Below are 60948 nucleotides of genomic sequence, written 5' to 3'. Positions count from 1 at the left end.
CTGAGTCTGTGTACATGCAATTGGCCTGTGCCTCCCAATATAAGCTGTTGGTAAGAGCTAGATTCAAATCCTGGCTGTGCCATAAACTAGTTCTGGAATCCTAGGCACCGGACTTCAAATCAGGCTAGTAATAGTATCTACCTTGTTGTGCTAAAAGATTACAAGAGTTGGTGTGACCAATTTGGAAAACAGTTTGCCAGTTCCTCAAAAGGTTTAAACAGTTACCATATGACCCAGAAATTCCCACTCCTAGGTATTTACACAAGAGAAATTAAAATATATGTCCACACAAATGCTTGTACCTGAATGTTCATGGCAGCATTGGCTGCTATGTGGAAATAGCCCCAACGTGGAAACAACCCAAATGACCATCCCTGACAAATGGATAAATAAAATGTGGTCTCTCCATACAGTGGAATATTATTCAATCATAAAAAGGAATGAAGTATTGATATATGCTACAACATGAATGCACCTTGAAAACACTATGCTAATTGAAATAAGCCAGACACACAGAGGCCACATATCATATGGTTCCTTTTATATGAAATGTCCAGAAAAGGCAAACTGTAGAGACAGAAAGCAGATTAGCGGTTGCCAGGGACTGGGGGAGGAATGTTGGTGAGTGACTGCTAATGGATAGGAATTTCTTTTTGGGGTGATGAGAATGTTCCAAAATTAGATTATGGTGATGGTTGCACAACTCTATAAATATGCTTAAAACCATTGAGTTACAAACTTTAAACGGGTGATTTTTATGGTATGTTGATTATATTTCAAACCTGTTGGGAGGAAAAAGATTACAAGTAGGTAGAACTTGGGGCAGTGCATAGCTCAATAAATGTTGGTTATTCTAATTAATTAGGTCTCCCACGAGCTAATTTAAAGCCCCAGAAGCAGTAAGCGGGAGTGGGGGGTGGGGGTAAGGGGGGTGACGGGGAAGGTCTGAGGAACTTCTAGGTCAGCCTGGGTCTTTAAGCCTCTGTTCCTGGGCTAATTCCCGAACCATCCGGAGTCTCCTCAGAGCTCCTCATAAGTGAATGGATGAAATAATCCCCGCCAACGTTCTTGGGGTCTCGCGAGGAGCGGCTCAGGAGGAACATGCGGAATCTCCGGCGGACGCCTGCGCCTCTGCCTGCCTGGCGTTGCAGGTGACAGGCCCGCTCGAGCTAACCCGGAAAGGCCAGAGCAGCTCTTTCAGGTGAGCTCTCGTGATTGGCAGCCCTGGGGGGGAGGGCTCCGGGTGACGGCTGCCCCGCCCCCCACGTCGGGCCAGTTGGCGCCATCCTGAGGAAGGTGGGAGGGCCCCTGGGTCCGCGGCGCCCATTGGGCGTAGGGGGGAGCTCCCGGGAGGGCCTAGGGTCCCGCCCCCAGTCTTGCGGCTGCCAATGGGCACGGCGAGTGGGCGGGGCGTCGGCGGCGTCGGCGGTGGCTGGGCGGCTGAGGCGGCTGAGGTGGCTGAGGTGGCCGCTGAAGCTGAGGCGGCGGGCGCGGCCGGGATGGCGAAGAGCCCTGGACAGAACGGGCCTCGCGCGCCCGCGGCCGGGGGAAGCCTGTCTGGGACCCGGGAGAGCCTGGCCCCGGGTCCGGACGCCGCAACCACCGACGAGGTCAGCTCTCTAGGCTCCGACTCGGAGGCCAACGGCTTCGCCGAGCGCCGCATCGACAAGTTCGGCTTCATCGTGGGCTCGCAGGGCGCGGAGGGCGCGTGAGTAGCACCGAGGCTCGGGGCCCGGGGCCGGGGCCGGGCGTGGGACCCGCCGGGGGAGGGCCCGACGTGGACGGCGCCCTCAGGACGGACAGACCTGCCCGCAGCCCAACCAGAGACGGCCGACCCCTTCGCTCCCCTGCCCCCCACCGCCCCCGGACAGACTGACCTGCCCCTCGCCCGCGAGCCCGCTTCCGACCGAGGGACGCACAGGCCCAACCCACCTTCCTTCTGCCCTCACCATGCATCCCGCAGTGGCCCCCCAGGAAAGGCCGACCGACAGTGCCCCTCTCCCAGCCGTGGCACAGACACTTGTTCCAACACCGTTGCTGCCCCCCTGGCGTCAGGGCCGATTGCCTTTGCCACCTCCTGACAGGCTCGCAGACGGCTGCCCCTCCCCCAACAGGCAGATCTCTGTACGTCCCCCCAGGACCCACGGACGCCCTTGTCTCGTGAACCCCACTGCCCCGCACCCGGGGACACCCGAGGCAGGCTTCAGAGGGACAGACTGTCCTGTGCCCACCCCACTCCAGGACAGACTGACCGTCCCCTCAGGACACACCTCTGGGCGGACGGAGGATGTTGGTCAGCCGCCGGGACCCACAGCCCCTTCCCCACATCGCAGGGCCACAGAGTGCCTCCCTCCCCTCCAAAGGCAGATTTCTGCCTGTCACTGGCAGCAGGTGGGCAGACACTCCCCCTTCCCGGTGTCCACAAGGCCAGAGTGCCTCAGCTCCAGCGCAGGCTGTCTGCTGTTTCTATGCTCTGGAAGTGCGGGCTCCTTCCCAAAGCCCAGACTGGAGAGGGGGGGCCGGCGGGGAGACCGCAGCGTTGACATCGCCTACCCCCAGAGCACCCAGGCCCTCAGCAGGCAGAGAACCGTGAGCAGCGGCACGGCACCTTCCCTCCACGCCGGGGAAAGTGGGCAGCCATGCTCTGCCGCACAGAATCCCCTGAGCCCAGTCCTCGCAGAGATCATATGTGTGGGCTGCTGGTCCCCACAGGAAACAGGGACTCCAGACCCCGCTCCCACCCCAGCTGTCCTGTCACAGGCGAGCCGTGCTCTGCACAGGACTGAAGCCTCCCTCCTGATGGGCCTCCGCTTCAACCGGGATAGCCCCCCACAATCACCTGGGGGGCCCCACAGTACTCAGCCGTGACCCTTCTCCAGAGGGTCCTTCCTCCCCTTCTCTGACCAGTTGTAACTGCCCAAGGCTCCTCCCGCCTCTTCTGACTTAGGGAAGTGTAAGAGTCCCAGCCCACACCAGCAGCCCCATCAAGGTCACTTCCGGGATTGTCCCCAGTCTCAGAGCTTCATATTCACCAGGCCTCCTCCTCCTTTGGAGAAATGCAGGCCCCTTCCTTAAGGAGAGTTCATTCCTACTGGATCTGTGTCCTTCGACCTCTTCCCACGTGCTCACGACCGTGCTCACGACCGCTAAGCCTAGTCCAGTCCAGCACTCAGAGAGCACCTCTTGTTCTGATCCCTCATCCTGACTTGACGCGTTGTCAAATTCCCTAGAGATTAGCTTGTGCGAACCCAAAGGGGATTTAAGGTATATTTGTGAATTGAGGAGTAGTCACCAGGCACCAGAACCCTGGGAGGGATCGGGTGTTGAGAAGTGAGAAAGGAGTTCCCAGTTGCATTTGTGGGTTCTTGGAAGGAAGAGCTCAGATTTGTTGGTGAGTTCTAGGACGTAAGAATTCCTACTACCTGTTTATAAGGCAGTTAACTAGATCTCGGGGTACAGAGCAGTGTGATATAGTGGAAGAAGTCTAGATATAGGAAGAACTCACACTTGCCGGCTGTGTGACCTTGGGCAAGATGCTGAATCTCTGAGCCTGTTTATTCACTTTAAAGGGAAATAATAACACCTATTCCCAAGATTACTGTGGAGATTAAATGAGATCAGGTATGCAAAGATGCCTCACACAGTGCTTGGCACAGGTAGTGGCCCAGAAAACATTAGTTTCCTTTCTTTTCCTTCTAAGGGTCTGAAAATTGAGGAGAAAAATGAGGGCGTACTTCTGGTATTTGTGGACAGAAAGAGGCCCCAGTGAGAGCACCTCCCTTTGGCTGTAGTCCCCAACCAGGCCGCCAGACATCTGTCTTCCCCACCCTCCAACCACAAAGGCCGTGGACACCCTCTGCATCACTGGTGTCCATAGCGCTGGGGCTGAGGTGGGGTCCCAGGTCCCCTCCTCACTCCCTGCCTCATTTTCTTGACCCTGTTGGTCAACCTAAAATCTCTGGTATCTGAAAGCATTGTTGTCTTCTGCTTAGTTTATACTGTGGTTCCAAAAAAACCAAAAGTAAGTCCCTGCCCATGACCATGAGAGGGGAAGTTATGGGAAGTTTCAGGGTGATTGCCCTGAACCCAGTCTCGTGGTCGAAGTCTAGAAGTCCATGTGCTATCCCAGAGAAGTGAAACATTAGCACTGATGGCTGCAGTGGAGATGGCAGGGACTCTGGCTCCAGATGAAAGGTCCATTTCAGCCATACTGGGCCAAAGATTGTCTCAAGACGGTCAGTTTTGGCAGTTGCCAGGGGCTGGGGGATGGGGAATAAAGCAGGACAGAGGCCACCCTCTCAGGTGACTGTTAGGTATCTGGCATGAGAAGATTATAAAATCAAAGACTGAGCTGAGCTGGAAGAGATCTTAAGAGATTGATCAGCTTAGCCCTTACTTATTATACAGATGAGGAAACTGAGGCCCAGAGAGGAGAATAACTGGCTTAAGATCACACAGCATATTAGTAGCAGAAGCAAGACTTGAACCCAGGGTTTCTGACTCCCAGGTCAGGACAGTTTCCACTGCCTTCACCATCCATTAACATGGCCTATGGTCCCAGCAGAAAATCAGGTGCTGGAGAGTAGAACAGAAGGTTTCCTCACAGGAAGCGGCCCAGCCTCACCTTCCCTGGCTTAGCTCAGCACTTTTGACTCCCTCAGAAGTGGAGGAGTCTAACAGGGACGGCCCAGCAGGGCTAAGAGTGTGTCGTCATTACCAGTTCATTAGACTGATCAGCTTCAGGGCTGGGGCCAGACTTGTTCACCTTTTGTCCTCAGGCCTACAGCAAAGTAAATGCTCAATTAATACTTATTTACTGAATGACATTTACTGACAGACATTTCAAATCAGAAAGCTGAAAGTGCCCTTAGTGGCCATCATCTTAGAGATAGGTAAACTGAGACCTGATTGAAGTGATTAGCCTTACTTCTTCAGTCTATTAGGAGCAACGTCAGGAATTGAACCCAGAACTCCTGATTGCCAGCCCTAGGCCCTTTCTGCTTCTTCACCTTGTCTGTCTTTTGAGCCTACTCTGCAGGGAACCTTTGGTGGGACTGAGATGGTCACTCCCTGCTCTTGAACATTAGCCAGTAAGTGGGAAAAGGCAAGAAAGCAGCCAGCTAGCAAAGGACCCTGGGTGGCATGGGCACAGACAAGGGTGCTGGCCATGCTAGTTCCTGTGGCTTAGCTGAGAACTGAGCTGGTTGTTGAAGCCCAGGAAAGACCAGAGGAGGAGAAAAAAGTGTCCTGAGCAGGAAAAGGTACAGGGAGAGATGTTACCATTCCTATCGCTTTGGGGATAGGAAGAGCAAACCTGTTTGGCGCGGTGGGTGTTCCTTCTGCAGCACAGAGGAGGTGGTTAGGAAGGGAAAGAAGTTAGATACCAGTTAGATACCAGGTCTCCTGGCCCGAGAGAGGTGGGTCCCTGCCCTCCCTCTCCGGTTCCCATGTGATTACCAGGCCTGGCCCGAGCTGCAGCTTCCCACCCAACTTCAGCCTGCTCAGTGTGGCAGGCCATGTGAGGTGAGGAGCTATGCTCTCTGGGATCCTGTGGGTGTTGGTTTCCTGTCGGGGGAGAGAGGGATCTGCGTTGGGCCTCGGGAGAAACATCTGGAACAGTAGTATTGTCTTCTGCTGATTCAGTTTCCCTGTCCCCTGGGCCCTCCACTATGGCCCAGCCCTATGACTTTGCCAACTATGGCAGCCCTATGACTTTGGAAACCGTAGAACTGGCTTAATTGGCATCCTTAGAGTTTGGTCTATGCCAGTTTTTACTGGGGTAGGGCCAGGGCCCTCCTGGCAGGCCAGAGCCTGCCTCCTTGCCTTCCCACCACCTTCTCCAGTTTATAAGCTCAGAGCATCCTCTTTTCTTGAACGATTAGTTCCCAAAAGCGCATGGAGCTGGCAGTGGAATGGTCCCTGGGTGGCCCATCTGGAAGGAGGCAGCTGCACATGTGGGGCCCTGGTCTGTGACTCTAGACCACAGGCCCTCCATTTTCTCTCCTCCTTCTCTTCCTCCAGCTTCAAAGGTAAATCCGGTTTGGTGGCCCTGCGGGTGTTCTAGTGCCTCAGACAAGACTTGACTTGGTGAAGGAGGGGGCCAGCTCACCCACTGCTGCCCTGGGAAGGTGCCTGTGTGTCCGCCTGTTAAGAAATCCTAAGCTGTGGGAAAGTGATAAGATTGTGGGGCCTGCTTGATGTTTTGTCCTCCCAGCATCTGCATTGAAACAGGACCTCCAGAGGGCCTGTGAGGCCTGGCTCTCGTCCAGCCACCCAGTCCGTTTACACTGAGATGGAGGAAAGAAGGTGCTGTGTGTTTGTTCCTCACACAAGCTCTCAGTGGTCTGTATGACCTTGGACATGTTGCTTCGCTTTTCTGAGCCTGTTTCTCACTATGAAAGGGTTATGGTAATACTGACTGTGCAGGGTTGTTGTGAGGTTTAAATGAGCTGATATTTGAAAAGAGCCTGGTACATAGTAGGTGCCCAATGAATGTTCTTCACCCTCTTAAAGACGAGTAACTAGTGGTCCTGCCTTTTCATTTTCTACTCTCCATCTCTGGCTGTGATGATGAGTGTCAGTGAGGTCCATCCCCTGAGGGCAGCAGTGAACTCTAACCAGTGGTGAACCCTCACTTTCCTCTGAAAGGTGTGGTTATCCCCATTCTTTAGATGACCATTCTGAAGATCGGAGAAGAAAGAACCTGAGGTTTGCTGGCTAGTCAATGGCAGAACTGGGACTAGAACCTGTTTCTCAATGCTGAATCCAGTGACTAAGCTTTGCTAAGGTGGAAGCAGGCAGGGTGCCAGGTGCTCGCCAGTCCCTGAGGCCCCCACACCTCGAGCAGGAGTTAGCAGGAACATGGCTACCTCCCCATCCCAGTGTGGAGGGCAAGACAGGTCTCAGTACAGTGAAAGTCCATGGATAACCAAGTCCAAGAAGGCCCTGTGAGGGAAGATCCTTGGGGTGACCCTGGAAGCATGTCCAGATCAGGCCTGGTCTAGCCCTACTATAGCCAGAGTCCATACCCCATTGCTCTTCATCCCAAATTACTGCATAATGGCCGTGGGAATTTGATATCTTGTCTGTACCTTTTGGAAGAAGTGTTTCTGTATAGGTAGGGGAGGGATTTTGCTCTGTGTACAGGTGACGAATCCAAGGTGTGAAGAAGCCTCACAGTTAGTTAACAATGGAGCCAGGTTAGGGAGGGAAGGAGGGAAAGAGAGAGGCAGAGAGGGAGAGGGAGAGAGAGAGAGAGAGATCCCAGATCCCAGATCTGCTGACTCAGGCCCTTGCCACTTCAGCTATATGGCACTGCCCATCCTCTTCCTCATTCCAAGCCAGCTGAGTCTCTAGGCCAGGATGTACTGCCCACCATAGCAGAACCCTGCCGACGCCCGCCCATTGCCAGTGCCCTAGTTGATCACTTTCTTTATCCTGCAGGCCCCACACCTGGGGGAGAGGAGGCCTCCTTTAGCTGATCTGTCTGCCCCTGACAAATCTGTTGCTATCCTGGGCCCAGGGACTCTCCCTGGCAGGGAGCAAACTGTCCTGGCTGCTCCACTGACAAACCAATGCTCCTGATGTTCCACCTTCTTAGAAGCCCCCTCTCCAGGATTTTAGGGCCGCTGCCAACTTGAACTTGCTTTATTTCATCTTTCTCTTTCCCTTCGCTATCCCACCCCACCCTGCTCCATTCCATGTCCTGTCCAGCTCCTCAGAGGCTGTCACAGTTTAGCTCTTTGCTGCTTTTCAGGTAAGGAAGTAGACAGCAGACTCAGGAGCCTGGGAGAGAAAGCCAAGGCTTACTTTTGCCAGTTTATCCATCTACAGTGACCTTATTTACCAAACATTTATTGAGCACCTACGCTGCCAGCCCCTGTGATTGGGACAAAGGATACAGAAGTGAACAAGACATCTGTGTCTTTTTGCCCTCAAGGGTTTCCTAGGCTGGCTGGAAACCAGAACCACACACAAATCATTACAATGTTGAGCAACAAAGGCTATAATTGATGTGTGTGGTTGCTCTGGGAATATATAGGACGAAGCAGCCAGCTTCACTTATAGGACCCCAGAAAAAAGAAGTGGCATTTGATCTAGGCCTCAGAAGGAGCACGGAAAGGCATTCCGCTGGATGGGAGGGAACCCACGTGCAAAGTCCCCCCAGAAACCAGCTGTTTGAGAAATGGGGTATGCAGAGGTGACAAGAGGAGCAGGAGGCAGGAGGGTGATATGAAGCAAGGGGTAGGCTGGGAACGTAGGTTGGGCAGACTCTGCCTGGCTTTGAATTCACACTGAGGCCTTCTGTGTTTCGTCAAGGTCAGTCTGGTGATGGCGTGGAAAATGGCCTAAAGAGGAGCCAGACAGCAGGCGTGAGACTAGCAGGAAGAGTCTGGGATAGCCCAAAATGGCAATGGAGAGGCCTGGAGGAGGTCTGGAGCTACGAGGGTGAAGAGGCCAGCAAATCAGTAGGGCGTGGTGTCTGACTGGCTGCGTGGACTGACAGCAAGTTGGGAAGGCTTGGGACAGGCTGAAGTGGCCTGGGAGTCTCCCAGAACCCATCCCGGGGCCTTCTGACCACAGGGAGAGAAGGCCAGCTGTGGCCTTCCTCTGAAGTAGACAGTGGGCTGCTGCTGACTCTGCTTTGTCACAGCCCTGGGCTCCCCAAGGTGCCTGGCATGGTTGGCATGCCTAGGGCACATCAACGGGTTCTTTGTCTCTTTTCAGTAGGAGAGCGAGTTAGCTGGCCTGGTTGGGAGGGGGTGGGGTGAGTGGTACTGAGCTTTGTGGTCTCTGCCCAGTAAACGTATTGGATGGCAAGGAAGACTGCAAGAAGAGAGCAGTAAGGTCTTAGGGCATGGAAAACCTACCACAGGGTGGTGTGCAGCTGGGGAGAGTAGGCTTGGGGCTTTGGGCACAGCATTCACTGTTCTGGGGGAGCAGATGGTAGCTGAGGGCTGGCCTGAGTCTTTATTCTGTTCCTGAAGCTGGTGCCTCAGCTGCGATGGGTGGAAGCAAGTCCAGTGCTTATGAGAAGGCGAACCCCTCAGCACTTAGGGGCACCACCAACTGTTTCTCAGGGATGAGAGAGTCTAGCTGGAAATGTGAATTTAGGCTAGTCGTGGTAAAGTGCTGTGAAACAGGAACAAGGGTGCCAGCTCCTCCGCTGACTTTTGTGGTGTGTAACTTAGGCACACCTCCTCACCTGACCTTAGGGCTAAGGCCCCCTGTTTTTCATCCAGCACTTACTATGTGTGCAGCTGTGTGCTAGGCTCAGGGGTAGACCTGGTCCTGCCCGCCCAGAACTTAGAGCCTAGCAGGGAAGTCGGACATTCTACGAACAGGTAAAGGCATGGCCTGTGTATAAAAGGATTGTGAGGATCAAATAAGATAACTGGATTAGGAGCTTCATGTAAACAGACTGCTGAACGGGGTCAGGAGACCTGAGTCCTGGGCCTCCCTGGGCCCCTAACTTGCGGTGTGACCTTGAGAAAGTTGCTTAATCTTTCTAAGCTGTAGTTTCCCCCAGATGGAAACTACGGCAGTTTTAATGGGATGGTGTTGAAGAGCTCATCTGCGTCTAACATTCTGAGACCGACCTTGGAGTCTATGAAAAGTGCTTTGAGGAGCTTTTTTATGAGGTGCAAGGTGTTGTCTCGGCACAGCCCCTTGAGGCCAATGCCTCCAGCGCGCTCCCTTCCTCTCATGATGACCACTCTGTGCAGGACAGTGGCCCTCATGGCTTTGGGAGTGTAATCAAATCAAAGGAGGCTGTGATTTGTGTAGTTCTTGGGTCTGCAAAGTGCTTTCATTCCCATTGCCTTGCAGTCATCCTTACAGGAGCAACGGGAAGTCAATAGGGTAAGTTTTATTTTACCCTCTTTGTAAAAAAGGAAACCGAGGCTGAGCAAGTGAAGGAACTGGGCCTGGAAGCCAGGACTCCTCCTTCCCAATTTTCCCTTTACCAAAGCTGGTGGCTACCGTGCTGGCCTCTCCTCCCCTCCCTGTCCCATCCTTAGGGCTTCAGCTCAGCCCCAGACGTCTACACTTGTCTAAGTAGGCTTCTTGAGTTTTGTTGTTGTTGAGTTATTCTGATGGGTGACACACTTTCTGTCCCAGTTGTCCGCACACAGCCCTTCACATGTACCCCAAGGCAAGGCAGAAGCAGGTAGGTAGTGAGGGGGCTTGAGAACACAGTGTGGAGAACACTTCTTCCTCCTTAGTGCACTCTGGCCCTGGACTCTGTGTGTTCAGGAGCAATCCTTCTCGGCAGCCACTTTGGGAGGATGCTGCTTTTCCCTTCCCTCCCTGTCTTGGTTTTACAAAAAAGAACCTAAATTTGGGCCTGGGAGAACCTGCGTTCAAGACACCAGCAGACTGGTCTTCAAGTCTTGGCTCTGTCACTTTCTAGCTATGTGATCTCTCTGAGTCTGTAAAGGGCTAGGTGGTGGCATGGGGAGAGGGGCTGTTATGAGGATTAAGGGAGGTGATATTGGTAAAGCAGCCAGCACAGTGTCTGCCTCAAAGTAGGGGGTCCATGGTACATGGGAGCTCTCATAATTTGAGTGAATTATACTCTGAGGTTCACCTCAGGCCTTTGGGCTAAAGGTGGGAGAACAAGGCAGCATGGATGTGAAGATCCAGATTACCTCATGGGCACTGCTGCCTACCCACCGTTGGGCCTGGGGGTGAGACAGGAGCCACACCACTCAGCTTGCAGTCTGGAGCTTTCTGGCCTGCCAGGGCAGGTTGGGGAGCCCCCCAGCAGTTACTTTCTCATTGAGTCATTTGGAACAGAGTCTTCAGGTGACCCTGACTCTGAAGGCCCTGATCTGCCTTCTCCCTCATCTGTGAAGATAAAGCAGAAGTGAAAACACAGGTGGCTCTCCGGAAAGATACAATTCAAAGCATGCAAGCACAAGGCTGCCTGGGGCCTCTGCCCTCCTGGGTGGTGGCAGTCACTAGGGGAAGGAGTCAGAGTCAGCTTTATAATTACCCCATTCTCCTGTGTTCCTTGTAGACTTTCATCCTAGGCCTCCTGTCCTGCCTCTGAGTCACCCCTCCAGCATAGTCACATGGGGGTGCCACTTCACAGAAGAGCCTGCACGGGGACCAGGCTTTCACTGACACCACCTCATTTAATTCTGTGCCTTGTGGTTATCATTGGAATCCCCATTTTACAGAGACTGACACCAAGCACCAGAAAGGTGAAAGTTGCCAAGCATCACACAGTTTGTGGCTCGAGTTCACTAAGCTCCAAGCTCTGCAAAGCTTATGCCCACCCAGCCTGGTGGGCAGCATTCAGTGCTGGAGTCAAGTGGCAGAGTGGGAGCAGAGCAGGGCCTGGATTCACCTGCCCAAGCTGTCCTCTGCTCTCCCCGGACCTCTGATAGTTACTGGCTTGCTGAGAACCTGAGTTTCTTCATCTGCAGAAGGAGAGTGATTGATTAGAGGACCTAGCTCGTGGGCCTGTTGTCAGGATTAAATGAAATAATGTAAATTAAGTGCTGAGCTCCATGTCTGGTGCATAGCAAGTGCCTGGTAAGTGTCGTAACAGACAGCCAGTTATGTTAATTGAATATTAGAATTATAATGTTGTAAAAGGTCATCGTGAAGCACATCTATGCTCAGCCCTGTGCTGGGCTTCCAGGAAGATCCAGAGCTGGTCTCAGGCCAGAGAGACCATGCCCTTAACAAGCACTTCCTGTGCTTTACCCACCTGATCGGCAGGTCGAGGACAGTATTCCCATCCCCCTCAGGGGAAGGATAAACTCAGAGTACCTGAGGTCACACAGCTAATGGATCAAGTCTACACACATTTATTGAGCACCAGCTCGGTTCCAGGTCCTGTTCTAGGCCAGGACACACTGCAGAGAATGAGCTAGGCAGAGCCCCTGACTTTGTAGAATGCTGCCTCGGCAGAGTGGACAGTCAGATGGAGAAGCTTTCCCGCTCCACTGGACGGGTCACATTCCCCAAACAAGCCAGGCCCTTTTCTGTTAACTTGTGCTTGCTCAGACTGGAGCTTCTGCCTGGTGTGCCCTTTCTCCTTTCTCACCCTGGCCACTTCCTGTCACTCTTAAGGACCATTTCAAAAGTCAGCTCCCCTTTAAAGCTTTCCTTCAACACCCCTGCCCCGACCCTGGGGGCTTCCTGCAGTCTGCTAGCGCCTTCTCCATGCTTCTGTGATAGCACTTCTGTGTATGCTGGGTATTTACTCATCCAACTGTCTCCTCTGCCAGATTGACCTCCTCAAGGGCAGGGACTGTATGTTTTCATTTTTGTAGACGCAGGGCCTAGAACACAGGCTCTAGAGAGATGTGTACGGAATGCAATGAGGTGTTGATTGTGTTCCGTCCCTGGAGTAGTTAGGAAAGGCTTTGTCAAGCTGAGAGGGAGTTCTGAATGAGGCCTCGGAAGGCAAGTGGGGTTAGGGGTGAGGGAGGGCAGCTGAGCAAGAGGGCCCCTGGAGATAGGGCTGAGGACAAAAGAGGGACGTTTAGAGGGAATAGGAGGGCCTGAGGTTTCTGTTGGACAAGGAGGGCGGTAGGGAGCCTTGAAGGAGTCTGAGCAGAAGAGGGACCTTATGTAAGCAGTGAGTCAAGACTAATGTGATAAGATCTATCAGTAAGATCTAGCAGTGTGGTAAGGATGCGTGAGGGGGCTTTGCACGAGTCAGGGTGACCGTGATTGCCCACAGTGAGATTCTGAGCTGAGGACCCAGTTGCCAGCGGGGTAATTGCAAGCATTACTCTTTCTGGTAGGGGTGGGGGCTTTGGTTGAGAATAGTCTCCATACCTTTCTGCAGTAGTCAGGGAGAGTTGTCCTGGGGGCTTCTGCTGTGATGGGTGCCTCTCCCCAGCTGTGGGGAAGGGGCATTCCTTGCATTTTGGAGCCAGCATGGCTGGTGCCGAAAGGAAACATTTCTTCCATTTGAATCTCCGGGGTGGAGCTGAGCAGAGTGGAGAGCTGGGCAGAGGCCAGGGTACCGAGGCCAGTGAAGGGTGGAGAGAACCTGTTTACCATTGTTTACTGACCCAGGGCTGGAAGGAGCAAAGCCAGGGAACTCCTTATGGGAAGGGAGGCTGGCCCAGAACTAGCTGGCACTGGGAGTCGGGGAGAGTGAAGCCAGCAGATGTCTCACCCCCAGGGAGCCTGGACACTGCCCTACCTCCAGCCAGGGGCTGCCAGCCGCAGGAGGGAGCGCCAGGCTGCTGCAGAGGAGCTTCCTTTTCCATCCCGGCTCACAGTGTGGCCTCGGGCAGATCAGTTACCCTCTGGGCTGCCGGCCTCCCTGGCTGGCGGTGGGGCGGGGACTCACTGGTGATCTCACAGGCCTCCCAGCCCTGACCGGTTGCTCGTGTGCTCACCACCAGCCCACCCTCTCTTGCATTCCAGTTTCCTATCATCAGTTATTACGGAGCTGGCATAAGAGCTATTTATACTTTCAGTCATTACCACCTCCTAGGTTAATGAACTCCAGAAGTTGTTACCCAGTGTGCAAAGTAGGTCAGCTTTTTGTTTATCCTCACTTCTTTTTCCAGCTCTGGGCGGGAGAGGGGAGCTCCCCCACTCTGCTGTCCCTGGATCTGTGATTGGCCGTGTTCTCCCTGCACATCCACTTCCCAATTTTCCACATTTTCATGTTGCTCGCTCCTGCTCTTCTCAGCACAGAGGGAAGTGGTTCTCTACTGGGTGGTGAAGAAGAGGGAAGGGAATGCGACAGGTGCTGAGGTGGTGTTACACGTGGGACAATTGCCCTTTATTGGAAAATCTGGTGCTCAGGTGGCAGTTTCCATTCCAGGCTGTGTAACCTGGAGCAGATTACTCAACCATGCTTCGCTTTAGTTTTCTTGTCTATTAAATGGAGATAATAAAAGTTGCTTCCTTGGGAAATTGTGTGCCTATGCAGTGCTTGGCAGAGCTGGTACGCAGCCAGTGCTGGAAATGTATTGCGTCGTGTGCTTTACCGCTGCCCTCTGAGGAGGTGGCATTGCCTCCATATTACAGGTGGGGAACTGGAGGCTAAGAGAGGGGGGCAGCCTGCCCCTCTCACACGGCTGTAAAGTGCTAGAGCTGGGATCTGAAGCCAGGAGTCACAGTCGGAGGGCCATTGAGTAAATTAGTAAATTAGTAACCTCTGGGGGCCTCAAATGCTTCATGGGTAAATTGGGGATAATCCTGCCCTGCCTCATGTGTATGTGGCTGTGCATGTGGACCAGTCAGATAAGAAAACCGATGTGAAAGTGCGAGGTGAGCTGCACATACCCTTTCTGGCCACCCAGCAGACTGAACCCTTATGTTCATTAATTCCTCACAGCAGCCCTATAAAATGCGAGGTGTGTGTTATGGTCCCACGTAAAGACGAAGTTAGTGGACACTTAAGGAGGGCAAGTATTTTGCCCATGGTCTTCCAGGTGGAGGATCTAGGATAAAAAGCTAGGTTGGCAGGCTTCAGGGTCCCCACTCAGTTCACTGTCCCCCATACCTCACCTGGCCTCCACAGTGGGTGAAATGAGAAGGTTCAGTCCTGTGGTTTGTGACCTTGGGCTTTCTACTAGGGCTGTTTCTCTTCCTTTGGGCTGGTTTGGAGCATGAAGCTTGGAAGAGGGTCTTAGGCTGGTTCCTTGGGGCTGAGGTTTACCTTCCACCATCATGTCGTGGGCACGGGACCTTACCTGACTGAGGTGTGTTGAGCAGAAAGCAGACAGCTGGAAGGACAAGGAGAGCGCGAGCCCCAACCTGCCGTCTCAGAAGCCTTGGGAAACAGTCTTGTCCCTTTGAGCTCTTGGCAGCCCCCAGCCCCTGAGTCTGGAGAGAAGACTAGGAAACTGGGAGCCTACAGAGCTTGGAGTCAGTGGCATATCGCTGCTGCCTTGGGCCATGGCGTGACACAGCACAGCTAAGCCTAGCTCTGCCCGAGAGCCCGGCAGAATCTGGGATCGGGGGCTCCCTGACTGCCCACCTTTGTCTCCCTCAGGAGGGGGTGGCTGGCAAATGGCACATTTCCCAGGCTTGCTGTCTCTAACTGAGGTTGTGCTTGCACGCTGTGCTCGTTCAGCGTATGGGTCTCACTGAGCATTGCTAGGTATGGGCAGCTCACTCATTGAGTCAGTCAGAAGACTGGAGGAGGAGGCGGCTAGACAGTCTCCAGGGGCTTGGAGCCAGAGATAGAGCCCGATGGCATCATCTTAGAGCAGCCTGATTTCCCCACAGCCTTCCCAGGGGAGCCAGAAGCAGCACATGAGTCACTGGGGCAGAGGGGAAGCCCTGTCTGCCATTTATTTGCTTTGTGACTTTGCCCAAGTCATACAACCTCTCAAATTGGGTCAAATTTCTCATGGGCCAAATGGAAATAGTAATTCATCTCTGAGGGATTCACCTTACTAGGCGATTAGGGGCACAAATATAATTGCTATAGATAGCAGTGCCTTATACCCCTTGATGCAATGCAGATGAAAGTAATGTCATGGTGAAAGCCAGCAGGCACCTTGAACATCTGTGGGGTGCATGGTAACCCCCACAGTGGGGGTTACAGAAGTTCAAGACCCAATCCAGTTAGGGAGGGGCAGTGCTGAGCAATATGAGCAAGTTGCAATGAGTATTCGATTTCAGACTTCATGCCTTGATTCATTCATGAATTAGTGCGAAAATCAATTTTAGGGGATTGTGACCAGCATTAAAAAAAAAGAATAAATAGAATAGAATAATATATAATTGAACCGAAAAGATCCAAGTGCATGAATACATGTAAGAGTAAATTATTTTATAAAATACATTTTGGTTACGTGTGTGCGCGCGCACGTGTGTGTGCGTGTGTAAAATCTCAGTATAAGGTATTTTCTTACTGTGGGTCTCTTAAAAACTTTGAGAAATGGTGTTCTAAGTCAGGATGAAGGTCTTCAGGTTTGAAGCCAGTTAATGAGATCTGGGCAGGTGTAGGGCGTGACCTGTAGGGGCCGCGGGCTGTACTCTCAGGGTCTGGAGCATGGGCTGTGGAGTCAGGCGGGCCTGGGTTTGAGTCCCAGCTCTGTCACTTACTGCTATCTCCATGGCCTTGAATGAGACACTTACCCTAAGTCTTACATTCTACTTCTATAAAATAGAACGGTATGATATTGTGGTAGGGTTATGAAATGTACGTGAGATAATATATATAAGCATTTAGAAAGAAATTGGCAGATAGTAAATGATATACCAATGGTAACTATTATTGCTGCTGTTATTGTTGAAGTTGTGGGTTTGATTGTTATATTGGGCCTTGAAAGGGTCACTATGACTGGAAAGGAGAGAAGAAGGGGCAATCCAGCTAGGATGGGTGGGTGACAAGGGGTAAATAAGCACGTGGATGCCTGGTGTGAGGCTGGTCTGGCTGAGAATTGTGCAGCCTTACTAGGGGGTGTAAGAAGTTATCAGGAAAATTTTGGCATTACATGGGGAAGAAAGTTTTTTAACTGTAAGAAATTTCAACAATAGGGCGGCTTCCTCTGGAGATAATGAGGCCCGTTCCCTGGAGACTGTTCTCCTTAGGTTCTTTTGGCCCCCACGGGCCATTTGGTTCCTGAAGCTGGCCTTTTTTGTCACCTTCCTTGTCACTAGAAACTGGTTGGTACTCTCCTTCCACTGTCAGGGCCTCTACACCATCATGCTGTTTGCAGAGACACCCGACCTCAGCTTCATCTCATGACTCCTTTCTGGGCATTCTTGGCAGGTCAATTCACAATGCAGGCCATCCAATCCTATAGGGAAACTGAGGCTCAGAGAGGGAAAGGAATTCCTGTATCAGATAGCAGTCTGATCAGATGCCTTCTGAGGTCCTGACTGACTAGCCTGAAGGAGACGTGAACCTTCTGAGTTTTACAAAATGGATAACCTACAACTCTTCAGGAGCACATCCTGTGCGCAAAGAAAAGTCTACCCGAGAGCACGTGATTGGCTCAGTGCTGGTACATTCAGACCTCCGTGTCTTCCTTCCACCGTCTCCAGGTGGGTGAAACTCCACTGCTGTTGGAGGGAGAAGCCCATTCAAATGACCTTATTTCCTCAACATGTTCCTAGTTTAAGGCTTTAAAAATCAAAACAGAATCTTGCAGTCGCCATGTACATTTAAAGTAGTGGTAGATTTTTTGTATGTTTCTGAGAAGATCTTGTCAAATCGATGGTGTAACTTAAAATCAGTAGTGTCTTAGAATCCAGGAAATATGGTTGTTTGTTTTGTACCCAACTGAAATTCCGGTTTGAGGTTTGATGTTGGGACTTTGAAACTGCCAAAGCTGTTATCTGGCATCAATTTAAAAAAAGAAAGAAAGAAAAAAAGAAAGAAAGAAAAACCCACTACACTTGAATGTGTTTCCCTGTGTATCTGCCTTTGGGAGAATGGCTGTCTCTGAGGCCCTGCAATCAGATCTTATCAACAAAGACAAGACCTGAGAGTGGAAGTGTCAAATGGGCACGTTAATAACAAGGGAATTCTTTGGAAACTCAGGCAAAAACCTTGCCGTCTATGAGCTTTAGTTTTCTCACCTGCTCAGTGGGGGGATGGGATCAGATATGATCCATATCCAGAGCTGCCAGAACTTCCCTGACTCAGTGTGGGAACTCCCTTTCGTTTAGTTCACAAGAAGCCTCATCCCCTAACTTGTATCATCTAGTGCTTCGTAGGTGGTAAAAAGCAGCATGGCCTGTGATTCCTGGTTCTTGGGTTTCTATTCCCCAGATGGTTGGGGAGATACATGGGGAGATGCCTGGAGATACATGTCCTTTTGTAAATTACCTGATCTAACTGTGTGGTCTCTGCTTTTCTCCTTTCACAGAGGGACAGGGAGTGTCCCCAATCCATGGTTAGGCCTCTAGGTGGTGAGAGGGTCAGAAGTTCAAGACCAGTGTGGGTGTGTCCCGGGGACCAGGTTGGCCCCAGGCTGTCTTCCCTCAGTTGTTCAGCTCTGAGGCTGCTTTCAGGCTTGTGCAGTCCTCCAGATAAATTGCACAGAAGAGGACCTGCCCTTTTGTGTCTGAGGCCTCACAGAGGCCTCCACTCTGCCAGGGCCCCTCCCTCTGCTCTTCCAACCAGTAAAAGTCACAGCAGTGCGTTTCCTTCCGGCACAGAGAGAATCAGAACTGAGGCCTGGCCAAGCCCTCGGCCCACCGTGTCCTGTCCCTGGGCGCCTCCTCCCAGCCGCCGCAGTGCCTTTGACCCTGTGCTCCTCTCTGGGAGGTCAGGCGGGACTGAGTGCGGCTCTTGGCTCGAGCAGACATGGATTTGAGTCTGGTTTTTTCCACTGATTTGCTGTTTGAAGAAGATACCCTCTCTGGATAGCCTACCTCTTAGTACCATCAAATACTTTTTAAAACGGAAAACAAAACAAAAGAAGTACAAAAAAAGAAATTTAAAATATCCATAATCCACTGCTTTCAAAATAATGTTTTAAAGAGAGAGAGTGTGGAGAGTGTTACACACATGCATTTTGTTGTTGTTTTGCCAGTTTTGCTCTGTAGGCTAAATAGGAAAGTGTATGTAAATACCCAGCCGACAAATGCTAGTCTCCTCCTTCTCTTTGCCCCTCAGAGTTAGATGAACTCATGAATTCCTGGGGACTCACTCCTTAGAGGAAACCACTCAGAGGTGCCCTCTGGTAGAGCCAGGGATGCTTGCCCCGCCTGCCGCAGCGGCCTTCCTGGGGTGGGTCTCCCTTCTGAGTTGTTCGCCCCGCCAGCTCTAGTGGGCGTTCGGGGCTGGTAGAACGTTAACGCCTCAGGGCCAGGACTTGGTTCAGTCACAGGCGTGCTTCCCCACAGCCTGCCCGGAGGCCCTGGCCCTGGCACAATGCTGACCCCGCTGGGATAGCTGCTCAGTTACTACACGTAGCGAGTGGTGTTTGATGGGGCTTTGATGTGTGTGTGGGATTTTGGTAGGTGGAGAAACCTTGGAGAGCGTTCAGGCAAAGGGACTGGCATGAGCACAGTTTGAAAGGTGGGAAAAAGGGCCAGAGGGTAATTGGGGAAACTATGAGTAACTAGTTTTGCTGGAGTGAAGAGGTGAGCATGTTATTTCTGTACTTGTTTGACTAGTTTTTTCATCCAACTCTGCACCTTGCACGTAGGCCCTCTGAAGAGGTTTATTTCTCAAGACAGACCCAGGACAGGAATGCTTTGCTTTGGCGCACAGATGCAGGCACTCGGGCCTCTGCCCCAGAGAGGCATGGTGACATTTAGCCCCTTGACACATTGAGCGAGGGAGTGAGCACTTGAACCTGATTGTTCCTCTGGCCTGTGCCTTTCGAGGGGGGCCAGAGTTTCCTCTCGTCTGTGTTAGGGTGTTCACGAGTTAACAGCCCCAAAGGGAACGGCGGGGATGGAGGGCAGGGGGAAGAAAGGAGGCCTGACCAGACGGGTGACTGAGGCCTAAGCCAGGGCCTTTGCTTCTCTTGGCACCTCTGATGGGCCCTGCCTTCTGCCGCAGGCTGGAGGAAGTCCCGCTGGAGGTGCTGAGGCAGAGGGAGTCCAAGTGGCTGGACATGCTCAACAACTGGGACAAGTGGATGGCCAAGAAACACAAAAAGGTGAGGGGCCTGACCTTGGGCCTGGGCTGGGCGTTGGTCGCTGGGAGGAAGAGGAAGAGGGAGGAAGTACCTCAGCATGGAGGAGCAGGGCCTTCTCCAGCTGCCAGTTGCCGTAGGTGTGCCCCCACCAGCTCTGAAGTGGGAACAGAAGCTGTTCGGACGGCAGGGCCAGCTTTCACCTGGTCCTGTCTGATGACTTCAGACTCGTGGAAACTTTGTCCTGGAGTCAAACTTCAAAGCTGCTCTGAGCCGAAAGCCCTCCTGGGCAGCTTTCCTCCCCCTCCTCGGAGAAGTCCTTATTGCTGCTTATCGCCTACCAGGGAGGACTTTATAATACTAATAATAGCTGACATGTCTTGAACGTTTGCCATGTCGTGTGCTGGGCACTGGACGTGGATTATCCTTTGAGGCCCCCCAGTGAGGTTGGCCGAGGTAGTCACCCCACTTCACAGATGACCTGCCCAATCAAAGTTTGAATCCAGGTGTCTAATTTTAGTGCCTATACTCTTCACCACTACAGTAAGGGCACTTCTTCACCCTCTAGGTTAATTTGATGAGTTTCCTCTTGCCTCTTGGCCAAAGCAAAAAGAAATAAAAGTAACCTCACAGTTTAATAGTCATAACAATGAAAACACCCAGTTGGCCTTGCTGGTTGGGCTATCATTAGGCACCAACCCTATTGCCCGGAGGAACGTCCTTGCCCCCCACTCGTGTGTGTGGATGCCCTTGTCCACCTTGGCAGGGTCTAGCTACCCCCTGGCCTCGTGGAGGCTGGCCCGGACCCTCGCAGCTGGGATCTCTCTGCACAAGTTCCCAATTCAGATCAAACCTGCTGGCTCGCTGTCATCAGCTGACACGTTGGTGTGGTCCCCGCTGGCACAGCCCGCTGCAGGCCCTAGCAGAAAGGTCAAGATCAAAGGTCAGGTATGGGCCTGGGCCTAGCCCCTGCCTTCCTCTTCTCATGCCCGTGGCTCGCTGTGTGACTGTGGATGAGTGGGTTCACCCTTACAGCCTCAGTTTCCCTGGTCAAGTGGGACTGACGAACCTGTTGTAAGGCTCCCACGAGATGGTGACTGTAAAGCCCGGTGCCCATGGCAAGAGGGTGCACCTTGCCTGGGCTCTTCCTCGCTGTTCCGTGTGGGCTGGAGGGCAATCATTTTTTGCTTATTAGAAAGTCTTCCTTTCTTTCTCTTCTTTCTTTCTTTTTTCTTTTCTTTTTTCTTTTTTTTAAGGCAGCTCTTCCTCAAGTGCCTCCTGTCTGACTCGGGGGTCTGTCTTCCTGCCAGTTACCCTTCAGGCTCTTACCCTGAGCTGCAGCTCCTTCTCCACTGGCTGTTGTGGTGGCTCGTGGCTCTGGCCTGGCCGCACTCCCTTGCAAATGGGGACTCCAGAGGGGCTCCTTGGGAAGCTCCTGTGAGCAGAACAGCCAGCACCACTTCCTCTTCCCCTTTGCTTCCTTGGCGCTGTGGTTAGAGGCTGAGGGCTACCCCAGCCCAGCACGCGCCACTACTGGAGGCTGCACCCCACCCTACCCAGAGGCCCTAGCCCTCTGCTCTCCTCCGCAACCTCAGCTGTGGCCACACTGGCCCTGGGAGCGTTTCCTGCCTGGCTGCACAGGCCTGGGCTCGCCCTGTGGTGAGGAAGTCATGGCACAGGAAGGACAATACCTGTTTCAGGAAGTGTGTCCAGATCCAACACTTCTCCTAGACTCATCCTGAGTCCCCAGGAGGGGTACCGAAGCCTGTGGCTGGAACACTGTCTTCCCCCAGAGCAGAAGCCCGTCTGCTCAGGCTTCGTCCCTCCCAGAGTCCAGCAGGCAGGGTGGGGCCTCACTCAGCAGTCACAGACCTGCTTTCTCACGCATTGCTTCAGAGAATGATAACCCTTTGTGCTGTTTGCCTGAGCAGTTACTCTTGCTTTATCCTACTGACCCCCACCACTGCCTCCCGCCTAAAGCAGGCAGGTGGAGTTGCCTTCTTTAGCACCTCTGCGCTGAGGAGGATTCCAGACGCCAGAGTGGGCAACGCTAGCTGAACTGCATCTCACTCCCCAGCCTGGGACTGAGGGAGAACCTTGTGGATGGGAGGTGTTCCTGGGCTCCCCTGAGGCAGGCCAAGCAGGACGGGGCTGTGATGAGGCAGAGGCTGGCTCTGCTGAGCTAGGCCCTGGGCGGAGCCTGAAGGGCCTGTGACTCTGGGCCTCACTGCATCCCTTGGTCAAAACCTGCCCAAACCAAGTGTCTTCCTTAAGTGGAGACCCTTGTCCCACAGCGGCAGGAAACTTTCCAGAGCCTGGGGCAGTTCCCTTCCGCTCCCTTTTTCTCCCCACTTTGCTGGCAGTCCCAGAGCTTAAGTTTGGCTCCTGTGACCAGTCATTTGGCTCTTCCCCCACTGCCTTCAGCTTGTCTCCTTCCTGGTTCTTGACTCTCTCTGACCCTTGGAAAGTTTTCTCTTGTTTGCACTAGTCATCAGGAAGGCCCGGCCTTCTGTGTTCCCTCCTTTGAGAGTTTGTAACAGTACTGTTTGAGGGGGTTTCCAGGTAAGGGGAAGTTAGGTGATAGCTCAAAGCCCTGGGGCGCCTGTGTCAGCACCCTCCTGGGACGGAGGGGTAGAGAGGAAGCCATCGTTTATTGAAGACATTCTGCTAGGCATGGTTTTTTCCCCATTCTAGTAGAATCCTAGGTATTATCATTCTGATCTTACTAGTAATGAGAAGTGATTGGCTCAAGGTCAGTGCTGGATTCAAACCCAGATCTAGGTGCTCTTCCCCTGCCCTGAGCTCCCATCTCCTTTCTCCCAGACGCGGCTGCTTAGTGCAGGGGTTGAGGGGAGTGTCAGTCCCCCACTCCCATACTGGACGAGGGTGCCTCTCTACCTTTGCTCTCACCCTTCTTGACATTTGGCCTTGAAGTCACGGGAGGACGATCAGGGCAGCTGCCTCAGAGCCTCACTCAGCCCCAGCACAGGGGAGCTTGCCTCCCCGCCCAGCTCCATGAGGCCACGGAAGTGAAAAGTGCATGGGGCTGGGTCCCTCCAGCCTGTATGGAGGTAGCGGGGTCCTCTACAGTGTGGTCACCTCTGATATTGTGACCTTAATATGTTCCCCACTCTTTGCCTCAGTTTTCCCATGTGTAAGAGACGTGATAGGTTTTCAGACTGGGTTTTGGCAGTGGAAGCCTTTTTCTGATAAAAATAGCTGGCGTATGAATTGAGTACTAGCTCTGGGTCGTGAGCTGCCCCCAAACACTTCCTTCCTCACCTCTCCCACCCCTTGAGAGGTGGGCAGACCTGTGCTACTTTAGCGCCCAGGCCAGCTGCTCCTGCTTGCGGCAGAGATCATGGGAGTTCAAGGTCGGGAGAGCAGAAGAGGGGGTTCTTGACCAAAACAAAGAGGGAGCCATTCTGATCAGCCCCCATCTTCTGAGTTGTGCTGAGGTCTCCCCTCTCTAGGCTGCCTCTGTCCTGCTACCCGGCTGCTTAAACCAACACCCCCACGAAGGTGCCCCAGCCACATTCTTGGGTATTTCATGGGCTGCCCTCCCTGTGGCTTTAGCTGTGCCCCTCACTGCACATCCCTTCCTTGTGACGTCTCATGAGGCTCCTCCAACTTGTGTGCTTCCATTTTGATTCAGAAAGCGGTGTTAGGGATTCAGAATTCTGTGGTAGACCTCGGGAATACCTGTGTTGTCCCTGGAGCAGGGGTTGTGGGGACTCTGCCATCACCTGGTGGCAGCACCTTAAACTGCAGTCGCACAAGCCCCAGTCGTTGGATCTGCCTTGGTAGCAACAGCAGCAAAGTCCTCTTTTCTCCCCCTTTCTGCTCTTGCTGATGTGCTCGCCGAAGGCCTACCCAGCCTCAGCAGAGGGGCTGGGCCGGCACTCAGCCTCTGGGGGAGTTGCCCAGGTGGGCGCATTGGCACAGCTTCCCTTTTGACTTCCAGATCCGTCTACGGTGCCAGAAGGGCATCCCACCTTCTCTGCGGGGTCGTGCTTGGCAGTACCTGTCAGGAGGCAAGGTGAAGCTACAGCAGAACCCTGGGAAGTTTGACGTGAGTTGCCTGTCCTTCACCCTGTCCTTCCTCCCACATCTCTTAGCATCCTCCCCATGGCAGTGACCCTCTATGCGCTCAGCGGGACTCAGCAGTACCAGCAGTGGACGGAGCCCCCCATCAAGTAATGCACCCCACTGCCCATTCCAGCTTTCTCTTCACAGCCACTCAGCTCTGCTCTCTTAGGCTCAGTGGGCCACCTCCCAGCTCTTGTTCATCCGAAGGGGACACTCAGACCGCTACCCTGACTGCCTTGGGCCTGTGCTCAGGACATTTGGGGGCCTGCCCACTAGAGCCAGAGAACCCTCAACACTTCCTGGCTTCCCATTGTCTACTCTTTCTCCTGCCTCATCCAAGTCTGGCCAGACGCCATTCACCTGTGTGGCTTGTAGGTTGTCAGCCCCAGGAGTGGCAGAGACAAACTACTATCCTTAGGTGTCAGAAGCCAGTTAGTGGCCAGAGAGGGTGCCCTCTGCACCCATGCTTTTCCCTCCTCACCTCTACCTGCTGTCCCCTGCCCCATGGCTGCCAGGGTAAGAACACTCCTCCATTCCTGGGGCTTCTTGGGGCCCGCCTGGGCTGGGCAGCTCGTCCAGCCTGCTCCCTTAGGGAGGCTTCCCTGGGGTTGCCCTGGCTTACCTGCCTGGCCTGGCCCCAGGCATTACGGTTTCTCCCAGGCTCTTGGGACTGGGGACAGGAAGACAGTGAGAGAGCTGCAAGCCACCAGCTCTTTGTTGATGTATTTCATCTTCACTGAACACTCCTGTCCCTTCAAACCCGTTCCTAGGGAAGGGTGGGTGAGGCAGGGCAGCCTAAAGTTTGTGCTGTTGACCTGGAGTCGGGGAGAGCTGTTTGCTGGTAGCCCTTGGCATTGGAGGTCAGGGAGGCTGCCTGGTGGAGTGTCTGGCTGGGGGCAGCTCTGAATTAGGGCAGTTGCTCTGGACACCAATACCAGGCTCCACCCAAGCGGCCTCTCAGTTCGAGTCTTGCTCCCAGTGGCTATATCTCTTCCATTTCAGGGGACGGCATCCTGGGCGGAGGAGGAGGCTCAGGGGCGAGAGCCCTACCTCCAGCTGCCAGAGCACAGCCGAGAGCTGAGGGCTCTGGTGGCCTGGCCAGCCTTCTGTCAGCAGGTGTGAGTGCAGCCTGCGTGAGCAGCAGAGCACGGAGCCGTGTGTGTGTTATGTGTGTGTTGAGGAGTGGTGCGTCTGGATGGGCCACCCCTAAGGGGCCTTCAAGGTTGCTTGTGGAAGGAGGTAGATTTGCCAAGAAAGGCCTTCAGGATGCCGTGAAGCAGAATGGTGGGTCCCTGAGGCAGTCCTGGGGGCTGGAAGAGTGGTTTGTGAGCACAGCTGGAATGACTTTGCCTGTGAGTAACATAGAGGAAATGGAGAGAGATGAGAAGCTCTTTCTGGCTGCTGTGGGCACATGAGCCCAAAGCAGAGGTACAGTGAAGGGGCTGCTGGTGGCATCACGTACCTGTACTCCCAGGCAGACCCAGGTGGCCAACCCCAACTTCAGCTGTCAGGGCAGGGTCTGCAGTCCCTGGTGGCTCTGTTTTCTCCTCTACTTGCTATTCCTTCCTCTTTCCGTGCGCAGGGCAGAGGAGGACCTTCCATCCGTTTGTTACTTGCTTTTCTTCTCTGGCTTCACCTCATGAGGTGCCTTCTGGCTCTCACGGAGGCTGTGGTAGCAGCAGCGTCTGCAGCGGCGCAGGCCTGCCTTTCACGCCCAATGCCCTTTCTCTCCATAGGCCTTTTAGCTACATCGTTTCTGTTTTCACCCACTCATGCACTGTTGAGCACCTTGGGCTGCTGAGGTACTAGGCAAGCACATCCTAGGAACTGACTTCTTAGGTGCTAAGGTCCCTACCTCATAGGAACCGTCATAAGAATTTGTGGAACCCTCCTCTCCTTTCCAACAAAAGCACCGTACTCAGACAGTACCCAATCCTGGGCCTGGCTTGGTGGTGCATAGGATACACGCAAGCCCCCATCTTGAGGGCATGGAGGGCCCTAGAGGTCGAACACCCACTTCTTCAGCTGTGTGCCTGCTCCAGGGCCTTCTCTGGAAGCTCCCGGCCCCTCCCACCACTTGCCAGCCTTGACCACTCCACCAGCTCGTTCTCTTAGTACTTGCTCTCACATGTCAAGTTACCGGGTACCCAGGTTCTTTAGTTTAGTGCTAGAATCTCCCCACCGAGGTAAAGGGGTTTGTATGACGTCACCTGCTGGTCAGGGCCGAGCCTGGGTGTGCCCACTTGGTGTGTTTGCCAAGGACTCAGCCTTTGTCCTGGGGCCTCCCCTGATGCCTCCCTAGTCCTGCAGGCAACGTGTACTTAGTCTGCTGCCCTGCTCTGGGTTTCCATTTTTTGGATTTTTTTTCTTCTTTTAAAGTTGAGATACGAATTTACACAGAGTAAAATGCACAGATCTTAAGTGTGCAGTTCAGTGTGATGAAAATAATACACATCCATGTAACCAACATGCAATTTGAGATACAGAAGATTTCAGATGCCCAAGAACTGATTTTTCTGTGTGTAGTACACTTGAGCCTTGAACAACACAGGGCTTAGGGATGCCGACCCCCCGATGCAGTTCAAAATCCACATATAACTTCAGTCAGTCCTCTGCATACATGGATTCCTAGCTTTGGGTTGAAAATACAGTTGACCCTTGAACAACATAGGTTTGAACTGTGTGTATCCACTTATATGAAGATTTAAAAAATCTGTGTATATTGAAAACACAGATTTGAAAAGATATATGCACTTGGATGGTCATTGAAGCATTATTTACAGTAGCCAAGATTTGGAAGCAACCTAGGTATCTATCTATAGATAAAAGAATAAAGAGGACGTGGTACGTATATACAATAGAATATTACTTAGCCATAAAAAGAGTGAAATCTTGCCATTTGCGACGATGTGGATGGACCTAGAGAGTATTGTGTTAAGTGAAATAAGTAGGACAGAGAAAGACAAATACCATATGATTTCACTTATATATGGAATCTAAAAAAACAAAACAAATAAACAAAACAAACTCATAAAGAGAACAAACTGATGGTTGCCAAATGGGAGGGGTTGAGCAGATGGGTGAAAAAGGTGAAAGGATTAAGAAGTACAAATTGGAATAGTCACCAGCATGCAAAGTACAGCACAGGGAATATAGTCAATAATAGCGTAATAACTATGGTATCAGATTGGTACTAGACTTATCCGGTGATAACTTCATGAGGTATATAAATGTCTAATCGCTATGTTGTGTACCTGAAACGAATATAATATTGTGTATCAATTATAATTTAAAAGTAAATTTTTAAAAATCCACTGATAGGACCTATGCAGTTCAAACCTGTGCTGTTCGAAGGTCAACTGTACTTTGTTTATATAAATGGTACTCAAGCTTAAAACGTTCACAGAAGTTCAAAGAAGAGTTAAACTTTATTGAAACCTCAGCGCTCAGAGATGGCTCTGAGGTTAGTGGTTTGACAAATATCATGTCCTTCAAGACAGCACTGTGTATAGAACATACACACACGCACACTGTGTGACACACACACACACACACACGCACACTGTGTGACACACACACACCTTCCTGAATAGGCGGCTCCACTTGCACAGGGAAACAGGTAGTAGAGGAATTAGGATTGACAGCTCTGAGTCAACCTAGTCTCCCAGCCCAACCCCACCAATTTTCTAATAATGAGGCCTTGGGCAAATGACTTTCCTCTGAGCCTCAGCTGTGAACAGTGTAATGAGAGGACCTGTGTTTTAGGGGGGAGAAGAGTCAGTAAGGCCCACAGGTGGCTCAGAGCGGTGCTACATAACAGGTGGCAGCTATTGTTTTGATGGTAGCCTTCCATCTTACGGATGTGACATAGGTGTTTGAGTCCTAAATGAAATACCTAGAAGTGACTTCCAGCTACAGCTGTGGTGGACATTCTTACCCACATGGGTCTTCCTGGAGCCAGGATCGCCTCTCAGGGTTTCCAGGGCCCTTCATTGCCCTTGCCTTTTGCCTCTGCCCAGGCTTCCTTACCTAGGTTTCCTGACCTGTCCAAAGGAAGACACGGTCCTTAATGGGATTGGGTGGGCATTGCCCGGGTCGGGGGGGAGCTCCTCCAATACCTGGGACAGTTGTATCCTAGCCATCCTTCATGCCTAATATATGCCCTTGACCTTGCTTCCAGGAGCTGGACATGTCTCCTGGGGACCCCAAATGGCTGGATGTGATTGAGCGCGACCTGCACCGACAGTTCCCTTTCCACGAGATGTTTGTGTCCCGGGGGGGCCACGGGTGAGCAGGCTGGGTGTGGTAGTCTGGTGGTGGCTTTAGGCCCTGTCCCTTAGGAGTGAGAGGAGGTAAAATGAGTTTGGGGGCACCTAGGAGGCCTGGAAGCTGTGGGCCCCAAACTCCTCTTTTAGAGTTTCCCTTCTTTGGTTTGAGTCTGATGGGTCCTCTTAGGTCTCTTCTTACCTCTGGGGCAACTTTCATCATTTATTCCCCAGAGTATTGTATTCATCATTTATTCCCTAGAGCAACAGGTTTTGGTGGAGAGAAAGAGGGTTAGATAGTTGGGTCAGCAGAGGGTATGTAGGAAGGGAGACATACCAGGGGACCAGGACAGATACCTGCAACCACAGCTTCTGGGTGAGGGGCCCGTACTTCCAGCCCCCAACACGTCCTATCTGGCATCCTGTCCTGGCCTTGCCCCCTGCTTTCTCTTTGAGGCTCTGCTCCCACCTGTCAAAGGGGCGGGGAGCTCTCCCTGCCTCCATCCTCTGGTCACTCCATCCGTGTGCCGCAGTGGGAAACTGACCCCTTGGTGACCGCAGTCGGGTCATGCTCCCTCTCCAGAGAAGTACACATTCTGAGATAGGTCTGGTCTAGTGGGGCACAGGTGAGGGAAGTAGGTGACAGAAGCACCTGTCATCCCTGCCACGCTTGGCCTCTCCACAGCCAGCAGGATCTGTTCCGTGTGCTGAAGGCCTACACGCTCTACCGACCTGAGGAGGGCTACTGCCAGGCCCAGGCACCCATTGCTGCTGTCCTGCTCATGCACATGCCCGCTGAGGTACCACCAGGCCCTGGGCGGGCAAGGGGGCGGGTGGGCGAGGAACACCCAGCAGCAAGCCCTTACATCTCTCTCGCCCACAGCAAGCCTTTTGGTGCCTGGTGCAGATCTGTGAGAAGTACCTGCCCGGCTACTACAGTGAGAAACTGGTGAGTGCCTGCTGGGCCCCGCACCCGGCCTGGGACCTCCCCCAGGCTGGAAACCGTTTGCAGCCTCTCCAGTCCTTTCGCTCCACAGGCAGTCCTGCTTTCACTAGAAACCTTCCCAGCCTCCTGTTGCTTTCAGGCTGAAGTCCCCACGCCTGCCAGGGTCAGGTTGCCCAGGCTCCAGCGTCATCAGTTCTGCACTTGCCTCCATCTCAGCCTCCAGCCATCTGGCCATTCGGAAGATCTCCGTTGGAACACCCAGCTCCTCCCTGCCCTGGCCTTGGCCTAGGCTTACACCTCTGCCCCTGTCCTTCCCCTTCTTCTTCTGATAGCTCCTCCTTTCCCTCATCTTTCTGCCCTCAGGGAGCTTCTCTTGACCCTGACAGGTGGAATCTCCGGCATGTGCTCATCCAGTGTTCCTGTTCCTGCCATGTTCTGGGTACTTAGTTCCCCCACCCCCACCCCTACCCCCATTCTTTTTGCTCCTGTGACTCATGTGTGTCCGCCCCTTTTCACTACATGCTCACAAGGACAGGCGGTCTGCTCATCATTGTATCCCAGCGCCCAGCACAAGGCCGGCTGCCTGCCTGGTGCTGGGGGCCAGGGTGTACGTAGTCCCTCCCCTGGCTGCTGCTGGCCCGTGGTCATGGCCTCACTGTCCCCCCAGGAGGCGATCCAGTTGGATGGGGAGATCCTCTTCTCGCTGCTGCAGAAGGTGTCCCCCGTGGCCCACAAGCACCTCAGCTGGCAGAAGATCGACCCGCTGCTCTACATGACGGAGTGGTTCATGTGCGCGTTCACCCGCACCCTGCCCTGGAGTTCCGTGCTGCGCGTCTGGGACATGTTCTTCTGCGAAGGTACCGGGCTGAGCTCGGGGAGCACCTCTGCCCCAAGCCCAGCCCACAGGAGCAACTCCCTAAAGGCTCCCTTGCGCTCCCTCCCCATGCAGGAGTCAAGATCATCTTCCGGGTGGGGTTGGTGCTGCTGAAGCACGCGCTGGGCTCCCCTGAGAAGCTCAAGGCCTGCCAGGGCCAGTACGAGACTATCGAGCGACTGCGGAGCCTCAGCCCCAAGATCACGCAGGAGGCTTTCCTGGTCCAGGAGGTGCGGCCCGCCCCTTCCCCTTAGCACCCGGAGGGATGGGGGGACGTGGGGGCCCTTTGGAGGGGAACCTGGTAACCCTCTGCCCCTGAGCGGGAGTCGCTGGTGCCAGGCCCAGTGCCCAGCAGCCCAGGATGGTGGGGGCAGACCTCATCCCGCTGTGAATAAGGTGCATAGAGAGGCCTAGGTTTGTGGGGCCTTCCCTGTTCTGAACCACTTGGGAATGAGAGGGAGCTGCAACCAGTCACCCCCTCTTCCTGGTAGCACATGCACGGCCTGGGCTTGATTTCCCCTTTTTTCTTTCTTTTGTGGATTTTTGTCTCTCAGGGGCTGTAATTAGGTGACATGTTGATAGGCAAGCAGAGCCATGCGTCACGGACAGCTTGCTCCTCTGAGGCAGTGGGTCTCAGGGCCTGTACTCGGCTCTGGTCTTACGACCACCTCAGGGACCAGACCGTCATTCAACCTTTAGTAGCAGGACTGGGGAGCCTGAGGCAGAGCAGGGGCCCTGGCTGGGAGGCCGAGGGGGAGGTTCTTCCTTATGCCCACCTGTCTGTCGTCGCCCCCACAGGTGATAGAGCTGCCAGTGACAGAGCGCCAGATTGAGCGTGAGCACCTCATCCAGCTGCGGCGCTGGCAGGAGGCCCGGGGTGAGCTGCAGTGCCGCTCCCCGCCCAGGCTGCATGGCGCTAAGGCCATCCTGGAGGCAGAGCCAGGCCCCCGGCCCACCCTGCAACCTTCACCGTCCATTCGCCTGCCCCCGGATGCCCCCCTCCCTGGCTCCAAAGGCAAACCCAAGCCACCCAAGGAGATCCAGGAGGAGCAGCAGAAGCAGGCGAAGGCGAGTGGGCAGCTGGACAAAACTCCAACCCCAAGTCAAGCCAAGGTGGTACCTGCTGCGGGAGATGCATATCCCCCACAGAATGTGCCCCCAAAGGACCCAGCCCCCCAGGACCCAGCCCCCCAGGACTCAGCCCACCACCACTCCCAGGAGAGCCTGACATCCCAGGAGAGTGAGGACACCTACTTGTAACCCCGGCAGCTCAGGCCTCCAGGGCGGGGTCTCAACACACACATGGTTCACGGACTGACATTCCAGGGCCTGCCTACCCTCAGGAGGCCCTCGGGGGGCCCGGCTGCCTGGCCACTGGGCGTAGAGTCTGGCGGGCCCAGCACAGATTCTGCCTGAGCCTCCTTATTTATTATCTCCAGAATGGAGCTTGGGCCGGCCCCGCAGGGGCAGGCAGAAGTGAGGGCCTCACTCAGGCCCCTCCTCCTGGGGGGTTGCTCCCCAGGGCTAGGGCACTGACATGCGGGGAGAGGGTGGGGTAAAGGGTGGGGTGCTCTGTGTAAATAGGAACATGGTTTTGTACAGAAATAAACAGGCTTGTGTAGAGAGCTGGTGTGCAGCTAGGAACTGGGAAGGGAGTGCCACCCCGGGTGCTTGGCATTTCTTCTCCAGGCCCTACAGAGCCCCCATCCTGGCCCCAGCCCAGCACCAGAGCCTCTCTGAGAAGTATCCTTGCCAGGGGGGATGTCAAGTCCAGGGCCAGCCCCTGTTCCTGACCCCCATTTCCCCTCACTCCATCCCTCTGCCCCATGCCCACCATCTGCCATGGGTGAGGGTCACCAGGGCCGGAGTCCAGTGCTGGGGCAAAGCAGGGTCTGTGCCAGAGGCAGCCTTGATCCCACTCGTCACTGACGGGGAGGGGCTCTTTAAGGGTCTTCCTCCTCAAGGCCACTTTGGACCCCAGTAAGGTTCTGAGTGTTCATTCTGGGTTGGGTGCTGGTGCCAGGGTGGGGAGACCATGAATGCTCTCACATGTTCAGCCCAGGAGGAGAAGCGTGAGGGGAGAAGTCCAGGTCTTTGATAGAAGGCCGCCTGTCATTTACTGAGCACTTAACGTGCCACACGGGACTGGTTGTGTCACCAGCTGATTGGGTACGCTCTGTTATTATCCCCATTTGACAGATGAAAAAACAGAGGTGCTGAGTGGGAAAGGTGAAGCTGGTGCAAATTTGCACCCAGAGCCCGTCAGCTACCTCTCCCGACCAGGGTGCCAGGTGAACTGACTGTCATTGAGGGTCCAGGCAGGCGCTATGGTCACAACCTGATGACTGGCGAGGGTACGGACAGAGTGTCCCTGGGAGAGGACCCCTCCCTTCTGCTGAGGAAGCAGCTTTTCCAGTCAAACAATAGCGGCTGTTCCTGGCAGGCCACCAAGCTGGGCTGTGCCATGGGGGGAGGGACAGGAGAGGGAGGAGTGAAGTCTCCCTAGGAATTTTCAGGCATCCCAAAGGCTTCGGCCTGGACAACTTGTCCTCGTACAGCTGGGGATACTGAGGCCTGAGGAGGTCAAAGGTCACATAAGCCTGTCCAGGCCATCCACTTCCTACCTCCCAGCCTCCTGTGGTTTCCCATCCCAACTGTATCATCGGTAATTGAGGGGCTCAGCCTTTGACGGTCCCCTCCCCCTGATCCTCCAGGGGACAGGCCAGGATGTGGCAGCTGCACAGTGTTCCACATGAACCCTCTTTGCCGGAGTCCAGTGGGGGAAGGCACTGCCCTGTATCCACCCAACTGCAGTGGAAGCTCCTAAGCAGGCAGGAGGCCTGTGCAGGCCTGCTGTAACCTGCTCCGTACAAAGCCGCACAGCTGAAGGCTGAGGATGTGTTGCCCAGACAAGTGTCCCCCAGAGCATGCTCGGTCTTGCTGCAGGGGCAGCCGAGCTGTGCGGGTGGCTGCTCAGCCTTGGGGTCCTGGACCTGAGGAGGCCTGAGCAGAACCCAGTCCCCACGTTGAAACGAGCCCTAGTTGGTCCTAACAAGCCTCAGAGCTGGGGCATCTGCCAGCGCCGGGGGCCTCCTTGGCCATGAAGCAGGTTTCGATGCGCTCAGGCCGACTGGGTTCTACTAATGGCTGCAGGCTTTGGGAGGCCTCAGAGGGCTCAGTTCTCAGGTCTGAGATCTGAGTACCCCGAAGTCTGGGCCGTGGGCATTGCCGGCCCAAGCACTTAGTTTTGAGGGGCCGCCTTAGGCCTGACCACCGTCAGCGCCCTACCCAACGGCATGTTGCTCAGACGGAGGTGTTTGGGGCCCTTCCTGTCTCTGTGACCCTAGTGGGGAGTCTTCTATGAGAGGAAGGAGAAAGGCGCCCGGATACTTTACTGGAAGAGAATCACAGGGCTGCCGGGCTGCAGAGCGGACCCCCACCCCTCCATGCCCCAGCGGTTTAGGGGCAACACTCTGGTCCCAGCTGAGCCCTGGTCGACCTCATGGCCCTTCCAAAGCCTCAACGACCTCAATCATAAGGCCCACACGGGGGCCCAAAGGACAAAATCAACCCCACATTTCACGCAAGCCTCCCATCCCAGCCTGGACCGGGGGAATGAGCGGAGCCCGGAGAGGGGGCGCGGCCCGGCCGGGGTCTGGAGGACTCGACGGGGGTGGGGTCAGCTGGTGATTCCCTAACCCAACGTTAAAGGGGCGGAGTCATCCGGGGCGGGGCTCGGTGGACTGGAGGAGCTGGGTGAGGCTCTGGCGTTGGAAGGAGGCGTGGCCACCGCGGATAGGCCGCGCGTCCCTCAGGGCGTGGCCGTCAGGGAGCCGGACGCGGCGAGGGGCTGGGCGGCTTCGGCGCGGAGCGGCGGCGTGGAAGCGGCAGCGGAGCGGCTCCTTTAAGCCTCCGGCGCCGCCTCCCCCGCCCCGCCCCCGGCGCGGCCTTGGTCTGGTTGGCGGCGGGGTCTGGTCCGCGCCGACCGCGATGGAGCTGCACATCCTAGAGCACCGGGTGCGGGTGCTGAGCCTCGCCCGCCCCGGTCTTTGGCTGTACACGCACCCGCTTATCAAGCTGCTATTCCTGCCCCGCCGAAGCCGGTGCGCGCCCGGGTTCCGGGGCACAGACTGGGGTGGGCTCCACTGTCGCTTCGGTACGGGGTCGGGAGATTATAGAGTCGCCACGAGGCGAGCTGGGGCAAGCGGGAGCGGGCGGGGAGGGCTCTTCCACCCCACCCCCCGGCCGCCATCCGGCCTGCGCTTACGCTCCGTGGGACCGCCGCCTATCCGGGGCCAGTTAAGGCGCAAACAGCCGGGGGTGTGCAATGCTTAATTTCGAGTGGTGTCAAATGGGGGGTATTCCTTCCTGGCGACTGCGAAGACTTTCTTCCAGACGCCCATCGGGTCAGAAGGGCCGGTCTAGGGGACCCAAGGTCCGACGCCCCGGGGCTATCGCTGCGGGTGAGCCTCTCCTCCCTCCTGGAATGGAGGGGAGGGGGGCTCCTGCGAAGTTCAGGAGGCGGAAAACAGTTCGCTATTCAGAAGTTGGGGCCCACACCCCACTGCCATTGGGAGAAAATTGAGGCTTGAGGGGGCTGGGAGGAGCCCGGCGTGGGTCTTTAGGGGCGGATGGAGCGAAGTCTACCTGCCCCCTCTGCCCAAACCAGACTGAAGATTCCCCCCACCCCCCAACCAGGTGCAAGTTCTTCAGTTTGACGGAGACTCCCGAGGATTACACGCTCATGGTGGACGAGGAGGGCTTCAAAGGTGGGGGCTGGGCTAGGGAGGGATGTCGCGCTCTTCTTTTTGGGGGATTCTCACCAGATGCTGGGGTCCAGTGTCCCAGGAGCTGAAGCCTCGAAGGCAGATTGATCTGGGTTCTTACCTGACTCCGCTAATCACTGGCTGTGTGCCCTTGAGCAAGTCACTTCCCCTCTCTGAGCTGTTGTTTCCTCTTATGTAAAATGGGTTCTGATTTAATAGGGTCCCATAAGAGCTTTATAAATGGGCTGTGTGTGAGGGCCACTTAGCAGCTCCGGACCAGCAGCAGGCCCTCAGTTATGCTTGTTGGCAAGAATCAGGGGTTCCTGTGGCTGTTATACCTCCCTGGCCATTATTTCCCCCTGGACTTCCCTCCCTGGTACTGGTCATTCCCTCCGGGGCTGGTCTGGGAACTCCAGGAGTCTTAGGGTTGGGGAAGGAATGCAGGAGCAGGCAGCCAGCCCAGGGCAGGGTCCTGAGGGGCTTATGTTTGAACAATTAGCAGCCTCCTTGGCCCAGGCCCCCTGTTCTGGACTGGACGCCAACCTGGGCTTTCTGGCCCCCCGGAGCTGACATCTGGCTCCCACTCCTTCCAACCTGACCCATCTTCACAGGCCTGGAGTCTCAGGCCAGCCACCTGTGGCTTGGTTCATCACCCACTGCACTGCTTCAGGCCTTAGTTTCCCCGTTTGCACTGCAGCCAAGTTTGGTTTAGTTAAGGGGGAAGGGCATCCCCCAGCCAATCCATTCTGCTGGCGCCCCCTCGTGGTGTCACGTGGTATAAAGCTTCTGTTAACCCACCGAACACTGCGATGAGGTACATACAGTCATTCATTTTACAATGCGAACAAACTGAGACTAAATCATTTGCACCAGGTCAACAGCAAGTAAAAGGTGAGGCTGGGATTTGAACTCTGGTCTGTCTGAATCTGGAGCTCAGATCTCAACTGGAAGGTTTCAATCCCTGGCAGGACAGAACCTGGAGCACATCTCAGTCCTTGCATATATGCAGGTGTCGAGAGCAGAACTTGTAGAAGGGAGATAACCCCAGTCTCCAGACCTGACCTTACCTTGGTAGAGCACTTCAAGGCTCAGGTAGGGAAACGGGCAGGGGCCAGCCCTGCGGGCTTTGACTGGTCATGTGCCCTGTGCCCACAGAGCTGCCCGCATCCGAGTTCCTGCAAGTGGCTGAGGCCACATGGCTGGTGATGAACGTATCATCCCACAGCGGCACAGCAGTGCAAGCTGCTGGGGTCACCAAGATCGCCCGCTCCGTCATTGCACCGCTGGCCGAGCACCACGTGTCTGTGCTGATGCTGTCCACTTATCAGACGGACTTCATCCTGGTGAGTTTCCCACAGGGGCTGGTGTCAGGCAGGGTGGACATGGGTGCCTGGGGACTCATGTGATCTGCCATCTCCCTGCGGCCCAGGTGCGGGAGCAGGACCTGTCCGTGGTGATTCACACGCTGGCCCAGGAGTTCGACATTTATCGAGAGGTGGGCGGGGAGCCTGTGCCTGTTGCCAGGGATGATTCCAGCAATGGCTTTCCCCGAGCTCAGCATGGTGAGGGTGCCCTCTGACACCAAGACCTGGGTGGGGAGTGGGGGCTCCTGTTCTCACTGGGGCCCTTTGCTTGTGTGGGTGAGTCTGTGTGTAGGGGGGAGACTAGCTGACAATGACTGCTTCACAAGACAGGGAGGTGAGGCTGGGAAAATCAAGGCAGGTTCCTGTAGAGGACTGTACACCCAGCCCAGGCCCCTCCCTGGCCAGCCACCAGGGGGCACCCCAGCCCATAGTCCTTCTTTCACCCTCCACCTCCGGATTCCTCCCTAGCAGGGCCCAGCCCCACGGTGCATCCCATTCAGAGCCCGCAAAACCGTTTTTGTGTCCTTACGCTGGACCCTGAGACGCTACCAGCCATTGCCACCACCCTTATCGATGTCCTCTTCTACTCCCACAGGTGGGCCTCATTTGTACTTAGTCTCGTCCTCACGTTATTGTTCCCTATGGTCTGTCCCACCACCAACCAACCTGTCCCTTGGTCCTGCATTTCTGTGCCCTGTTCTGTGTCCTGGGTTCCCAGCAGCCTGAGATGCCCACATGCCCTTCACTGATGTTCAGGAAAAGTCCCAGTGCTGCAGCTGGAGCCCTCTCCTGGAGTGTAGGCAAAGCCCTCTCCTGGAGTGTAGGCAAGCGGTGACCTGGTCAGGCCCCCTGGCCCTGGGGTCCTGCATCTTTAGCACAGGCAGCATTCATCATCCTTCTCCCCCATCCCTACCCAGTGCCATCAGGAAATCAGGGCCCTCAGACAGGGAAGGAAAGTGGCCCAGAGACGGGAGGCCTGCGCTGCTGCTCCCTGGCTGGGAGGAGATGGAGTGGGCTGGGTGCCTGCAGAGTACGTGAGCCTCCTGTCCCTCCCCAGTGCCCCCAAAGAGGCAGGCCCTGGCGATCCTGGACCCAGCTCCATCACGTTCTTTGCCTTCTCCCTGATTGAGGGCTACATCTCCATCGTCATGGATGCCGAGACGCAGAAAAAGTATGTGACCCCTGACCCAAGGTGGGCCACAGACCCTAAGCCAGGCCCAGGGAGGAAGGAGGTGAAGCGTCAGACTCTGAGGTCACCAGGGCCCCCTGCCTCCCGCAGGTTCCCCAGTGACCTCCTGCTGACCAGCTCCTCAGGAGAGCTGTGGAGGATGGTGCGCATTGGAGGACAGCCACTGGGTTTTGGTGAGAGCCGCTTCCTGTGTGTTGGGGGCTTGGGAAGGACCTGTGGGGCGACCAGGGTGATCCACATGGCTCCCTCCTCTACCTGTAGATGAATGTGGGATCGTGGCGCAGATCGCGGGTCCCCTGGCTGCGGCCGACATTTCTGCCTACTACATCAGCACCTTCAACTTTGACCACGCCCTGGTGAGCACCATGGGCTGTGGTGGGGGATCCTGGAGGGACACTGAGGCCAGAAGGATGGGGGCAGGAAGTCGGGACAGCCCTGACCCCTCCCCCCCCACCTGTCTACAGGTGCCTGAGGACGGAATCGGCAGTGTCATCGAGGTTCTCCAACGACGGCAGGAGGGCCTGGGCTTATGAGGCCTAAGGGGAACAGCGGCCTCTGCGCTCCCCCTCATCTCCAGGCTTCCAGAGACTTCTCTAAGCGATTTCCTCAAGCTCTGGGATGAGCCCACTTCCGTCTCCTTCCTCCTGCATTTGTGCAGGGGGACCCTGCAGAAGGAGGGGCCTTCTGCTCTCTGTATATAAGCTGCGTGCAGGCACCGGCTCTCACGTGGACACACGTGTCTGCCCACACGGGAACACGGTGCTCAGGGCTTCCACTAGGAAGCCCTCAACCCATCACTCCCTGGCAGCCTCGGCATTTGCACATTCCCTGCCTGAGGCCCAAGCCATCTCCCCTTAGTGCCCTGGGAGAGCTGCTCCCTAATCTCCGTTCTGCCTCTGGCTGGGTTGCCTTCCCCTGCCAGGTGAGTTCTGACAGTGCCTCCCCCTCCCGGGGCCTTGAAGAAAAGTATTTTTACGTGTCTCTCTCTCTCTCTCTCTTTCTCTCAACTTGTTAATAAAGGGCTTGTAGTGACCAGGCTGGGCTGTGGTCTTTGGGTGTTGTCTGAAGCTAGGCCCCTCTGCCTGAGGTCCTGGTCTCCCCGTGTAGCTGGCTCAGACCAGGCTCACCTCACCTCACTCAGTTCTCATCTCAAGAGGGGTAAGTGAGCCATCACCATTTTCCAGATGAGAAACCAAAGCTTTGAGAGGTGAGGTAACTTAGCCGTCCAGAGCCTTGGCTCTGAACTCTGGGCTCTTTCTTCATTCCTTGCGGCTTCTGGCATAGTCCAGAAAGTTTTGAACATGAGCAGACTCCCAGAACCTCCTGCTTGGGGATCCCCCAGCTTTTCCTGCCACCTTAGATATGGCTGACCTGTTGCAAAACTCCCTCAAGGAGGGCCCAGGAGCACCTTTCTTCTAGGCTGTTGCCTGCTTTCTTTTGGACCAAGCCTGAGTCTGGCTGTCCTTCACAGGAGTCCTTGCTGGCCAAGAGATCGCTCAGTTCTTGCACCAGGGCTCTCCTAAGCAGTGGTGGGAGGGGGCCAGCCACAGTAGGTACCTGGGAGTCCACACACTGGGCTTCCCCTGGCCAGGAGGATAGGACAGGGCCTGGAGGCCACCTGGAGCCCATTCTGCTCTCAGTGGCTACATGCCTGGGCCAGAGGCTCAGTCAGCACATCTGGGCCCAGGTTTCCCGTCACGGAGGGGCCACCTCCTTACTCTGAGGCTGGGATTCCACTGTGGCCCGATGGGCCCCACAGATGCGCCGGGTCGGTTATCAGGTGCCTTCAGCCCAGGCCCGCCCACACTCAGGAAGGGCAAAAGGGTGTGACTTCGGTGTACTCAGCATGCTGTGGCTCCTCAGAAAAGTCAGAACGAGGGCCAGGCCTCTGGCAGGGCGCCCGCCCTGCCCCTGGACCTGGGGCCTGCAGATCAGAGGAGCTGAGTGCATCCTGGCTCGGTGAGTGAGTAGTTGGGGACCCTGGGCCAGAACCTTCCCCTTGGCCTCAGTTTCCCCATGTGCATGGAAACCTAGGAGGTCCTTCAAGGCGCTATGCCCCTTGGTCCTGGGAGGGGATCTTTCTTTACAGTTTGTCTTTCATGGGGTGTGGGGGGTTCTGGTTATTCCTATAGGGCCTGCCCTGGACCCTGACTCAAGGGATAGCCTGGGCTGAGGCGGGGGCTTTAGAACCGGAAATTTTGGGACTATCTGGCCTACAGCTAGAGAACTGGTCACACATCCAGCTCTGAGGGTTTGTCCATCTGTCTGTCTCCAAGTCTCTACCTGATTTGGGTATTTTTGTCATGGCTTTCCAAGGGCATTAGACCTCTCCTGGTCCCTCAAACCAGATCTTAACCCAGCATCGATTAGTTCTTGGGGCTGCCCATGGGACCAGTCAGGGAAAGGGGGCCACAGGCATGCCTAGTGGGCTGGTCTCACTGGGACCCAGGCCTAGAGGTCAGTGTTCCCTTGTGTGTCTGCCACGTGAGTGTGTCTGTGGAGGGGTTTTAGCTCCCAGAGTATCCATGGGAGTCACTGGGCCAGCTCTCGGCCTTCAGTAGGTTACAAAAAGGGACAAGTGCTTTGGCAGCGCCAGGGAGACTGAGACCCACTAGAGTCAGGGGAATAGGGTTTGGGAGGTGCCTGGGGACACTCAGCTAAGAAGGGGTGCCTTCTAGGGCTGTGACCCGGGGCCTCACCTGTGCCTGAAGCTCTCTGCATGCCATCAGCAGACAGGCCTTGAGCTGTTCCAGGCTGAGGTTGGGACTTGTGGAACCACCTCATCCCCCCCAGGTCCCCGGAGGGTCCTAGGGCGAATGAAGGCAGTCTGTCAGCTCAGGCCTGGAGCTGGGCTCAGCTTGGGTCCCTCAGAAGCAGGGTTGGGGGACTCCTCGGCGTGCAGCCTGTGTCCTTGTCGTCCCAGCCCTGGGAGCCCCAGTTCACCTGTCCACATCAGCACAGCCCCTCCTAAGGGCGAGGGTCCAGGCCCCAGACCTGAGAGCTCATCCTCATAAAGCCGGCAGCCTGGGCCTGGGAGGGCCCAGCCCACAGCTCCACAGGGCATGGGAAGGTGCTCTCGGCCCTAAGACCGCCAGCCTGGTGTCCACCATCTGCTGGGAGGATGTGGACCTGGGTGGCGGACTCGGGTGGGTGGAGACGGGAGATGAGGAAACCTCAGGCGGGAAGAGTCAGCTGTGCATTTCCACCCTTATTTTCATGCCCATACAGAGGAAGTGACCTCTTAAGTCCTCCTCGAAGACATTAAAGCAGAAATTCAGGGTTTAAAGTCATCACCCCCTCCCTGTGCCAGGCAGGGCCATGCTGGCTGATTGCTCCAAAGCTGGCTTCTTGGTCCTATGTAGAGAGAAGAATAAACGGCACACTTTCTCCATGTTCCACCAGGCCCCAGGATCCCACTGGGTGGGAAGGGACTAGGCAGGAGCCAGGAAGGGGAGCCTAGTCTGTGGCCAGCTGACTTGAGCATGGGGAAGCTGCTTCCCCCATCGCTGTGTGGGAGAGGGGGAAGGGTGCCCCGTTAATTTATGTATTCAACACACGCTCTTTATCCCCCTTTACACGGGGAAATGAAGCACAGAGAGCTAAAGTGACTTGCCCAAGGTCACACAGCTGGGCATGGCAGTATCGGAATTCAAAAAGAAGGTTCACCGTGCCCACAGGAGCCTGGGAAGGTTCCCTGGGGGAAGGGACACTTTAGCTGAACCCTGAGGGATGGAATGATTTTGCAAGATCCCTTGCAATCCCAGCTGTCTGCGTTGGTGGCTGGTGTCTGCTGCCGGTGGCAACGAGTGCGTGGGCAGGCACGCGAGGCCTGGCCCTGGCTCCTCCCTGACCCTGGGCCAGGCCGGATGGATGTATTGGGCAATGGCCGCGGTTTGTGTCTCACTTTCCCAGGCGGACCCTCGTGCTGGGGTTTCTGAGCCAAGGCTGCCTCATATGGGGCTTCCCAGAGCTTCCTTCCAGGGGGTTGGCCATGGCTCCAAGTGGATGGGGGAGCCGCGTGGGTGTCCGTGTGCTCCTTGGGCATGTATATGCAGGACTATATTTGCAGTCAGTGCTGGCCATGTGCATCTGGACAAAGGAGTCTTTCGGCGGAAAGCGTGTGTGCTTGTATCTGTGGAGGTCTGTGTGTCTGTGACTGTACATGCAGCCCATTGCGTATGAGTGTCCGCTGTGTGTGTGGTTCCATCTCTGCCCGTGTCCTGTGTTGCTGGAGTGTGCATGTATGCCTGCGTGTGCACACGTGAGCCTGTGTACTTCGTGTTTCTGTGTGTTTCTGACTGCAGCGAGGGGACTTTTTTATGTCCGTGTGTACACACAGGTGCCATGTCCACACACGTGCCCATATGTACCCGCTTGTTCACTTGCCTTCCCTGGACCCATATCCCCTCAGGCCTCCCTGCCTCTCCCTGATCTCTGAAGGCCCAGCTCCCTGTAGTCACCAGGGGAGTGGAAGGCTGTTCTGTGTGTCCCCCCCACCGCCATCCACGTTCTGCCCTCGCCCCTGGCTGCCTCAGCCTCATCCTCCCTGGTCTCCCCACTACCTCACCTCCCACTCCATCTCTGTCTGCAGCCCAGAGCAAGCCTGGCCCTGTTTTCTGCCCCACTGCACAAGCCCCTTGGCCTTGGCCCTCCACCGTGACACCCACACTTCCAACGTCCCTGATTCAGCCCATGGTTGTCCACCTGTGTTGCTGCCTCAGACTTCCTGCTGGTCTCCCTGCCTTGGTCTCCCCCTCATCTGGCTATACAAGCACATTTTCCCCAGCACCACCCTAGCGTGTCCCGTCATTCCCTGGTCTTCAGCCTTCGGCAGCTCCCTCCTCAGGAAGTCTGGCTTTGAGACCTTCCAGCCTGCACCAGGTCTCCTGGCTGCCCTGCCATTCGGTGCCTCACCCTAGACTTTTTCTCTCCCAAAGCCGGAAACCTCCCCTCCCAGAAGCTGCATGCCCTGGCCTTTCAGTTGAGGTGAGTCTTTTCTAAGTGGACAAATGAGGCCTGGCACAGGTGCTAACCAGGCAGTAACACAGGAGAGGCGGTGGGAGGCGCTCTGACGCTCCTCCCCCTGTGCAGCCAACTGTCTGCTTTCCAGCCCCTTGGTTTTCCTGAGGTTGCTGTGTTAAGCTCAGCCTTGTTTTAAACACAGGTTTTCAATTGATGTGTAATTCACACAATATGAAATTAACCGTTTTAAAGTGAATAACTCAGTAGCATTTAGTACATTCACAAAATTGTACAACCTTCACTTCTATTTAGTTCCAAGACATGTGTATCACCTCAAAAGGAAACCCCGTACCCATTTGCTATCGTGCCCCATTCCCCCTCCCCTCGGCCCCTGGCAACCGATCTGCATTCCGTCTCTCTGGAGTTCCCTGTTCATGACATTTCACATAAATGGACTTGTATAATATGTGACTTTTGGCTTCTAGAGTCTTTCACTCAGCATAATGTTTTTAAGGTACATCGAGGTGGTATCATACGGCAGCACTTCATTCTTTTTTATGGCTGAGTAATGTTCCTTTGTGTGAACATACCACATTTTTTAACCATTATCTATTGATGGACATTTGACTTATTCTTACCTTTTGGATATTAAAATCTGCCTTCTTGACTGTGGAGGTGCACAGCATTTTTGTTTAATGCCATGTTGTCTTCTTCTCCTCCTTACATACCTGATCTGTGGACATGGTGCCCTTTACCCCATGAATGGCCACCAACAGGCCCTTGGACAGAGCAAGCTTTGAAGGCCTTTTCTCCCCTTGGAGCTGCAGGATTTGTTTCTTTTTTGTTTAAGATCAAGATAAACGCCCAGAGTGTCCTTGATGTCTCCCCAAGAACAAGAGTGAGAAGAAGGCAGGTCTTCCTGGCACCTGCCCCAGGTCTAGTCAGTATTCCTGCAAGTGAGTCCCACCTCTGTGTCCTGGGCTTCCCTTTGGGACCAGGGCTGTCATTTGTAGACAGCCCCACGGGGACGCTGGCCAGTTCCCCCATCTGTCTCCAGTTGCTGTCTCTGTTGAGCAGTTTCTGAGCTTTTGCTTCACTTACTGTGCTGGTGCAGCTGGCACCAAGAGAATGCTCCGAGCCAATCCCACTTCCTCCCTCCATGCCCTCTACCCCTCCTGCCCCCATCCTCATGCTTGTGGCTAGACTAAGGACTCCCCCTGCAAGTGCCAGGAAACCAGCTCAACCAGCAGAAAAGACTGCCATCATGTCCTGTGTAGCTGGGACACGCTCTGTGGTTGGTCTGGGCTTCAAGCAGGGACCAGGGGCTCAGAGAAATCACTCAGCCTCCCTGAGGGTGCTGGCCACGTTCTCACCTGCTTGGCAGGACCCCACCCCAGCTCTATGGGGTTGAGGAAGATGGCTTTCCACAGTGTAAGGTCAGGAACATCCTGGCTCAGAAACCCCACCCACAAGAGGGAGGCACGTCTCTTGGGTCTGACACTAGTCCTGGGAAGGATTCAGGATGCAGGTGTATTGTTAGACCCAGGAATACCACCAAGGCTCAGGCTGGGTGGGATCCTCTCCTGTGGCCAGAAATGGGCAGGCTGACCAATGGGTCTTCCAGGCCCCTTCCAGGCTGGATATTGGTGTGTGTGTGTGTTTATTCACCCTTTAGAACCCAGATATAAAAAGGCATTTATAATAATTTCACTCACCCATAAGCCTTGTCTTTCTTGCTAGGCATTTTATCTCCTATACCAATACTGGTGCCCGGCATGTACTTAAATATAAGCTGAATGAAGGATTGAAAAGCCACTATGATTTGTCTGGTTTTCAAAATGTAGGATTGTCTCTTCATGTGAAGATTGGTCCCTTTCTATGAGGCTGTTAGGTGCCGCTTATGTGGAATTTGTTGTGAAGTGAGTTCTTTGAAGGAAGCAGGAGGAATGCCTTGCCTTTTTCTTTTTCAGTTCGTTTTCCAGGAAAGTGTTGACATCTGCAGAGTGAAAGAATAGATTTTGAATTTGCTTTAGAAAAATTATCATAAAGGAAAAAGTCAGCATCTTTGACATTGAGGCTTCCCCAAAAAGAGATCATATGCTTCGGTGTATTGTGAGTGATATGATTCTGATTTCCTTGGGGACAGGCGACCAGGAGAGGGCATGCCAAAGACTCCAAGAGAACCTGCTCCCGCCTGGCAGTGAGGTGGACCTACACTTGTAGAGGCCTGGCTGCAGGGGCACTAGATGTGGGATGGGACATGTCTGGACCCTGCACCCTAGAGACCACAGAAGACCTTGGACAGATGGCCACGTCTATACACCCATGCATTCATCTAGTCATTAAGGATTTATTGAGCACCTATTATATTCGGGGCTGGTGCTGTATTCTGGAGAGAGGCAATGGGGAGTCACCGCACAGTACTCACCCTCGAAATTTACAGTCTGGCTGAGGCGACAACCCCACAGTTGTAAAAGTTTACAACACTGAAGAGTGCTACAAAGAGGGGTGCATGGAACTCTGGGGGGGGGTGTCAAGGGAGCAGGGGCAGGCCCAAGCTGGTGTGGAAAAAGGTTAGGGAGGCCTTCCCTGAAGAGGTGAAGCTTGGACTGGACCTTGATGTCCAGGTGGCAGTTGAGTAGGTGGTGTGTTCAGGAAGTGAGGACAGCACGTGCAAAGGTCCTGGGCTGAGCACTTGGCTCCCCTGAGTTGCTGAGGAGCGTCAGGAAGGTGGCAGGCTACAGAGGTGTGAGTGAGGCAGGGGAGATGAACAGGGCTCGGTGGCTGTGGTAACGACTGGCCTTACCTGAAGAACAATGGGAAGCGAGGGGGGCGGGACCAGGCTGTGCTGTACAAGACCCTCCAGAGGGCTAAAATGGCAGCAAAGCTATTTTGCAAGTGGCTCTGTTTCCCCCTCCCTCCTTGCCTTCCTCTCTGGTCCTATGGGGTCCTGTTTGCACGTGGCCTCATGCAGTTATCTCATATATGTAGCAACTTTTTCTCTGCATTCTGCATTCAAAGAAAGCGTTATCTTTCCAGACCTACAGAAATACTGCCAGACCCTCCTCCTTGCCTCTGGCAGCTGCCTCCTAAGGGAGTGTATGTCCCAACTCCTCACTGTGAGAGCCTGTTGTTTTAATTTTGGTTGAGCCTTTGCTCCCTCCCAGCTGTGTGACCTTCCACCAAGTACCCCACCTCTCAGGCCTCAGTTTCCCCACCTGTAGGATGGAGACAACAATTTCTGCCTCATAAGATGGTTGCAAGGATTCAATGAGCTCTCCCATGTGAAATGCTCGAACTGGGCCCAGCGCACAGAGGGCTCCAGAAAGGTGCCAATTATCACCACTGGGTGCGTGCCTGGACACCAAAACATTTTTGACAAGAATGTGATGTTTCAAAATTGGCATTTTTTGTTGCCATCATGACAAAAGTCAGGACTCATTGGACTTCCTGATCCTTGGTGAATGCTTAGGGTTATTTTATTTACAGTGACTTCTCAGTGCTTAGAGCTGCTAAGGGACCCCATGGGGCTTCTGGGGTTATGGGCCCTCTGTAGGCTCTGTGGTCATCTCACCTGTCCTCTCACCTCACAGAGAGGCCCCAGGGCTCAGGGAGGGTGGCCAGGTGGTGGTGAGGAGGTGGGATTCCAGGCTGGTCAGAGAGCAGACAGCAGGGCAGCCCCCTCGTCTCCTGGTCATTCTACCTCAGAGGAGACCCATTGGCTGCCACCTGCCTTCTCCTGGACTCGGGGATTCCCGGCAGTGGGGCCCAGTCTAGTGTGAGGCAGATAGTAATAGCTTCCTGCACAGAAGTGAGTTCTCTCTCTCTCTCTCTCTCCCCCTCCCTCCCTCCCTCCCTCCCTCCCTGCGGCATTTCTTTGAATAGGAGTTCAGGTCTTCTTGGAAGGAGGATAAGTTATCCAATTTGAGGTGGGACGTGGCTTTCCACACCTGGGACACACCAGGTCCTAGAAGAACTGTGTAGCAGGTCTCCAGCCAAAGATCCCCCAGTCCACGGGGACCTTGCTGACCTCATGGGTAGAGTCTTGCTCACCCTGGGCTTATGTAAGGATGTCTTTCCTAACCATCACTAAAGCCACCCTGTGACATAAAGAAACATGAGCCTTCGTCTGCCCCAGTGGCTGGTGGGTAAGAGTTTACTAAGCACCTGATAAGGGACACGTACTTTTGGGGACAATCTCACTGAATTATGCTAATCATCCTGGAAGGCAGCATTTGCCACTGCAGTTTTAAAAATCAAGGTACCATTCCCATACCATCATATGCGTCATTTTAAAGTACATAATCGGTGGTTTTTAGTGTATTCACAAGAATGGATTACAATCACCACAGCTTAATTCAAAAACATTTTATCACCGCCAAAGAAACCCTGCACCCATCAGTTATCACTCCCCATCCCCAGACCCCCAGACCCTGGCAACCACTAATCTACGTTCTGTCTCTATAGATTTACTATTCTGGACATTTCATATAATGGGAATCATAAAATATGTGGTCTTTTGTGACTGGCTACTTTTTAAAAAATTTTTTATTTTGGAATGTTGGGGAACAGCTTGTTTCTCCAGGGCCCGTCAGCTCCAAGTCAAGCCGTTGTCCTTCAATCTAGGTTTGGAGGGCGCAGCTCAGCTCCAAGTTCAGTTGCCGTTTTCAATCTAGTGGCAGGCGGCGCAGCCCACCATCCCATGCGGGAATCGAACCGGCAAAGACCTCGCGCTCTAACCAGCTGAGCCATCTGGCCGCCCCTGTGACTGGCTACTTTCACGTAATATTTTTGGAGTTCACCCCAACTGTAGCATGCATCAGTACTTCATTCCTTTTCATGGCTGAATAATATTCTCTTGTATGGATAGACCTTTTTTTTTTTTTTTCAGTGACTTAAGGCAAAACATTTATCTTGTAGTTCTAGAGGCCAGAAATTCAAAATAACATTTACTAGGCTAAAATCAAGGTATATGAAGGGTTGGGTTCCTTCCAGAAGTTCTAAAGACCACAGTTTTTTAAAATCTATTTTCTGTTGGAGATTTGGGTTGCTTCCACTTTTTGGCTATTATGAATAAATGCTTTTACGAATATTTGTGTGTAGATTTTTGTGTAAACATACATTTTCAGTTCTCTTGGGTATGTATGTAGGTGTGGGACAGTTGGGTGACTGACATCTCTATGTTTAACCATGTAAGGAGCTGCCAGACTATCTTCTAAAGTGGCTGCACGTTTGTATTTCCCACCAACAGTTTACCAGCGCTCAGATTTCTCCATGTTCTCTCCATGTTATTGTCTGTCTTTGATGGCAGCCATCCTCGTGGGTGTGAAGTGGTACCTCATTGTGGTTTGGATTTGCATTTCCTTAATGACTAATGCTGTTGAGCATCTTTTCATGTGTTTATTGGCCACTTGTCTCTCTGTTTTGGAGAAATGTCTATTCACATCCTTTGCCCATTTTTGAATTGGGTTGTTTGTCTCTTGATTGTTAAGTTGTACTACTGTGGTCTGCAGAGGGGAAACGGAGGCTCAGAAAGGGGGTGTGATTGGGCCAAGAATACTGGGCTCACAAGCAGATTGGTCTCCTCCTTTCACCCAGCAGGTTAGGGGCCACCGTCTTTCCACCCCATGGACCAGAGGAGCGGCCTGCAATTTTGACCTGTCCCCCAGACCACCCCAGGTTCTGTCCTTGCATTTAGAGGCCCTGCAGCCAGAGGGTGGGCCGGAAAGCGAGGAAGCAGCAGTTCTGAGGAACCAAGCCGATCCTCTCTTCCCCTCCAAATCACGCGGAACTGGCTGACGTGGCCCCGGGAAGAGGGGACAGCCCGGGCCCTGTGGTTGGGGAGCCTATTTATACTGGCTGGGCTGTGTTGCAAGCTTTTCCTGCTGGCGAGAGGGACGTCACTGGGTGCTGACCTCACCAGAAACGCTGACGCATCTTCGCTTCACGCTTGGATCGAATGGGCAGCCAGGCCTCCTCACCTTGGGGCCATTCCCTGTCCTCCTGCCCATCACTGGCCCCTCCCCCCAGCTCTGGTGTCTTCCCCAGTGTCCACATTTCCTGCAGCCCTCCAACCATACCCTCTTCTTATAAGTTGTTATGGGCCAAATGGTGTTCCTCTAATTCATGCATTGGTTGAAGTACAAACCTCCAGTACCCCAGAATGTATTTGGAGATGGGGACTTTACAGAGGTGATTAAGGTAAAATGAGCTCATATAGGTGGGCCCTAATCCAATATGACTGGCATCTTTATAAAAAGAGATTAGGGCACAGACATGCGCAGACCAAGGGAGGGCCATGTGAGGAGACAATGAGAAGACACCGTCTGCAAACCAAGGAGAGAGGCCTCAGGGTGAAATTGATCCTGCTGACACCTTGATCTCAGACTTCTAGCTCCAGGGCTGTGAGAAAATACATTTCTTTTATGTAAGCCACCCAGTCTGGTATTTTGGCAGGGCCACTCGAACAAACCAGCAGTATCTCAGCCCTTGTCCGTGGGATCTGCTGGGGCACCTCAATGAGCCATGTGCCCAGAGCGTGGTCTTTCCATTTCAACAGCCCTGGTTTGTGTGCCCCTCTCCTCTTCATGACCCCACGCAGGGTGACCTCAGGCAAAGCAACTTCATGGCTCTGGGCCTCACAGGCTTCTTTCAACCAAGGAGACAATTGGCCTCCCTGGACTATGGGGAGGGGAGAACAAGGCAAAGCACATGGCTGTCCCTCAAGTGTGGAGGTCCATCCGCAGTCGCCGAGAGGAGCAAGAAGCTCTCCGGCCCAGACCTGATTCTCCCGCCTGGAGCCAGGCCCTGAGCCTCTCTGAATTTCAGTTTCCTTATGAAAGGAAGCTAATGCATCCTTGCCCAGCCATTCCCCCTCCCAGGGTTGTTGCTAGATGAAATCAGGGATGTGAAATGCAGAAGGCATGGGCACAGGAAGCGGCCTTGCGGGGGAGGGCACAGAGATGAGGAATTTAGCGGAAGCAACATTCTCAGGAGGAGAATCCAGAACCGACCTTTGGGGGTGGCGACGGTGGGGTGATTGGGCGTGGTGTAGTGAGCACCATGCTTGGGTGCTAGGAAGTGGGTAGAGGATGAGGAGCAGCCCCCTGGGCATGGGCGTGTGCCTGGTTTTGCCCACTGCTGGATCCTCAGCACCTGGGAGTGGCTGGCATAGAGTAGGGGCAAATGACAATTTGTTGAATGAATAAATGATTGATGATGGAAATATCTACAGCGGGAACAGCCTTAGTGGTCATGATGGGTACCGGAGCGGGGGACAGACAGGAGGGCATCTGGCCCTGGCCACCTTGGCTTTCCTAGTCCAGGCTTCACAGGCCCAATTCTCTCCCCAGCTGTAATAGCTCAGGTCTCCCTGGCAGCCCCCACCCTGGCTCGCCAGCCTTCTGACACCCTCCTCCCTGCCAGGCTCCTGAGGGTGCAGGCCAATGACCCTCTTTCAGGCTTGGTAGGTGTGCTGGGGCCACCAGGCCTGGCCTGAGGGCTGGGCCAGCCCCTCTGCCTCTTGGTCTGCCCTCGCTTAGGCCTCAGTTTACCCCACTGTGAAGTAGCGGGTGGGTGAGGGAGGCGTGGTCTCCAGCGCCTGTTCATTCTGATGTTCAGAGGTCTGTGAGACACAGAGGGCCAACCCATGATCACTATCTTTGAAAGTGAAACCTGGTCCCCAACCGTCACCACGGTGACTCCCCTCCCCGGCTTCCCCTCTGAGCTCACAGCTTCCCCATCTCCTCCACTCCCCATCTCACACCCCCGACAGCTAGTACTTGGAATCAGACTTTCGTATCTTTCCTTTCTCCTTCAAAGAACTTGCCTTTTATGTCCATGACTGGCAGCAGCCCTGTGAAGTGGGCTAGGGAATGCTTTTCTCATTTTCACTTTACAGGTAGGGCCTCTGAGACCCAGAGCAATTAAGCAATTTGCCTCAGGTCACACAGCTTGGCAGTGGGCTTGAACCTTGATCTGTTTTTCTTGCTCCGAGAACCCTGTCTGTAGAGAAAGGGACTGGCTGTGGCAATGGGCCTAGGATGGGGAAGGCTGGTTGTGTGGAAGGTGCATGGTGGGGGAAAGAGACAGCTTGGAGCCCCACTGGGGGATGCAGGTCCTGAGGCCAGAACCACAATCTCGGGGCTGCCAGCCTGGGTCTGGCTCTGTGCCCAGAGCCCGGTGGTTTCCGCTCACAGATGTCCCAACAGCCCCAGCAGGAGGGCGCGAAGGGCACTCAAGAAGGAAGATGTCTCACTCCCCTCAGCCCCAAACCACAGTGGCCTAGGAGGTTGATGGCTCCTGGGCTGAGAGTGACCTGCGGGCCATCAAGGGGCCTGGCTGGCAGATTCTTCTCTCTATTCCGGGCACAGCGCCCTGCAGATGGCATGGACCCCCTTGCTCCCTGTTCACTGCAGGAAGGCTGAGGCTGTCGTTTGCATCATCCTTGGGCGTGGGGGTGACCTCGAAGAACGAATTCGAAGAAAACAGGAGGAGGAGCAGGCATGCCACCGTACCCAGCACCCATTGGCCGTCCGTGGAAACTTTGGTTTTTGGGGTCATGTTCCCAGAAGGCCTGCCCTTCCCCCTCCCCCTCCCCACCCACTTCACGAGGTGTTGGCCAATCGCTCCGGCAGGCAATAAAGTGGCTGTCAGCCCGCAGGGCACCCAGCCTGGAGGTGTCATCCCCAGTGGGCAAGGGCTGGAGCTTGGACACCCAGCATGCGGGCACAGCTCCCTCGGAGGGTACTGCTCAGTAAGTATTTCCTTCCTCCCCACTAGCACCCACATGCTATGCCGACAGGTGCCAGTGGCGAACAGGGGTACCTTCTGTCCTCTGGGAGCTGGGAAGGTTGGACACTGGGCAGAAGGATGCTGAGATGGAAAGAGAGCCAGGGGGTCAGGCAAAGAGAGGGGCTCACTGAGAACACAGCATCTTTACTGGGTAGAGGAGGGGTATCCCTGGAGGGCTTCCAGGGGTAGGTGATGTAGAGGCAACTCTGGGAGCCAGGGAGTAAGGGAAGGGGACAGATTAGGGGAGAAGCTGGGGAAGCAGGATGGAGGTGGGAGTTGTGCTGCTCAGAGGAGGAAGCTGCAGAAACTAAGCAGAAAAATGGTGTAATGTCTGGAGGGGCCTCCTTCTTGCCTCAATTCTCAAGGTCTGGGGTGAATAGACACAGTTAGCCAGGCCTGGGGGCCCTAGAGACCACACAATCACACAGCACACATAGCCACACCCACAGGGTGACACACACACAAAGCCACGTGACATCATTCAGAGCCCTCGATCTCACCAACTTGGGAACCCCCACATGCCGCTTGGAGTCCCCATGGTGGATGGGGCACAACTGCTTCCTTAAGCCTCACACAGACCTGGACACACAGCAAGCAGACACCCTGGTCCCACATCCACACTCACACGGGCAGCAGATACCTGGGGAGGTGGCGAGGGGTGCCCTGTTGTTGCTGTTCCTGGGCACCCAGCCCCTCTGCCCTCCCCAGCAGCGTCTTCCCCAAGGGCCTGAACGGTTCTTAGGAAGGGAACATGGTGTCACTGCCTTCCGGGCCATTGCACCACAGGCCCCTTCCGACCACGTGGCTGCTGGTGAGGGGTGGGGGCGGAGGGGGGGAGGCAGGCGAGCGGTAACTGTGCCCAGCCCCTGGAACATTCTGACAGGCTCACAGCATCCCTGGGCCTGACAGAAGTGGCGAGAGGAGGGAGGCTCAAGTTCGGGGGACAGGCTGGCCTTGCATGACCTGGGCAACTCTTTTTCAGTGCCTTGGTTTTCCTGTCAGTAAAATGGGGGCATGGACTGAATGCTCTTGCACCTCCTTCCCAGACAGAACATTTGGGTGGTTTCTCAGACAGTTCAGGGCATCAGGCTGCCCACCCTGAAGCTCTCTCAAGCCCACATGCGTGGAGCGCCAGGGACTGTCACAGGAAGCCCAGGGTTCTGTGGCAGTAGCTATCCTTTAGCCCAGAGTTCTTCCAGACAGCAGCCCGACCTGGGCCATTCCATGTCAGCTCATGAGGTGGGCAGGATAGGCAGGCCCAGGAGCCCCAGCCAGGCCCCACAACCTCCCCTCAAAGGCCTACCTGGTAAATCACAGCCATTGTGTCAGGTGCTGGGCAGTAACTCCCTGGACAGATGGCTGTGGCCCCAGCAGGTGCACCTGGCATACGCAGCGCCCAGTCCCACCCTCCTCAGCACAAAGCCTGGGATGATGGGAGGCACCCCTCCAAGGCCCTCTCGAGCGACCTATCCTCTGAAAACCTCCCACTGTGGTTTCCTTCCCATGTCAGGTGACACCCCCTTTCTCTGCCCCAGGTCTGGTCCTCAGACTCCTGTTCCTGAAACCAGTGGTCACGGGCAGCTGCTCAGGTGATGAGCAAGAGCTCCTCAGGCAGCTCCAGCGTCAGGCGGACTTCATGCAGGACACTAGCAGGCTGCTGGACCCCTATGTGAGTACCCGGCCCCTGGGTCTCAGAGAACTTGGGGGTTAGGGCAGGAGAAAACTCCAGAGAGGATCAACCCACACCTGCCTAACTGCCACTCAACATGGGGGTCGGGGCGGGGAAACTGAGTCCCCCTGTCATTCCAGGCCCACATCGAGTATCCCAGGCCCAACCCTGACACAATACAGCTTCCCAAGCTCAGTGGGCCTGGAGGGTGAACCCAAACCCCATTGCCTCATTCCTCTGTCCAGCATGCTTATTGCGCACCTAACATGTGCCGTGTTCTGGGCCCCAGAGATGCCGCAGTGAACAAAAGTGAGTCCTGTTCTCCTGAAGTTCACGGTCACCTTCCCACTGACACTCCCCACACTACACTCTCCGCCTGTGCGGTCACCTCCACCAGTCCCCCTGCATCCCTCTGACCCTGCCTGCAGTGACGGTGTATGAGGGGAGGATCCTTTCCCCTCCTGGGCCTCAGTTTCTGGATCTGTACAATGGGAGGATTGAATAGGGGTGGATGAGGTCGAGCGTTTTAAAGCTGCACAGAGCAAACGTGGCTGTGTGTGTGGTGGGGGCTCCAGCACTCACTGCTTGATTCCCCTTCCCACCCCTCCCCCCACCCCAGATGCGCACCCAAGGCCTGGACGTGTCTGGACTGAGAGAGCACTGCCGAGAGCACCCCGGGGTCTTTCCCAGAGAGAAGGCCCTGCATGGGCTCAGCAGGAGGGGCTTCCTGCGGACCCTCAACGCCAAGCTGGGCCACGTCCTACACAGACTGACCATTTTACAGCAGGACCTCCCTCAAGTCCAGGACTTTGGGACAGTGAAGAGGTATATCTATGGGATCAGGAACAACATCTACTGCCTGGCCCAGCTGCTTCCAGGCTCCTCAGAGACAGCTGAACCCACTCAGGCAGGCACAGAGGACTCGCCGCCACCCCCCCCTGCGTCATACACCTTTCAATGCAAGTTACAGGGCTGCCAGTTCTTGCGTGGCTTCCACCGCTTCATGCACTCAGTAGGGCAGCTCTTCCACAAGTGGAGGGAGAGTCCCAGCCGGAGCCGGAGACACAGCCCCCACCGGGCCCTGCGGAAGGGGGCTCGCAGGATACAACCCTCCATGAGGGCCAAGAGACTCATGCCCGGGGGGGCAGCTGCCCCAGGAGCCTTAGGGGGCGCCCCAGTGGTGCTTAGGGTGGCGTCGCCTGCCCTGTGCCTTTAAGTCTGCTCCCTTGACTTCCCCACCTCTCAGAAGTGCACTTTAAGGGGTGAGGGCCGGGCTGGCTCTTCTACCTTCTAGGCTGGGGGGATTGGATCAGGCCATTGCTCCCCCCAGTCCTGAGTTCCCCAGACTTAGTGGGGTGGCTGGGTCAGGCCACGCGGGGCCAACTTTCCATTGATTCAGGGGTCTGATGACACAGGCTGACTCATGGTGAGACTGACCGCCCCCCCTGCTCTGCTCCCCGGAGGCCTGCCGGCCCTTTCCTCCCATGACTTGCAGAGCTGTTGCCCCCAGACTTCCTCCTTTCCATGGTGGCATGGTTCCGAGGGGGTGGTCAAGGCCTGAGCTGGCCTCCTATGCCTTATTGCCAGTCTCAGGCCAGACACCTGGACGTCTGGGTGACCTCACTTTAAGCAGCTGTGACAGGGGCAGAGTGTCCTAGAAGCACTGGTCTGGGCGGGGGTGGGTGGGTGGGGGGGTGGGTTAGTGTCCAAAGAACAGGGCTCAACTCCCAGCTTGGCCCCTAATTCACTGTATGACCTCAGGCAGGCCACTTTACCTCTCTGGACTTCAGCTTTCTCTTTGTGAATCGAGGGAGTTAGGGACCGTGTAAAGCCCTCTCTGCCTGTCAGTTGCTGGGACTCCGTGACACAGGGGAGATTTCAAATTCTTTCCATAAATTGGGACACGCAGTACAAGTGGACCAGGGTGCAGACTGAGCTTTTCGCAGACCTTCCAGCGCCGGGAAGCCCCTGGTCTTGGGCTCTGGCTGCTGACTGCTCCCCCTGGTGGTGGAATTTTCTAATGCTGAAACCATTGTCCCGGAGGGTTCCTAGTGTCAGCTGGGCCAATTCCTTGGAGGGACATGATTAATTTATCAATTTTTATCAGTTTTTGTCTGTTTTCTATTTATAAGGCTTATTTATGATGTGTATTTAATGTTAATATTGTGCCAACATATATTTAAAACTTGCCTGGTTTCTAAAGCCCCTGTGTCTCACTGTTACCTTGTGGGAGAGGATTTGGGGGAGGCTGGCCTCTTGAAAGTGTGTGTGGGGGGTCCTGAGGTGGCAAGGCCACAAGTATCTACCACCTGAGGAGTGGGCTGAGGTCCTTGCCCTATCCAGGAAGGAAAGTCTCATGCCCCAGTCTGACTGTGGGGGCGTCTCAAACACAGACAAGGCATTTGTTGTGTCTGAATGGGTTTCCCTCGCGACCCTGGGGTTTGGGAGCACGAGGGGAGGGATGCAGGCTGGAGTGTCTGGGTTGCTGTGGCTCCTGTGGGTGTGTGGCTCGGGTACGTGTGCTGATGTGCATTGCATGAAATGAAGAAGATAATAATAGAACCACCTCAGACATAGCCTGTGAATTGAAACTGCTCCCTGAAGGGCCCCAGCAGGTGTGGATTCCATCTGGCCCCCAGAAAACTGGGCTGTCTCTGTTGCTCAGGGACCCACATCAGGAGGGGGACCTATATGCCAATGGATGATGTGCTGAGGCAGCAGCTCTAAAGGAAGGGCTAAATGAAGCAGATGAACTTGACCTGGATGAGTCCCTGGCTACGCCCACTTCCTGGGATTGGGGGCCAAGGTGGGCACAGGACATAACATTAGAGGTGGAGGAGAGCCCTATGAGGGACTCTCTGCAATATATATGATCCACTTGGCGGGTGAGAGACTGAGGCTCAGAGAATTTGAGTCACCTGGACATGTTCTCAGAGCAAATTTACTGCAGGTGAGCACATTTTAAATTCAGATCAGTTAGATGCCAGAACGGGAGTACCTTCATGTTACTCTTCAGCCTCTGTAAACGGGCTGACAATTTCATGAGTCCCTGAGGGCACAGAGCTCCCAGCTGCGGGGGCAGACAGACAACACACAAGCAAAAGTACTAAAAGGAGCATCTGAGATTGCAGTACAAGCTTGGCAAGGTAGAAAGGGAGAGACTCAGTGTCATGCGGAGAGACATGCGGGGTCTCTAGTCCCGCTCCCCACATAAGAACGCAGGACATGGTGAGGCCAAAAAGGAACACCCACAGAGCCATAGATAGGGGAGTCATACCACTATAGTCTCGCTGGCGGCTGGGTTGGAGACACAGGAAGCAGGAGCCACACTCTCCGCAACCTGCCGTCCGCTTCTCTGCAATCCGCAACCCACACTCCGCCGTGCTAACTGCAATCTGCGCTTGCTCGCTCAGCCACCATCTTCTTGCTAGTCCCGCATTTGCTGCTAGCGTAGTCACAGCAGTTATATTAGTGGCAATGGCTCACTGGTTACAGCTGATGGCCAACTAGCCACAACTGATGGCCATCCAATCACAGTTGATGGCCATTTACTACCTGAGCCAGCACCTTTCCACGTGAGGCCAAGAGCCTGGAAACTGCTCTCTGGGATTCTGCCCCCACACTTAGGCAACATGGGTGGTCAGGATGGCATCTGGAAGAGGTGACACCCACTCTGTAGTCTGAAGGATGCAGGTGAAGACTTGGTGCCTCCAGATGGCACACAGGGGAAAGGCTCCGAGCATTCAAAGATCAGAATTATCAAAAAGGCCCAGAGAGGGGAAGCGTCTTGCTCAAGGTCACAGAGCCAGTTAGCCACAGGGTTGTAGGCTGGGGCTAGAACTCTCAGCCCTTGATTCCCAACCAGCAGTCTTCCTGACCATCTGCCCCAAGAATTCCAGGCTATTTACCAGGTATCTAGTAAGTGCTCTCCACTGCCCCCAACTGGGCTCTCCCTTGCACTCCGGTTCCTGCCACACTGGCCACCTTTGGGTTTCCGAAATCCCAGGGCTCACTCCTCCTACCGCACTTCCACCTATGCGGTTCCCTTTGTCTGGAATGCTGTTCCTTGTCATATTTGTGAGTGCATCCTCAACAATTCTTCTCCAGTGCCCATGGTCTAGGTGCAGCCACTTGGTTATTTGTTCTCTCAAAACTGCCCCATTGGGGGCCCTCACCGGTATGATGTTTGCATAACTGTCCGCCTCCCTCACTAGCCTAGAGCTACTAAGGATGGAGAGCGAATCTGCTTCCCTCTGCTCTGTCCCAGCACACAACCCAGTGCCTGCATCCGGCATGAGCTCAATGAAGAGCAAGGCAGAAGGGGCCCTGGAGGAAGTCAAAGCACTGAGAAGCATGCCAGGCAGTCTGGCCCAGACAGGTGCCATCCAGGTGCTTCCAACAAGAGGGGGCCTCTTTTCTGCCCTTCCCCAGCATGGGGGTGCGGGGCTTTCCTTGGGCTGAGCTGCTGGGAAGCTGTGGGTGTGAGGTGGTAGACACTGAAAGCCAGGCAAGCTCAGATTCTCAGAGCGGAAGGGGAGCTGGTGCTGTGGCGGCTGTGCGGTTGCCCACGGAGGGGCAGAGGTTGATCTGCGGAGGAAGAGCTGGGAAGCCCAGGGTGGCTGCTCCCCACCCCTGGCTGGGCCTCTTGCCATCCCCCTACTCTATGGATAAGCCCCAGGAGAGGCGTCTGGGGCTGCTTTGAGCTGGAGCAGCACCCACCCTGCAGGAAGCAGATCAATAATCTCCAGATTCTGGGGCGAGGGTCTCAGGGGTCCCACCTGTGAGGATTTGTCACCTCCATGCTGTCCCCCAAACTGCCATCTCCAGCCTGATCTTCTCCCAAGTCCAGATCCACAGACTCAGCTGCCAGGAACACCCGTGGGAACCTTAAGGCCAAACTCACCCCCAACCCCACACCTTTCTGCTTCCTATACGCCCCTAATGAAGTTCCAGAACCCCAACCCATCCCCTCGTCTTCCCTCAGCCTCTCCTCTCCCTGCTGATCACGAAGTCCTACTGTTTCTCTGGCTGAGGCCTCCTTCTCTCCCCACCAGCCAGGTTCTGGCTCCCTGGACGTGGTCTAAAACCTCACTATCATGTCTTCTGCTCTCAAACCTCCAATGATTCCCTCCTGTCCTACTGCCATGGCCTTCATTCCAAACTCTTCATCGCAGCATGCCAGGCTCCTGCTCTCAGGTTCAGACAACTCTGCCAGCTCATCTCTGCACGCTCAGCTGGCCCCCAACATATCCGGACATTCTGACCTCCTTAATGCCTGCATTTCCCCCTCCCCACTCCTCCCACGTCCCCCCCACCCCAGGTCAGCTCAAATGCCCCCTCCTTCTTGATTCCTCCATTCAGAGGGGCTTGTGGGGCTTCCCTGGGGCTGCAGAGGGTCATATCTGGAGTCTGTATCTGTAGTCAGAGCGACCCCTCTCTGATCCATCCACCCCACCCACCCCACAGGACCCACTGCTGTGAAATTGGGGTTCCCATGACCATCAGCTATGACGGGCAGCTGGGCAGGGACACTAATCACAGCTTTTATGCTGCAGAATGAGCTGATCCCCCACAAGGCACACTTTCCTCAGCACCTTTTCCTCGAAGTGGCAATACTCTGTGAGCCAGCAAAAAGCATATGCTCCCCCCAAGGGCTCACGTGAAGGGACAAAGTAGCCACGGGCCCTGGGTGAGCTGACACAGGCTAGGAACACAAAGGAGTCTTTGTGCGAACGTGTTGCTGGAATCCACTCGAAGCCAGGTTTTCTTTTTCCTTTTTAAGTGTTCAGGGTGACAGTCACAGCGCCTGGTCAACGCTGCCTGTAACACAGGGATAGGACGTTCTCTAGGACAGGTGGCCCGGAGGGCAGGGAAACTGCAGGAAAAAGGCAGGGATGGGGTCCTGGCACTTATCGTCTATCTATAAAACAAACTCATGTCCTGCAAATGGCAAAGCTGAATCTTCTGCCTTCTGGCCTTTTCACCTTTGCTGTCCACCAGTGCTAATGTGATTCTTCCTTCTTTCTCATGGGATGACAAAGTACTTGAGAGTTAAGCAAAATGAGTTCAAACTCTAGCCCCCCTGCCCATAAGCTGTGTAACCTTCCAGAATGGGCCTCAGCTTTTCCTTCTGTGCAGTGAGCTAACGTGGACCCCTCCCAAGCTGCACCAGATTTCTTGGAGGACAACACACACACAAGTGCTATGTCACCGCTGTCATAGGCTGTTAAGCTGTCACTGAGCAGGTACACGAACAACGTTCTCTTTATTTTCCCTTTTACTTGGTTTTCTTTCTTCATAGTTCTTTGTCCTGGTCCTCCCTCCACCCCCCACCCCCCCACCCCTGCCACGCAAATACGCACACACACACACACACACCAAGCCTGGGACCTGGAATGCCCACAGAACCCCTTTTCCACTCTGAGGGAAGGGTCACAGTCCATGGTCAGAGTGGGGAGGCCCTCTGCAAGGCCAGCCCCACTCCCTGCTTCCTGGGGCGTCCCCAGAGGGCTGGGCTCGGGGAGGGGCGAAGGTCTCCGAGGGAGGGGGTTGGGCAGGTGAGGCCCTGGAGCCTGTGGAGGAGGGCAGACAAGAAAGCCAGGTGGCTCCAGGGTTCTGAGGTGGGTGCCAGGGCAGGGAGTGGTAGCTTGGGAGGGGACTGTGTCCAGGGAGATGTCTACAGCCCTGTGACTCTTCTGGGGACAGGGACAAGGGAGCATGGCCCTGGTGCACACGGCCTGTGGCAGGTCTGAGTCAAAATACCTAAGGCCGACCCTGGCCGGTCATGTGGAGGGCTGCCCAGTCATCGCCTTATGCCGGCCTGGGTCACCCAGAAGGGCTGGGCGCGGCCCAGTCAGCTGTGACTCAGGTCCCAGCAGCCTAGCCACGCAGCACTGGGCAGGGGCACGGGGCATAGAGACGCCCCCTCCCCACCCCTGGCCCCTGCTTCTCCCCTCGGCCACCCTGAAGACCCTGCCCAACTTGTGTCAGGTACGATCTGGCCAGGAATTTGGGGTTCTCTGCCCCTGTTGCCCCCAGCCCTTCAGCTGGGGGGTGGGGTGGAAGTGGGGGGAGCCTCAGCCACACGGCCCTTGACGGGAAGTCAAGTTGGGGGTGGGGTGAGGAGTCGTCTCCAGAGAAGATTCGGCAGGAGAGGGAAGCAGAGGGGGCCCTGGCCCCGAAGACAGCGGTATCCCACTGAAGACCCGGCACATACCCTGCAAGACGTTGGCGGGTCCTGTGCAGGCGCTGACCACGGTAGGCTTTCCTGATGGGGTGGGGCTGAGGGGTAGGCACCAGTCCCCAAATTTATCCTCAGCTGGGCGAACATCATACCTTCTCTTGTGTGTCCGGGGGGAACCTGGTAGCCCACGCAGTTCTCCAGGCCTCAGTCCCCCATCTGTGTAACGGGCATGGTAAGACGTGTCCTGCGCATCTCTCTGAGGATGTTGAGGTCAAGCAGAAAGACCAGATGTGAAAGTGTCAGGTGGACACGTGAGGGATTAAAGATCACCTCAGGGTTAAAAGGCGAGGAGAGAGCACAGATGGGGAGGACAGAATCTTGGCTTTGTGTGATCCCAGAGAAGTCACTCCTCTGGGGGTCTTGATTCCTGGATTCCCAAGGGCCCCTCAAGTTCCCTTTTCCCCAGAGCAGTGGAGGGTTCTGAGCCCCTGGAGGCCTAGATTTCCCATAGGTGGAGATATAGCAGGCAGAGGGTCCCTGTCCCTCCAGGAGGGGCTGCGGTGGGTCATGGGGTGGCCCCTGCCTCCCTCTGCTTTGGGGAGAAGGGTGAGGGTCTTTGCCAGAGTGAAGTCCTTCATGGGATGATATAGAGTATGTGGTCAGTCAAGGTCATGTTCCCTATGCTTTTGACCTTGGGCCAGTGCAGAATTCCACCACTCTGTGCTTTACTTACTGTGTAAGATGTACCTAATTGTGGAAGCACCAGCTCACGGGCCATGGTGGGGAAGAAGGAAAAATACAAGCAAAGTCTACACAGAGCTTGGCACCTGAGGGGTGGCGCACCGTAGTACAAATGGCCCTCCAAGGGACTCACCCCAATCTTATCATTAACTGTTCTCGAGAACTGGGGAGAGGATTCTGAGAGGGTGGGGACACTGTCCTGTGACTGTCCTGGGTGGGGACTAGGTGGTCCTGGGGCCTGAAGTGAGTGAGAAGGGGCAGCGGTGTCCCTCTTCCCTCTCCTTCCAGAGCTCCAGCTGGACCAAGGCAGCGTCCCCCACCCCAAGCCCACTGCTCATGGTCCTGGCGTCCCCTAGTGGCCGGTCTTTAAGGGTTTCCCCCCAGGAAGTGCTGGACTGGGCAGAGAACCCCTCAGCCTGTCTCCTTCCTCCCTGCCTTGGCCAAGAACCTCTGCCCACCCTCCATTCCCAGCCTCAGGCATCCCTGCCCACTTCCTCAATCCCCAAAGCCTGCCCTACGGAGCTCTGGAAGAGGCACTGGCGGAGACGGGCCGGCCTGGGCCTTATGGCGCC

General features: G+C 54.9%; 3 protein-coding genes across 5 annotated transcripts; all 3 read left to right on the top strand.

The window, feature by feature from the left end:
- Window positions 1–911: 911 nt before the first annotated feature.
- TBC1D10A (TBC1 domain family member 10A) lies at window positions 912–31333 on the top strand. Its single transcript, XM_081037666.1, has 9 exons — window positions 912–1708; window positions 19460–19559; window positions 23500–23607; window positions 27805–27911; window positions 28575–28689; window positions 28773–28838; window positions 29503–29692; window positions 29785–29939; window positions 30508–31333. Exons 1-9 carry the CDS (start codon window positions 1389–1391, stop codon window positions 30967–30969), a joined length of 1623 nt encoding a protein of 540 aa, XP_080893792.1. The 5' UTR covers window positions 912–1388; the 3' UTR covers window positions 30970–31333.
- A 2238-nt stretch (window positions 31334–33571) lies between these two features.
- On the top strand, window positions 33572–38066 carry CASTOR1 (cytosolic arginine sensor for mTORC1 subunit 1). Of its 3 annotated transcripts, none has more exons than XM_081037773.1 (9): window positions 33572–33865; window positions 34408–34478; window positions 35631–35818; window positions 35905–36037; window positions 36311–36434; window positions 36897–37010; window positions 37119–37201; window positions 37290–37384; window positions 37493–38066. In XM_081037773.1, exons 2-9 carry the CDS (start codon window positions 34454–34456, stop codon window positions 37559–37561), a joined length of 831 nt encoding a protein of 276 aa, XP_080893899.1. In that variant the 5' UTR covers window positions 33572–33865; window positions 34408–34453; the 3' UTR covers window positions 37562–38066. The 3 variants fall into 3 exon arrangements, with proteins under 3 accessions (XP_080893899.1, XP_080893897.1, XP_080893898.1); XM_081037771.1 differs by having other exon boundaries at window positions 33578–33812; XM_081037772.1 differs by lacking the exon at window positions 36897–37010 and having other exon boundaries at window positions 33578–33812.
- A 12645-nt stretch (window positions 38067–50711) lies between these two features.
- OSM (oncostatin M) lies at window positions 50712–53618 on the top strand (the record flags this gene model as incomplete). The annotated part of the gene is given in 4 exon segments (XM_081037791.1): window positions 50712–50745; window positions 52319–52452; window positions 53072–53587; window positions 53589–53618. Coding segments are annotated over 4 exon segments (714 nt in total).
- Between the last annotated feature and the right edge of the window lie 7330 nt (window positions 53619–60948).

Source organism: Rhinolophus hipposideros, assembly GCF_964194185.1.
Source record: "Rhinolophus hipposideros genome assembly, chromosome: 24".
NCBI lineage: Eukaryota > Metazoa > Chordata > Mammalia > Chiroptera > Rhinolophidae > Rhinolophus > Rhinolophus hipposideros.
Note: the sequence above shows the minus strand (reverse complement) of the source record. Positions and strands in the feature narration are given on the sequence as shown.

Excerpts from the sequence above, each read along its gene's own strand:
- CASTOR1 (XM_081037771.1), top strand. The coding sequence starts at position 33,700 with ATGGAGCTGCACATCCTAGAGCACCGGGTGCGGGTGCTGAGCCTCGCC. Across the intron at positions 37,011-37,118 it reads GATGCCGAGACGCAGAAAAA|GTTCCCCAGTGACCTCCTGC; the intron begins GTATGTGACCCC and ends TGCCTCCCGCAG. Across the intron at positions 37,385-37,492 it reads TCAACTTTGACCACGCCCTG|GTGCCTGAGGACGGAATCGG; the intron begins GTGAGCACCATG and ends ACCTGTCTACAG.
- TBC1D10A (XM_081037666.1), top strand. The coding sequence starts at position 1,389 with ATGGGCACGGCGAGTGGGCGGGGCGTCGGCGGCGTCGGCGGTGGCTGG. Across the intron at positions 1,709-19,459 it reads TCGCAGGGCGCGGAGGGCGC|GCTGGAGGAAGTCCCGCTGG; the intron begins GTGAGTAGCACC and ends CTTCTGCCGCAG. Across the intron at positions 28,690-28,772 it reads TCATGCACATGCCCGCTGAG|CAAGCCTTTTGGTGCCTGGT; the intron begins GTACCACCAGGC and ends TCTCGCCCACAG.